Source organism: Petromyzon marinus, unplaced genomic scaffold (assembly GCF_048934315.1).
Source record: "Petromyzon marinus isolate PM22_M1 ecotype Great Lakes invasive population unplaced genomic scaffold, UKy_Petmar_22M1.pri1.0 PM_G_Scaffold_58, whole genome shotgun sequence".
NCBI lineage: Eukaryota > Metazoa > Chordata > Hyperoartia > Petromyzontiformes > Petromyzontidae > Petromyzon > Petromyzon marinus.
The window spans coordinates 1051960-1123832 of record NW_027423011.1 but is presented as its reverse complement, the minus strand read 5'-3'; the positions used below and the strand labels follow the sequence as shown (position 1 = coordinate 1123832).

Genomic DNA, 71873 nt, shown 5'->3' with positions numbered 1-71873 from the left:
ACATATACAAGCACAGAGACAATTTCAACCGAGAAGATGGATTCTATCTTAGCAATCATTGGAAAGATTTGATAAATCATTTCAGTTCTTGATTGATTGTTCACGCTTACAGTGGCTTTCAGACAGCATACATAAAAACAAATTTCGTCTCCCCCCTCCTCTTTTCAAAAAATAGATGGACTAGTCCTGGGCAAACTGCCAATCGTTGCGCGTGACGCAAACGTTATTTTTTATATATATATAAATAAATATGCCGTTTTCAAAATAAATTTATGCAAACCGACACACCTGATGATGACCGTTTGAGTTATGGTCGAAACGTCGTGAGAATTTTTTTATTGTTTTATATATATTTTGTTATTTTGTTGTTTCTCTTCAACGTGACTTTACCGAAAAAACTAAGAATATGAATAAATTATGTTAACGAGCCCGGGCCATATGTCGAGGGATGAGGGCTTGGGTGCTGAACCCGTCGCAATCAACTCGCGACGGCTTTCACGAACTCATTATGTTAATGACCCGCCAGTCACTGGGCGTAGCTTTGCCCAAATAAGGATTGTACCGGAACAGATATCGGCAGTGACCAAGCAGAGATGACGTCACGCTCAAGGGTGCGGTGGCCGAGGGTGGGAATACATTGGTGACATGACGTCACTAGTGAGGCACACCTCCCCCTGGCGTTTCACACCGATGAAGTAATGCTGAGTGGTGACGTCACAGAGCGGAGTTGGAGTTTAAGTTGATTTAGATTCATTTTACATTGCTCCATCTCTTGAACAGAGACCCCTTGCGTGCGTGAGCTCAGCAACTACAACATGGACATTTCTGTGTGTACACACTGTTTCTGTGTGTACACACTGTTTCTGTGTGTACACTGTGTATACACTGTGTGTGTGTACACTGTGTATACACACTGTGTATACACTGTGTGTGTACACTGTGTGTATACACTGTGTGTGTACACTGTGTGTGTGTACACTGTGTGTACACTGTGTGTGTACACTGTGTGCCTGTATCTCTGTGTGTGCCTGAGTCTCTGTGTGTGTGCCTGTGTGACACCTGATGATGATTGCTTGTGTTGCAGTCGAAATGTCGTGAGAATGTAATTGTTTTATATTTTTGTTATTTTATTGTTTCCCTTCTACGTGACTTTACCGAAAGAACAAGAATAAATATCAGCTCTATGTTTTCAAGTCAATACAGTTTGGGTAGTGAATAAATTATAGTCTAAATAAGCTACACATGACGAATTATAGGCAATCATAGTTATAATCAAAGACATTTTTAAACAATCACGTGGTCCCTGTAGTCGCCGTTTGAGACAAAATCTGCTTGAAAACAGTTTATCAACATATATGAATACATTGATTCGAATAAGCAGTGTTAATTTCCTATTTATGGCATGCCAGTTATGTGCCAGTTTTCGATATCAACATCACCTTATAAAAGAATAACATTTAAAAAATAAGCGCACAACCTTATCCGTGATGAACGCTGCACTTTGTCGTTTTCATGCAGGGGGCGCTGTAAACCTACACGCACCCCCTGCATGCGAACGACGGACGCGCAGGGACAGACGCTCGATTACGTTGGAATCGATCTGCAGACGGCCAGCAGCTCCGTGTCGCCTCATCTCGATCCCGCGATCCCCTACCAGGTGAAAGTCCGCATCGAACTGAACCCCCGGCAAGGCCGTCTACTTAACGACGAGAGAAAATTCACACAAAATGTCCTTCTCAACGAAGTCTTCCAGATGTAAAATGAACTTTTAATGAAGAAATAATGTAAATCAAAACACAACACAATTCAAAGATGTTTCATTTTAAAACTTCAAAACGGAGCATGGGGTACTTGCGTGAATGCGTCCTTCGTGTGCAAATGTAGTGACTTTCCTGGCCTGAAGGCCGTCAATGTATTGGACCCTTATTGGTGCACAGCGTCTCAACAAGAGCAGTGGGGTTTGCTTCAACCGATAGGTACGAACATCCAGACGTGAATCAGCAAGGAGCATTTCTAGTCCCAGTTAGACAAAATCTACGTCAACACGTAAGACAAAACTACAATTCGTGTTGTAGAGAATGTACCTCCTCCTATACGTGTAACTTTTAAGTGGTATGCCTTGTAACTGATGAATGATCCGAGCGTGCTCACTATTTCAAAGATGATGAGTTGCTCCAGAGGCAGACGCTTCGGGAAACACAAAAATACCCTTTGACCTGTATCACAAGAACAACGGGTCTCACCTGAGTTCTCTGTACAGGTTACTTCCAAAACACACACACTTTGTCCTAACATCACTTAATCAATGTGTGACCCTCAGACAAAATATTACATGTATGCGCACAATAAGACAAGTATTCATTCTAACTTATTGACGGGCATATTAACATTGAATTACTGCAGCGAAATTGACTGCATCACGTTACATCGTATTAACAAGAAGTTATTTTACAAATACACACCGTCTGCTTAACAGTGTATGTACAACGTACTATTGTTGCGTCATTCAAAACGAGTAGGCCGTTGCATGCTGGCGTCTGGGTCAAAATGTATCAAATTCTAAACATTACGCTACAAATAATAGATCACGGCACTTCGATGGCAACACAAGCAATCGTCATCAGGTGGGACAAGCACAGCAGCAAGAAGAAGAAACTGCTGGAGTAGACGCCTACTACTTCAGCAGTTTCTCTTGCTGTGGTTGTCCCACCTGATGACGATTGCTTGTGTTGTGATCTAAACGCCGTGACCTGTTATGTTTCTACCCACGTGGTGACTTTACCGAAAGAACTCAAGAGTGTGGAATCCTGCAGTCACGAAAGCTTCGAATCAAGATTGCCTACAAACTACATAACTGAGATGACGCATCAATCATCACCCCCTACTGACAGGCTCTTGTCCACATGCAGGCTGGTGCAGGACCACCACCTTGTGCCACACAGGGGCAGCTGCTACTTGGGGATGCTCTTCGAGTGTTTCAGACGTGGTACGACACAAAACTCCGAGTTGCCGAGGCGATAAAGCAAGCACCATGTAAAAGCAATTATCATAACATAGTGAATGCTTGGGGGCTTGTCTCTCGCTCCTGGTTAGAGATCTACCCAACCCACAGGTCCACAAACACTGGCCACCCTTACTCTGCAGGTTGAACCTAGGAGCTGAGTGTTCAACTTCACGTTCTTGTCATTAAAGGCCTATGACAAAGGTGCATCTATTGGAGCGACATCATCTCAAGCTTACACATCTACCGGGTCTCCAATTGACTTTGTATTGTCTCGGAGGAAGTCCACCCACACCTCCACTTCCACAAACTGCTGGGAGTTGCCTCGCTCTGCCTCACAGTCAGAATTCTCCTCCTGCTTTACGTTGCCTCCATCGATGTGAAGGTCCCATTTTGGAGTTGAATCTTCATCTTCACATTTCACCTTCACTTCTTCCCTCTTCACTATCGCTTCTTCGCTCTTCACCATCACTTCTTCCCTCTTCACCATCACTTCTTCACATTTCACCATCACCTCTTCACATTTCACCTCGATACCTTTAAAAGTGTCCAAGCTGGGATTTTCTTCCGGTTCGTGTTTCATGAGGGATGGGCTCATTGCGGCACTTTGACTTTCACAAGCTGATTTCAGACTCTGACTCCGCTCCTTGTGGATCTTCTGATGCTTTTGTGTTCTCTGGTGTACTTGAAGATTTGATGACTGTGAAAATGCCTTCCCACACGCACTGCACCTGAAGGGTTTCTCTCCCGTGTGTGTTCTCTGGTGTTTTTTAAGAGTAGATGAATCTGAAAATGTCTTCCCACACACACTGCACCTGAAGGGTTTCTCTCCCGTGTGTGTTCTCTGGTGTATTTTAAGAGTAAATGACTGTACAAATGCCTTCCCACATACAGTGCACTTGAAGGGTTTCTCTCCTGTGTGTGTTCTCTGGTGTGTTTTAAGAGCAGATGAATCTGAAAATGTCTTCCCACACACACTGCACTTGAAGGGTTTCTCTCCCGTGTGTGTTCTCTGGTGATTTTTAAGAGCAGATGACTGTGCAAATGCCTTCCCACACACAGTGCACTTGAAGGGTTTCTCTCCCGTGTGTGTTCTATGGTGTTTTTTAAGAGTAGATGAAACTGAAAATGCCTTTCCACACACACTGCACTTGAAGGGTTTCTCTCCCGTGTGTTCTCTGGTGTGTTTTAAGAGTAGATAAATCTGAAAATGTCTTCCCACACACACTGCACCTGAAGGGTTTCTCTCCCGTGTGTGTTCTCTGGTGTGTTTTAAGAGTAGATGAATCTGAAAATGTCTTCCCACACACACTGCACCTGAAGGGTTTCTCTCCCGTGTGTGTTCTCTGGTGTTTTAAGAGTAGATGAATCTGAAAATGTCTTCCCACACACAGTGCATTTAAAGGGTTTCTCTCCCGTGTGTGTTCTCTGGTGTCTTTGAAGATGAGATGAATCTGAAAATGCCTTCCCACACACACTGCACTTGAAGGGTTTCTCTCCCGTGTGTGTTCTCTGGTGTGTTTTAAGAGCAAATGAACCTGAAAATGTCTTCCCACACACAGTGCACTTGAAGGGTTTCTCTCCTGTGCGAGTTCTCTGGTGCTGTGTGAAATTTCCAGGCTGATCCATGCTGTATGCACGCTGGTCGCATTGTTGACTTGTCGTACAGAGCTGCTGTGCTGACTGCCTTTGCTCCATTAGACCAGTCTCAGCTGCAGACAGAAAATAAGAATATCCACACCATCTACACGTCAGTATCGAGCCATGGAGGAATGAATATATACAGTCACACGTGACTTACACGTCTATATTCATTCATGTATTCACGACTAGCTGTACTACCTGGCTTCGCCCGGGACTTGGATCCACCACGTCCGGCCGCCTTTGTCTCCCCAGTGGCGATGTTCACACCACAGCAGTTACTCGTTTGAGGCTGAGTCGACCTAGGGGAGGCCCAGGACCGGTTCAAACAATTATCACCGGTGGTGGCCGTGAGCGGAAATCGAACTCGGGTCGCCGGGTTCGTAGCGCAGCGTAGCGCTAACCGCTACACTACAATGCGTTACGCTTCCACACACACACAGACACAAAGACACACATAGACACACACAGACACACACACAGACACACACAGACACACACACAGACACACACACAGACACACACAGACACACACACAGACACACACAGACACACAAACACACACACAGACACACACAGACAACGCTAACCGCTACACTACAGTGAGTTACGCTTCCACATGCGAGGGTCACGTGACAGATTTGACGTCACAGCTCACTTGCTGTGCAAAAAACTCTATACATTATTGAGCTCCCCTCTACCCCCCAAAAATAAACTAAAAGTGTATTTGTATAATGTTTGTATGGTGTACAGTCTGGAAAGTACCCACATGGCAAATTTCCAGTTTGTTGCATGTCGGGAAGTACGCTAAACATTTTGAACAGACAACACACACAATCACAACTTTGCCTTTCATATATATTTGGAGATGCAGTGAAAAACTTTCCCAAATTCATCACGCGGTTTCAGTTTTTTGATTTTCAGTTTGATTTATTTTGGTTATAGTCCCGTGAGCCATTCGGCTCTTGAATCGGGTGCAACCACAACAAGCAACAAAACAAAAACACGACCAAGAAAATCATCTTACAGTGACTATGTGTGACTGTGCAAACAGCCTGTCATGGCATGCAATGAGAGGGCAAATGTCATAAATATTCCTGTAAGCCCTCGCATCTTCAACATTAATGTTGCCATAGAAACGTTGTGGGGTTTTTTGCTTCATTGTAAAAAAATATATCTGTTATTTTAATTTTATTTTCTATCTACGTGACTTTACCGAAAGAACCAAGAATATTAATTCCTGCAGTCACCAAAGTTTTAAGTCAAAACATTCACACACGTTGACAAAGCCTCACCTTGTGTTGTTGTGGGCAGGTCGCTTCTGATAACAAGAGCGGTATAGCAGCCCAAGCGGGCTTGGCCTGCTAACAAAAGAAAATAAAAACTGCGTGAATATTTACAATAAAACAAAGTTACAAAGTGGCGAGCCGGGTGAAGACAAATTAAACTTAAGCGAGATAATGAAAGTGAATGCAATCAGGCGAGGGCAGGAGGCAAGGCCCCGCGTGGCTAGGCCCCGCGTTGTAAAGTTCCAACCTGGACATCGATTCCCATGCTCGCTGCTACTCAACTGACATCCCTACGAGAGAGAGGCTCTACCTTGGTAAACAACAACAATCACCACCACAACCACCACAACAACAACCACAATCGCAATGAGAATTTCTCACCTCGGATTTCAGTGCTGTTACCTCATGACGTCACGCAGCAGCAGGTGACATGACGTCACATCCGGGGAACGATACACGCTCCTCCCACAATGAGCGGCTCCGTAACTAAATAGAGAATAAATATATTATGTTAATGTACTCGTCCCATGTGTCGTGGGCAATGAACTCGCCGGCTTTAACGAATAAATTATGTTAATGAGTTGCCGTCACTGGGCGTAGCTTTGCCCAAATAAGGATTGGCACTGGAACTCAATCGGCAGTGACCCAAGCGGAGGTGACGTCACGCTCAAGAGCGCGGTGGAATACCATGGTGACATGACGTCACTAGCGAGGTACACCTCACCCTGGCGTTTCACGCCGATGAAGTAATGCTGAGTGGTGACGTCACAGAGCGGGATTGGAGTTTAAGTTGATTTAGATTCATTTTCATTGCTCCCTCCCTTGGGTGCGTGGGCTCAGCTACAACAACAACGTGGACATTATTGTGTATACACTGTGTGTGTACGTACACTGTGTGTGTGTACACTTTGTGTGTACAGTGTGTGTGTGTACACTGTGTGTGGGTGTACACTGTGTGTGTGTACAGTATGTGTGTACACTGTGTGTGTGTACACTGTGTGTGTGTACACTGTGTGTGTACACTGTGTGTGTACAATATGTGTGTGTGTACACTGTGTGTGTACACTGTGTGTGTGTGTACACTGTGTGTGTGTGTGTACACTGTGTGTGTACAGTGTGTGTGTGTACACTGTGTGTGTGTGGACAGTGTGTGTGTGTACACTGTGTGTGTGTGTGTACACTGTGTGTGTGTACACTGTGTGTGTGTGTGTACACTGTGTGTACACTGTGTGTGTACACTGTGTGTGTGTACACTGTGTGTGTGTGTACACTGTGTGTATGTACACAATATGTGTGTGTACACTGTGTGTGTACACTGTGTGTGTACACTGTGTGTACACTGTGTGTGTGTACACTGTGTGTGTGTACACTGTGTGTACACTGTATGTGTGTGTACACTGTGTGTGTGTACACTGTGTGTACACTGTATGTGTGTGTACACTGTGTGTGTGTGTACACTGTGTGTGTGTACACAGTGTGTGTACACTGTGTGTGTGTACACTGTGTGTGTGTGTACACTGTGTGTGTGTACACAATGTGTGTGTGTACACTGTGTGTGTGTGTACACTGTGTGTGTGTGTACACTGTGTGTGTATACACTGTGTGTGTACGCAATGTGTCTGTGTGTACACTGTGTGTGTACGCAATGTGTCTGTGTGTACACTGTGTGTGTACACTGTGTGTGTGTACACTGTGTGTGCACAGTGTGTACACTGTGTGTGTGTGTACACTGTGTGTGTACACAATGTGTGTGTGTGTACATAATGTGTGTGTGTGTACACAATGTGTGTGTACACTGTTTGTGTGTGTACACAATGCGTGTGTGTACACTGTGTGTGTAGACTCTGTGTGTGTACACTGTGTGTGTGTTTACACTGTGTTTTCTCTGTGTGTTTACACTGTGTGTGTACACTCTGTGTGTTTACACTGTGTGTGTGTACACTCTGTGTGTGGTTATACTGTGTTTACACTGTGTGTGTACACTGTGTGTACAGTGTGTGTACACTGTCTGTGTACACTGTTGTATATATAGGTGTTATGAAAATTGATGAAAATAATGAAAATTAAATGAAATTAAAAATTTGCATAATTTATCCGAATTTATGTTAATTGATGTAATTATGCATATAAATTATGCTGATTCGAGAGATAATCGTATTAATTTATGTGAGTGGGCGTGGTTATGATAATGAAGGGCGTTATGGATTATCAGGTCGAGCCTCGGTGACTAGGATTGTGTTATGAATTGGAATAACGCAAATAATCGTATGCAGTGACGCAGGCATTGTGAGCGTGAATGAGAGAGAGTCGATTCGACTCTGCTCTTTAATTCCGTATTATCGATAAGGATACGATTACTCTCGATTGAACATTACGAATTATGTGTGTTATGGATTATGTGTGGTGATAGTGTGCTTATGATACGTCCCCAGGATTCAGATCTCATACGCAGAACAATATTACGCAGAATTTCAGGAAGAATCACACACAAACCTGCTTTAATCAATTTTATTTTCTAGCTAACTTTAATTTTTGGATAATATGAAAACTCAATCTCGGGATTTTGGAATTTCAACACAGTGTTAACATGATACCATCACAATTGCATTGTTTCACCTCGATAGCTGCACCTGTGGTTAATTCCCGACGCGTAACGCAATCGATCGGTTGTTGAGAGAGAGATTAAAAACATGCGAACTATTCTATCAAACCTTAACTTTATAATATGCAAACTCGTATACTTGAATTGTTACATAACACGGCACTCGGTCTTTGATTCGTATCCAATCCTTAACACATTCTGATATGTGAAGTTATTATGCTTGAAATCGTCAGCACAGTACCACGTCGATGTTCGTTCATTGATTCATAACGATTATGAAATTAAAGCGTTCTACTGAAATACTTCTAATTGCCTTATCAATACCACTCAATGGCCGCAATGCTTCGTTACTTGAATTGTCACACAACACAGTATTCGGTCATTGATCATGCGCGGCCCTTAATGCAATTATTGTCACGTTGTTAACAATAGGATGACTGATTATTATGCAACGCTACTCGTTGAAAGGGCACTCCAACCAGTATTATTCTTGAAGGCACAAATAGACATTTTTTTTCTTCTAGATTTTAAGCTTTCGTGACTGCAAGGATTCATACTTTTTGGTTTTGTTCGGTAAAGTCACGTAGGTGAAAAATAAAGAAAAATAAACGAGAAAGTCGACAGGTGGTTTGGAGGTGTAATGCTGCGTCAAATGACTGAGCCCAGCACCTCCGATCCTGGATTCAAACCCAGGCGAGCGTGCAAAATTAAACCAGATTCTCAAGTGTAGCCAAGTTGAAGATCTTAGCCAAATCACCAACAAGAGCTCAAACAAAGTCTTGTAAAACATTTATTTCTGCATTTACATATATGGTAGTTTACCTTTGAGCGATCAAAATACATTGCTGAATTATTGAAATGTGAAGAACTGTTTAACACGTCGGCTTTCGCAACCAATATCATCCTTATTCTTGGTTTTATTGTTTCGCTTCTACGTGGTGGTGACTTTACCAAAAGAGCCAAGAATATGAATCCCTGCAGTCACGAAAGCTTTAAATCAAAATATCATCCTCGTAGGTTTTATTGGGTTAGATCGCGTGAACACGTAATTGTGTCGTGAAACCTGCCACAATCCGACACAGCCAATTTGTAAGGTTCGTCACAAACGGAACATGCCAAGTCGTACTCAGATTGTTAATGTTGTGGCTTCGCTCCCCAACACACCGGCGTGAGCTGTACTAGTGACGAATTGGAGTATTCTGTTTACGTGACAAACCTTACTAGTTGGCTGCGCCGGGTGGTGGCAGATTTAACGGCACAACATTTATATATAACCTACAAAAATAACCCCCTGTGTTATGGTGAAGAACTGTCTATTGGGTAAGAATGGCTCTTTCAAGCAACTCCAGAAGTGGCTGTGCAAGTGTAGTGGCCTTATTGACGACGGAGACATTCTTCGGAGGCAACACGTATTTATTACAGACACTTCACTCTGCAGTGGCTAATCTGATACTTGAAGAGGTAACGGCCTCTTCACCCGTACTCTATAGAGGGAAACGTTCCCCGAGCTTTAGCCCACGCCAGCTCCCTGGTTCCCTCTATCCTGGTCCTCTCCCGGGAGGCTGTCTGACCTGGCCCAGCTTCGGCGCAGGTCCCGATCACCAGCCACACGAGTCCGGCCCTCGGAAGGACATCGGCCCTTGTGGCTCTGGTGTCACACCCTGGCTTGCTTTGCCCGGCCCTCAGAAGGGCAGCGGGCCAAAGGAGTTCCAGGGTCTGGCTAGTCGATCTTCATTCTTCACTGGCTCTTCATCTTGCTTGAGTCGAACTGCCTCTCAGCTCCCCGGGTCCCACCTTTTATACTGTCCCTCACTGAGGGGCGGGGCTGGGAGTGATCACAGCATCCCCCAGTCCCCCAGGGTGGTGGCCGTAGCGGACGTGTTTGTGGCCACCGTTACACAACCGCGTGTCACCCTCCCGTAACACCTCTACACGTGTTTGTGGCCACCGTTACACAACCGCGTGTCACCCTCCCGTAACACCTCTACACGTGTTTGTGGCCACCGTTACACAACCGCGTGTCACCCTCCCGTAACGCCTCTACACGTGTTTGTGGCCACCGTTACACAACCGCGTGTCACCCTCCCGTAACACCTCTACAAGTGTTTGTGTGGCCACCGTTACACAACCGCGTGTCACCCTCCCGTAACACCTCTACACGTACAACACTCTTCATGTGCAAGGCAAGGTGGTCTGACCCGGAGAAAGACCTGCAAAGATCACAAGCTCGCATTACAATTGTGGACTGTGGGGATGAGAATGTGTTTTTCTGTCTCCACCACCATAACCACAACCTTAGTAACGTGTGAACAACAGATCAATGTTGGTGAACCGATATACATGGGTTATCTCCACTGTAATGAAGGTGAGCGGTGCTGTTCAACAAAGCTGTAAATATATTTGTACAGCCACTATAATGCAGTCTTTTTTTGGAAAGACTGGTTCCCATTAAGTGAAAAATGGATCTCCCCTTCTCACGCATCAAATTAGAGCAGAAATGTAAATATATATACACACACAGCAGATTGAGCAGTTGCTAACATTCATCATCCATATTTCATTAGAATATTTACCCAGGAAAGCACCACCGAGACTGAAGACTACGTGCATAGATCAAAATGAACGCTCTTACAGACACCACAGTGCTGCCCTGCAAGTCGGGCGTGCAGAGTTTTACGATCTCTGCGTGATCCATAAACTCAAAGAGTTGCTGTGTAAGAGGAGTGTGGCACCGTACTCCGCTGATGAAAAAAGAGCTCCATCCTCTGCTTTCACAGATACCATTAAAACATTAACCTTGTTTATATAAAGTGTTTTAGAAATGCTTGACAAGTTTCTTCACTTGCTGGGAAGACTGTTATAAAGTTCACAGACCTTCAATAATGCACACCATAAATTTCATCAATGTGGTATACTTTCATAAAACGTATATTTGAGCTTATTTCCATTCACATTAATGAATGGCATCTCGGCTTAAATAAAATGAACGTTATGCACACTTGAAGGTCAGAAGCTGTATTCCTGTATAGTCATCTGTTTGAATGCAAAATGCAACCTATATGTTAACCTTATCCAGAAACACAAAGCAAAGTGTCACCATTGTCAAATATACATTTGACGGCTCTTATCTGAGCTCGAGGGTGGAAGTTACACATTTATTGGCAGGCACCGGTCTCTGCATAGGATGACTATTCTAGTCTTTTTAGGATGTATAGCAAGGTTGGCTACGTACTGTGCGAAAGGAGTTCAACATACACACATGAGGATTACAATAATCATGAGAATAACGCGAATGATTTTTATCCAGAATAGCCTTCTTGAGTCAAGATGATATTCGTGTCGAGAATACTGCCATTGGGATGCTGTGATGACGTTGATAGGCACCTGCAAACGTGGGAGGAGGAGCGCCCGGAGAAGATTCCTGACCTTCACGCTTCAAGGTCACCCCTTCTTCATATTTCACCGTCACTCGTGGCCACGTAGCGAAGCGTTTTTATGGATTTTGTTGTTGTTGTTCTGTCTCTCACTGTTCAAATAAACGTATCATTAAAATTATAGACTGATCATTTCTTTGTCATGGGGCTAACGTACAAAACCAGCAGGGGATCAAATACTTTTTTCCCTCACTGTAGACTCAACACTACCATAGACACAACACTACCATAGACTCAACACTACCATAGACTCAACACTACCATAGACTCAACACTACCACAGACTCAACACTACCATAGACTCAACACTACCACCCATAGACTCAACGCTACCACCCACAGACTCAACACTACCATAGACACAACACTACCATAGACTCAACACTACCACCCATAGACTCAACACTACCACCCATAGACTCAACACTACCATAGACACAACACTACCATAGACACAACACTACCACCCATAGACTCAACACTACCATAGACTCAACACTACCATAGACACAACACTACCATAGACACAACACTACCACCCATAGACTCAACTCTACCATAGACTCAACACTACTATAGACTCAACACTACCATAGACTCAACACTACCACCCATAGACTCAACACTACTATAGACACAACACTATTATAGACTCAATACTGCACATACAATCAGCACTGCCCATAGACTCAGCACTACCCATGGACTCAACACTACCACCCATAGACTCAACACTACTATAGACTCAACACTGCCCATACACGCAGCACTGCCCATAGACTCAACACTGCCCATAGACTCAACACTACCCATAGACTCAACACTACCCATAGACTCAGCACTGCACCATAGACTCAGCACTACCCATAGACTCAACACTTCCATAGACTCAACACTGCCATAGACTCAACACTGCCCATAGACTTATGGACCACAACGCCTTTGTCACCAGACTTATGGACCACAACGCCTCTGTGTCACCAGACTTATGGACCACAACGCCTCTGTCACCAGACTTATGGACCACAACGCCTGTGTCACCAGACTTATGGACCACAATGCCTCTGTCACCAGACTTATGGACCACAACGCCTCTGTGTCACCAGACTTATGGACCACAACTCCTCTGTGTCACCAGACTTATGGACCACAACGCCTGTACGTGTACAAATATTTTTTTACCAATTCCACTTAACGTATAAATAAAAAAGACTGCTTACAAATATCAGCTCTATGTTTTCAAGTAAATACAGTTTGGGTAGTGAATAAATTATAGTCTAAATAAGCTAAACATGACGAATTGTAGGCAATTATAGTTATAATCAAAGACATTCTTAAACAATCACGTGGTCCCTGTAGTCGCCATTAGAGACAATCTGCTTGAAAACAGTTTATCAACATATATGAATACATTGATTCGAATAAGCAGAGTTAATTTCCTATTTATGGCATGCCAGTTATGTGTCAGTTTTCGATATCAACATCACCTGACACGTGGAGCGATTTCATTGTTTCTGCTCCCCACTGGGCATCCTCTCGGATGACCCCCTCGCCGCCCATCGGCATCACTCGCGCCCTCCACCGTCACCCTCAACTCCACCCGCGGTGGTTTCAACAGCCTGGTTGGCCACTGGAATGGTATCCCGGACAGTTCCGGATTAAGCTCGTGCGGGTCCTGTGGCATGTATTATAAAGGTGCCCAAAATAAAATTTAAAAACACAATTATTAAAACGCAAAGTTTACACATCTACCGGGTCTGGTAGGACCCTCCAGCGCTGTCCTACCAGACAGTCTCGCCCCCTTCACCTGATGAAGGCCGCTTGTGTTGTGGCCGAAACGTCGTGAGAATATTATTGTGTTATTTTATTTTATCAATTTATTATTTTATTCTCATTCTACGTGACTTTACCGAAAGAACCAAAGAAGATTAAAACGCAAAGTTTACACATCTACCGGGTCTCCATTTGACTTTGTATTGTCTAGGAAGTCCACCCACACCTCCACTTCCACAAACTGCTGGGAGTTGCCTCGCTCTGCCTCAGTCAGAATTCTCCTCCTGCTTCACGTTGCCTCCATCGATGTGAAGGTCCCATTTTGGAGTTGAATCTTCATCTTCACATTTCACCTTCACTTCTTCCCTCTTCACCATCACTTCTTCACGTTTCACCTTCACTTCTTCACATTTCACCATCACCTCTTCATATTTCACCTCGATACCTTTAAAAGTGTCCAAGCTGGGATTTTCCTCCGGTTCGTGTTTCATGAGGGATGGGCTCATTGCGGCACTTTGACTTTCACAAGCTGATTTCAGACTGCACTCCTTGTGGATCTTCTGATGCTTGTGTGTTCTCTGGTGTACTTGAAGATTTGATGAATTTGCAAATGCCTTCCCACACACACTGCACTTGAAGGGTTTCTCTCCCATGTGTGTCCTCTGGTGTATTACAAGAGCAGATGACTGTGCAAACGCCTTTCCACACACACTGCACTTGAAGGGTTTCTCTCCCGTGTGTGTTCTCTGGTGTATTACAAGAGTACATGAATGTGCAAACGCCCTCCCACACACACTGCACTTGAAGGGTTTCTCTCCCGTGTGTGTTCTGTGGTGTGCTACAAGATTTGATGAACGTGCAAACGCTTTCCCACACACACTGCACCTGAAGGGTTTATCTCCCGTGTGTGTTCTCTGGTGTTCTACAAGATTAGATGAACGTGCAAACGCCTTCGCGCACACACTGCACCTGAAGGGTTTCTCTCCTGTGTGTGTCCTCTGGTGTATTACAAGAGTAGATGACTGTGCAAACGCCTTTCCACACACACTGCACTTGAAGGGTTTCTCTCCCGTGTGTGTTCTCTGGTGTACTTCAAGATTTGATGAACGTGCAAACGCCTTCCCACACACACTGCACCTGAAGGGTTTATCTCCCGTGTGTGTCCTCTGGTGTGCTACAAGAGTAGATGAATGTGCAAACGCCTTCCCACACACACTGCACTTGAAGGGTTTCTCTCCCGTGTGTGTTCTCTGGTGTGCTACAAGAGTAGATGAATGTGCAAACGCCTTCCCACACACACTGCACCTGAAGGGTTTCTCTCCCGTGTGAGTTCTCTCGTGCCGTGTCAAATTTCCAGTCCGATCCGTGCTGTATGCACACCGGTCGCATTGTTGACTTGTCCTACCGAGCTGCGCTGAGTGCATTTGCTCCATCAGACCAATTCTGCGGAGGAAGCGTCAGAGGAAGTGTCAGCTGCAGACAGAAAAAAATAATATCCACACCATCTACACGTCAGTATCGATGCACAGAGGAAAGCATATATACACAGTAACACGTGACTTACACGTCTATACTTATTCATATATTCATGATATAGTGGAAAAGTGTCCCAAATTCATCACACGGGCTGTTATGGCACACACTGAGAGGGCAAATGGTCATAAACATGCCTGGAAGCCCTCGAATCTTCAAAATGAATGTTCACCCAAAACTCCGAGCACACAATTTCGGCTGTCTGGCTACAAAAGAAATATTTATGAGAGCTAAATTCAGCTGACATAGCAAAGGGTGTTGAAAACAATACCATTTGTGTTATGCATAAATTAATGTTCAATCGCAACTTAGAGGTGTGAATCCAGGCTCAGATGTCCTTAAATGCTGGGATGAACAGTTCAAACTTCAGCTGAATGTGTGTGCTGTGTTCACCTCCTGTTTCCATTCTTATAAAGCGTTCCAGAGGAAAACAAAAGTAAACTACTGTTATGATATAACCTCCGTGTTCAACAGAGTTAATAGACGTTACTGCAAACACAAACTGTACACTGTCACTGGGTAAACAGGCGGTGGCGTGTCTAGAATCATGCCTGGCCACCTTCATCTGCTTGGCATGAATGCTTCCTCACTCCACCAAGTAATTGAGGATCAACGAACATAGCCGAGGCTAACTGGAGTTTGCGTGTCTCTCTGCGTGGTGAGATGTTAACTACCTCACCTGGTATACAGGAAGTCGTGGGTTCGATCCCGACCGTGACGCCTGCTGTATATTTGGAGTTTGCGCGTCACTCCGTTTAGCGTCTTTGACCGATAGACATTGACACACGTATTCTTGTTGATTTCGGTAAAGTTACGTAGATAGAAAATAACAATAACAGATAATACAATTACATTAAATAGACTACTTCTTCTTTGGTTCTTTCGGTAAAGTCACGTAGAATGAGAATAAAATAATAAATTGATAAAATAAAATAACACAATCATATTCTCACGACGTTTCGGCCACAACACAAGCGGCCTTCATCGTTGTGGCCGAAACGTCGTGAGAATATTATTGTGTTATTCTATTTTATCAATTTATTATTTTATTCTCATTCTACGTGACTTTACCGAAAGAACCAAAGAAGATGAATCCTTGCAGTCACAAAAGCTTTAAATCGAAAATTAAAGACTACTTGTGTTGCGATCAAAACAACGTGAGTTGTTTTGCTCTATTTACAATTTATTTTTATTTATTTTCATTGTTATTTTTATTTAACTTTCTATCTGCGTGACTTTACCGAAATAACCAAGAATATTAATTCCTGCAGTCACCAAAGTTTTAAGTCAAAACATTCACACACGTTGACAAAGCCTCACCTTGTGTTGTTGTGGGCAGGTCGCTTCTGATAACAAGAGCGGTATAGCAGCTCAAGCGGGCTTGGCCTGCTAACAAAAGAAAATAAAAACTGCGTGAATATTGACAATAAAACAAAGTTACAAAGTGGCGAGCCGGGTGAAGACAAATTAAACTTAAGCGAGATCATTAAAGTGAATGCAATCAGGCGAGGGCAGGAGGCAAGGCCCCGCGTGGCTAGGCCCCGCGTTGTAAAGTTCCAACCTGGACATCGATTCCCATGCTCGCTGCTACTCAACTGACATCCCTACGAGAGAGAGGCTCTACCTTGGTAAACAACAACAACAACCACCACCACAACGACCACCACCACAACGATGAGAATTTCTCACCTCGGATTTCAGTGCAAGCGCGCACACGGCAGCTTCCTGTTGCCTCGCGACAGCAGGAGGTAGTATGACGTCACTTCCCTCCAACGAGCGGCTCTGAACTGAATAAATTATGTTAATGAGGCCGGCCCATATTTGGAGGGATGGGGGCGTGGGCGCTGAACCCGTCGCAATAAACTCGCAACGGCTTTAACGGACACATTATGTTAATGAGCCACCAGTCACTGGGCGTAGCTTTGCCCAAATAAGGATTGGCACTGGAACGATATCGGCAGTGACCCGAGCGGAGGTGACGTCACGCTCAAGAGCGCGGTGGACGAGGGAGGGGTGCATACCTTGGTGACATGACGTCACTAGCGAGGTACACCTCCCCCTGGCGTTTCACGCCGATGAGGTAATGCAGAGTGGTGACGTCACAGAGTTGAAGTCTAAGTTGATTTAGATTCATCTTCCATTGCTCCCTCCCTTGGGTGTGTGAGCTCAGCAACAACGTGGACATTATTGTGTATACACTGTGTGTGTGTGTACACTGTGTGTGTGTGTACACTGTGTGTGTGTGTACACTGTGTGTGTACACTGTGTGTGTGTACACTGTGTGTGTGTACATTGTGTGTGTACACTGTGTGTGTACACTGTGTATACCCTGTGTGTGTGTACACTGTGTGTGTACACTGTGTATACACTGTGTATGTGTACACTGTGTGTGTACACTGTGTGTGTGTGTACACTATGTGTATACACTGTGTGTGTGTACACTGTGTGTGTACATTGTGTGTGTACACTGTGTTTACACTGTGTGCGTATACACTGTGTGTGTACACTGTTTGTGTACACTGTGTGCACAATGTGTATGTACACTGTGTGTGTGTGTACACTGTGTGTGTACACTGTTTGTATACACTGTGTGTATACACTGTGTGTGTCACTGTGTTTCGCTGTGTGTGTCACTGTGTGTGTCACTGTGTGTCGCTGTGTGTGTCACTGTGTCACTGTGTGTGTCACTGTGTCGCTGTGTGTGTCACTGTGCCTGGCACAAGCGTCGTGGTGACTTCACCGCCACTTAGTGGCGAATGGCGGTTGTTGTTGTGTCACTGTGTCACTGTGTGTGTCACTGTGTGTGTGTGTGTACACTGTGTATCTACACTGTGTGTGTACACTGTGTCACTGTGTGTACACTGTGTGTGTCACTGTGTGTGTGTGTGTGTACACTGTGTCTACACTGTGTGTGTGTGTGCACTGTGTGTGTGTATACTGTGTGTGTATACTGTGTGTGTGTACACTGTGTGTGTGTGTACACTGGGTGTGTGTACTGTGTGTGTGTACACTATGTGTGTACCCTGTGTGTATACTGTGTGTGTACACTGTGTGTGTGTGCTGTGTGTGTATACTGTGTGTGTGTACACTGTGTGTATACTGTGTGTGTATACTGTGTGTGTACTGTGTGTGTGTACTGTGCGTGTATACTGTGTGTGTGTACACTGTCTATATACTGTGTATACTGTGTGTGTACTGTGTGTGTACACTGTGTGTGTGTACTGTGTGTGTACACTGTGAGTGTACACTGTGTGTGTGTACACTGTGTGTGTGCACTGTGTGTGTACTGTGTGTGTGTATACTGTGTGTGTGTACACTGTGTGTGTGTGTACACTGTGTGTGTGTACTGTGTGTGTGTACACTATGTGTGTACCCTGTGTGTGTATACTGTGTGTGTACACTGTGTGTGTACTGTGTGTGTACACTGTGTGTATACTGTGTGTGTGTACACTGTGTGTGTATACTGTGTGTATACTGTGTGTGTGTACTGTGTGTGTGTACTGTGTGTGTGTACACTGTGTGTGCACTGTGTGTGTACACTGTCTGAGTGTACACTGTGTGTGTGTACACTGTGTGTGTATACTGTGTGTGTACACTGTGTGTGTACTGTGTGTGTGTACTGTGTGTGTGTGTACACTGTGTGTGTGTGTACACTGTGTGTATACTGTGTGTGCACTGTGTGTGTACTGTGTGTGTCTATACTGTGTGTGTACACTGTGTCTACTGTGTGTACACTGTGTGTGTGTGTGTACACTGTGTGTGTACTGTGTGTCTGTGTGTACACTGTGTGTGTGTATACTGTGTGTGTATACTGTGTGTGTGTACACTGTGTGTGTACTGTGTGTGCGTACACTGTGTGTGTGTACACTGTGTACTGTGTGTGTGTACACTGTGTATATACTGTGTGTGTACTGTGTGTGTGTACACTGTGTGTGTGTACACTGTGTGTGTGTACTTTGTGTGTGTACACTGTGTGTGTACAGTGTGTGTACACTGTGTGTGTACTGTGTGTGTATATACTGTGTGTGTACACTGTGTGTGTACACCGTGTATATACACTGTGTGTGTGTACACTGTGTGTACTGTGTGTGTGTACACTGTGTGTGTGTACACTGTGTGTGTGTGTACTGTGTGTGTGTACGCTGTGTGTACTGTGTGTATACTGTGTGTATACACTGTGTGTGTACACCGTGTATATACACTGTGTGTGTGTACACTGTGTACTGTGTGTGTGTACACTGTGTGTACTGTGTGTGTGTACGCTATGTATATACTGTGTGTGTACTGTGTGTGTGTACACTGTGTGTGTGTACACTGTGTGTGTGTACTTTGTGTGTGTACACTGTGTGTGTACAGTGTGTGTACACTGTGTGTGTGTACTATGTGTATACTGTGTATATACTGTGTGTGTACACTTTGTTTGTACACCGTGTATATACACTGTGTGTGTGTACACTGTGTGTACTGTGTGTACACTGTGTGTGTACGCTGTGTGTACTGTGTGTATACACTGTGTGTGTGTACACCGTGTATATACACTGTGTGTGTGTACACTGTGTGTACTGTGTGTGTGTACACTGTGTGTACTGTGTGTATACTGTGTGTATACACTGTGTGTGTACACTGTGTATACTGTGTGTCACCTCATTAATAGAGGTGAAAAATGAACAATTGAACACGATAATTGGACGAAATTTACAAAACATACAACTTAATAATGGTTTTTCTGATTATTTGCACGGCCAGGGAAGACATTTAAACAAATAAACACAAAGTGTGATGTAAATATCTTGAAGGTGGAACCACAAAATTCATCAACGTCACTAACGGCAGAGTTCATGAACCTTAACCACGTGACACGGGCCGCGTCACCACGGTGACGAAGAGGGTCGGGAATTCTGACCAATCCGTGACTCGGGTTTACGTCACCACGGTGACGAGAGGGTCGGGAATTCTGACCAATCGCGGCGCCCGTCGTGGGCGGATCCAACGGGGCCAACCCGGAAGTGCAGCGCGAAGAAATCTCGGCCTAGCGGCGGTGACCGCGCGCCTCACAGACAGCAGCAGCAGCCTCGTGGTCAAACATTCACCTGAGGTGACCTCCTCCTGCTGCTCCTGCTCCTGCTGCTCCTGCTCCTCCTGCTGCTCCTTCTCCTGCTCCAGCTGCTGCGTGTTGAGTCTACTGCTGCTACTGCGTGTTGTGTCTACTGCTATTGCGTGTTGTGTCTACTGCTGCGTGTTGTGTCTACTGCTGCGTGTTGAGTCTACTGCTGCTACTGCGTGTTGTGTCTACTGCTATTGCGTGTTGTGTCTACTGCTGCGTGTTGTGTCTACTGCTGCTGCTACTGCTGCGTGTTGTGTCTACTGCTGCTGCGTGTTGTGTCTACTGCTGCTGCGTGTTGTGTCTACTGCTGCGTGTTGTGTCTACTGCTGCTACTGCTGCGTGTTGTGTCTACTGCCACTACTACTGCTGCTACTCCTGCGTGTTGTGTCTACTGCTGCTGCTGCGTGTTGTGTCTACTGCTGCGTGTTGTGTCTACTGCTGCGTGTTGTGTCTACTGCTGCGTGTTGTGTCTACTGCTGCTACTGCTGCGTGTTGTGTCTACTGCTGCGTGTTGTGTCTACTGCTGCGTGTTGTGTCTACTGCTGCTACTGCTGCGTGTTGTGTCTACTGCTGCGTGTTGTGTCTACTGCTGCTGCTGCGTGTTGTGTCTACTGCTACGTGTTGTGTCTACTGCTGCGTGTTGTGTCTACTGCTACTGCGTGTTGTGTCTACTGCTACGTGTTGTGTCTACTGCTGCGTGTTGTGTCTACTGCTGCGTGTTGAGTCTACTGCTGCGTGTTGTGTCTACTGCTGTTACATGTTGTGTCTACTGCTACGTGTTGTGTCTACTGCTGCGTGTTGTGTCTACTGCTGCGTGTTGTGTCTACTGCTGCGTGTTGTGTCTACTGCTACTGCGTGTTGTGTCTACTGCTACGTGTTGTGTCTACTGCTACTGCGTGTTGTGTCTACTGCTACTGCGTGTTGTGTCTACTGCTGCGTGTTGTGTCTACTGCTGCGTGTTGAGTCTACTGCTGCGTGTTGTGTCTACTGCTACGTGTTGTGTCTACTGCTGCGTGTTGTGTCTACTGCTATGTGTTGTGTCTACTGCTGCGTGTTGTGTCTACTGCTACTGCGTGTTGTGTCTACTGCTGCGTGTTGTGTCTACTGCTGCGTGTTGAGTCTACTGCTGCGTGTTGTGTCTACTGCTACGTGTTGTGTCTACTGCTACGTGTTGTGTCTACTGCTACTGCGTGTTGTGTCTACTGCTACTGCGTGTTGTGTCTACTGCTGCGTGTTGTGTCTACTGCTGCGTGTTGAGTCTACTGCTGCGTGTTGTGTCTACTGCTACTGCGTGTTGTGTCTACTGCTACGTGTTGTGTCTACTGCTACTGCGTGTTGTGTCTACTGCTACGTGTTGTGTCTACTGCTACTGCGTGTTGTGTCTACTGCTGCGTGTTGTGTCTACTGCTACGTGTTGTGTCTACTGCTACGTGTTGTGTCTACTGCTGCGTGTTGTGTCTACTGCTGCTGCTGCATGTTGTGTCTACTGCTACGTGTTGTGTCTACTGCTGCGTGTTGTGTCTACTGCTACTGCGTGTTGTGTCTACTGCTGCGTGTTGTGTCTACTGCTGCGTGTTGTGTCTATTACTGCTGCGTGTTGTGTCTACTGCTACGTGTTGTGTCTACTGCTGCGTGTTGTGCCTACTGCTGCGTGTTGTGTCTACTGCTGCTGCGTGTTGTGTCTACTGCTACTGCTGCGTGTTGTGTCTACTGCTGCGTGTTGTGTCTACTGCTACTACTACTGCTGCTACTGCTGCGTGTTGTGTCTACTGCTGCTGCTACTGCTACGTGTTGTGTCTGCTGCTGCGTGTTGTGTCTACTGCTACTACTACTGCTGCTGCGTGTTGTGTCTACTGCTGCGTGTTGTGTCTACTGCAGCTTGTTTTAAAGTGATACATTTTGACTCGTGTTTTTTTCTCAATGAGGACGTTGATCGTGCGACCATTGTTCTACCGTGCTTTAGGTTTGACCAAAAGGCGATTTCCCGGCTCATAATCCACCAAATGTTTTGCATTGGACACGTATTTAATTTGTTTAACTTGACCGTGCGTGAGCAAGGGGTCCTTGTCTGTCAACAACGCAGAGAGCGACACGCAAGTCAGCCCACAGACAGCGATAGGGGCCTTGCCACATAACGCCAGCATTTGTGCCGATGTGTAGAACGCAAGCTTCTTAGACGTATCCACAGCGGTTTCTTCTTCTTCAGGGAAACTCTGATAGGCAGGGTGGGGTGGGGTGGTTTGTTCTAAACATGTTTGGCCTTTTGTTTTATTTTATTTCGTTATATTTTTTGTTTGGTGAGCGTTCGTTTGTGCCGTACCACCCCAAATAACATCACCGCTAATTTCCCAGGCAGCCCTGCCCACCGAAGGTCACGTGGCTTAGCACGAAGGTCACGTGGCTTAGCACGAAGGTCACGTGGCTTAGCACGAAGGTCACGTGGCTCAGCACGAAGGTCACGTGGCTTAGCACGAAGGCCACGTGGCTTAGCACACGCGCGCGCGTTTTAAAATAAAGTTCTGTTAAAATCCTGATGTACGATTTACCTCACGTGCGAGTTCCCCCTTTCCACGTTACAAAACCATTGTGATCCTTATTCTTAGCTCTTTCGGTAAAGTCACGTTGAAGGGAAACAATAAAATAATAAAATATATACAAAACAATAAAAATTATCACGATGTTTCGACCATAACACAAACGGTCGTCATCAGGTGTGAAAATTTTTATTGTTTTATATATTTTGTTATTTTATTGTTCCCCTTCAATGTGACTTTACCGAAATAGCTAAGAATATGAATTGCTGCAGTCACGAAAGCTTTAAATCACAATATTGTAATCCTGCTAAAGGTTTGTTTGACGTCTGTAGTGACGTCTACCGTCAGAACGTCAACTGTGATGTCCCAACTGGGAATTTATCGGTGCCGGTATGAGGCGATCAGACACCTCCCTGCCTGTACTCACAGCTTTACATTGTGCTTGTTTGAGAACAACGTTTTATTTTTCCTGGGCTCACCTCGGCACATCATCGGTGTATTTTAAACATTGCCGTCACATAATCATTGTGACAATCGTGTTTATTTTCCATTGATTTCACCGCGTTAAATAACTAAGCTCTCAATGCAAGTGGAACGTTATTTTTTTGTAATTTTTTAAATGTCCTCTGTGTTTTTTTGTGTATTTCAGAAACAATTGCTCATCTGGAAAAAAAAATAAACATTTAAAGGACCTCGTTGTCGGTGAACATTTTTTTTGTTCAAGTAATTTCTATTACCGCCAGTCACGTGGGGAAATATTGTTTTGCAAGTGCAACGAAAGAGCCAAAGTAATCATCACGACGTGTCGCACGGAACCGTAACTGCCCTTGTTCTCGTGCAATAGCGGTGCGATGTCACACGCGGCGCGGCGATGTCAAGGCAGCAAGGAAACGCGGACCTACAATATCAGTGTCGTCGGTCTTTCCGGGACCGAGAAGGAGAAGGGAAGCTGTGGAGTAGGCAAGTCGTGCCTCAGCAACAGGTTCTCAAGGCCAAGAGCAGACGACTATCACACGGAACACACTTCGATACTGAGCCAAGTTGATTTCGGCGGTCGGGTCGTGAATAACGACCACTACCTTTACTGGGGCGGGGCAACGCGCACCGCTGACGGGGGACGAGAGTACGCCTTCAACGTCGTCGAACAAACCGAATTTGTTGACGACGCCACTTTCCAGCCACACAGGAGCTCCGACTCCCGGCATTACGTCAAACGCGCGGCCGCCACCAGGCTTGCCTCGGCCGAAAAGCTCATGTACATTTGCACTGACCAACTGGGAGTCGAGCAAGATTTTGAGCAGTATCCAATGCCCGACGGTAAGCTGCACATTGATGGCTTCTTGGCGTGCTTCGATGTCAGCGTTTCCGCGCAGAGAACGCTGCGAGATCAGTTGAGGTTTCTGGAGGAGTTGGTGTCGCAACTTGTGAAATTAAAGAAGCCCATTTTGTTGGTTGCCACGAAGTGTGACGTGTTGGATGAGCAGCACCTGAAGGAACTTCGAGCGTTTGCCTCTGGGAAAAAAGTTCGCCTGCCGATAGTCGAGACGTCAGCAAGTGACAATGTGAATGTGTCGGCAGCATTTCTGACCCTTGCGCAGATGATTGACAAGCCGAAAGGAAAGCCAAAGTTGGTGCCATTTGAGAAGGCCGCCAAGCAAGTCAAGGAACACCACCAAAGTGCCATTAAGGATTATAATTCTCGGTTGACAAAAATTGTCACAGACTACTGCGTGACCTGGCAGGTGACCGGCAAGCAACTGGATGACTGCCCGGAGTATGTCCAGCTTGTGGACTTGCTGGGTGCTAACAGGGCTGAAAGTTACTTTCGAGAACACATCACGCGTTTGAAGGCTGCACATATCGAAGGAAAGGTGGCACAATACATCAGCTCTCTGCCCGACGCTTTTGACTCATTGGTCCCTGACATCACGGACATTGAATCCCTCAGCTGGGACGAGGCTTTGCTGCTCTTGCGGAAGAAACCAGAGTTTGGATTGTGGTTTGTCGAGCTGTCCGATGGGGTTTGGACCGACAGCGGTCGCGTCAACGCCGTCGCCGACGGGCGTGTCCCCGTTGCGTTTTTGCGAGAGTTCGGCCCTTCGCATTTCCAAGCCCACATGCGGAAATTGCAGGTGCTGAGGAAGAAGGAGGAAATGAAGGGAGCCCTTCGCGACACGTTGGAGAATTCTGGCGAGGTGTTGCCAGGGAGGCCGTGGGATGACGCACGGTCGTTCCTCATCGACGAGGAGGGCTCGCGGACGCCGTGCGGGCGAGGGCGCGTTTCAATCTACCGAGAGTGCCGAGGCAAGATGACGGATGAAGCGAAAGACGAATACCAGGAGCTGCTCCTCGAGCGCTCGGAAACGTTCGCCGGCGTGGACAGAAACGAAGCGTTTGACCGCGACGAGATAGCGGAGATTCACCAGGACCTGGAACGTGACGGTCGCCATGAGGCGCTCAAGTGGGCGCCTGCCTTGAGAGATGCGCTGATCCTGAAACACGTGTTCTCTGTTCGTCACCCAACCTGGGAGTCTTGCTTCAGCAAAGATAAGTGCACTGACCTGCAAATTCCGCTGCTTCTCTCAAGTGCTATTCCCAAATTGGTAAGCAAACGTTCGGAATCTTTAATAAATTTTGACAGTGCGGATGCATTTGATGTCATAATATTCGGTAGAGATGGCCTCGCAAGCAAACTTTGCAGCGAAATCAAACAACAATCGGCCGGAAATGAGTTCACGGTGAATGGGAAGGTTTATGAGTTGGAACTGAAAGCAATGGATGGAGATGTGACGGGCTTTGCAAACATCATGCAGAGTAACGTTTCTCAGCCCAGCGGATGTCTGTGTGCTTTCAACTCATTGAAATCGTTAAATTACATTGTGGACAGCCTAGGAAGAGTGAATTCTTGTGCGTCCTTCATAAAGAAGGATGGCCTCTCGAGCTGCATTCCTGTTGCTTTGATGCTGGCAAATCAGAAGGACGTTACAGACAGAAAGCTGCCTTTGCTACGGCAGCAAGCCCAGGAAGCGGCCGACAAGCTACAAGTCTCTTTTATCGATTGCCCTTCTGAGATGTCATCTCCAAAACAATTCCATGAAACACAGATCAAACGTGCCCTGAGTCAGATCGTGAATGCTTGCCAGAACACGACCCTTCTGCCCGACCCATTCAGCAGCCCAGAGTCTGGCGCGCCCGACGTGAACATCACCATGTGTCTGATGTGTGGAGACCCTTTCGACATTGGCACAGTCCTAACGCCCTTTCTGGAATTCTGCAGCAGTGGGCATCCTGCTGGCAACGACTGCATGAATCTAGAAATGTTTGTGGGAATGCAGAGCAGAAGGATCAAGGTTACCGTCATCTCTTACCACGCAGCAATGCTGAAGCGGGAAGAGCTCACCCATGGCTACGTTTTGGTGTATTCTGCCAAAAGAAAAGCTTCCTTTGCAATGCTTCGAGCATTCCTCTCCGACGTAACAGAGGCCATTCCGGTTCTGCTCGTGGCCATCACTGACAGCTCCGCAGAGTTTCTGGAAAATGCGCTGGCAAGAGAACTTTTCCCCGAGGGCAGCCGTATTGCGAATGAGATCGGAGCCGAGTCCATTGCCGCACCCGCACAGCCGCATTTTCACCGACAGAAGGAATATCTGAAGACGTTTTTCACCAAAGTTTTGGAGACGAAGGCTGTGGTTGAAGACGACTACAAGAGTGGCCGCACTTTGGAATCGCGCAACGAAACGCCGCGGCAGGCGTCATTGCCGTCATTGACGTCGCCACCTGAGAGCGACGATGACGAGGGCCAGCCTCGGTACGGCACAACGAGCGATGAAGCTCAGCTTATTCCAAGCACCACGCCCCGTGTAAAATCCAAGGGGAATATGAATCCACTCACGTGCGCCAACATAACGAGCCAAGACATCGAGAGGACACGCAAGAAGTCGCTCCCTCCTCCGAAACCCAAACCCGTTATGGAGAGGCCGCAGGTAAACAAATCGGAGCCCAAACTTCTCGAGAAGATAAACGGCAGCGTCCGCAAGGCACCCGTGAGACCTCAGGGCCCTCCGAAAGCTCCCGTGACGTCACCGGCGGACTCGGAGTCAACCGAGCTTCCGCCAGTGCAGGGTGGCGAGATGCGGTCGATGGCGAAGCCGTTCGGTCGTGCCAAACCGGCGGGGCCGAACGGAGACGGTGCCGATGGCGGCGGCCCGCTTGAGCGGAGGCCGAGAGTCCGGCGGCAGGCGAGGAGAAACCGCCCGTGCGGGTTCAAGTCCAGGAGAAAGCAGGCGGACCCCGCAGACGCAATCCGGCGGCACGCCGTGCGCCCCTCCGATGCCGGTGACTCCGAGCCGCTTCTGTTGCCCTCGGAGCGCGACCGTCCGGGCCTTGACAACCCCGCCGCGCAGTTCCATGACGAAGTATCCGGCGGCGGCGGCGGCGGGACGAGAAGAGAGAAAGGTGCACAGGACGAGAGGGGAGGCGAGGCCAAAGTGAGTGGTGCGATATTTTTGTTGTTGCGTCCCTCGTGAGATTTTCTTTCTCCCGCCACACGCTGTACGTTTCAGGGCTCATGCCCATGACGTTGTATTTACTTGTGAAAAAAATGTTGCCTTGTCTAGTCACGGCAAACGCGAGGCAGTGTTGTGGTGGGCAGTTTCACAAATTGGACAACTTAAAAATGATTAAATTCATGCGGGGTGTCATTTTGAAGGCGATCAATATACATTTTTGTAAACGTGGTTTAATAATTAATTGATTGAATGATTTGCCGATTCAGTGAAAATGAACGCGCACCACGTGCTCGCCGCGCGACAGCCGCGAGGTCTAGCATGAGGAAGTAACATTATAAGGTGCCGTACCTCTTAACCTTCAACTATTTGGTCATCAGACCTCCCTTTAGAGAATGAATGGATGTGAGGCTACGAGGCAGGGGGAGACGTATTTTGCACTATTTTGCCAGTCGCAGGCGTTCGTCTCGCGGTAATGTTGCACGGTTCCATTCCCAGCACCGCTTCCCAGACTGCGTGCGCGAGGACTCGACCGGCGACACGTGCGCGTGCGTGCGCACCCTCTCCCATTCCGCCAACCTGCAGTACTGCGAGTTCGCCGACACGGAGGTGATGAAACGCACCACCACCCCCCACCCACCCCCATCCCAACGGAGGCAGGCATTGGCACATATGCAAGACTGAGATCCCCCTTATAGCCACAATAGACGTTTGGGGCAAGCGGTGCTCGCGACCGCCTAATGAAGGCCGGCATGGCACGTGGGTGGGTGGGCCAGCGACACGCCCGGGCCTCCTTCAATGTCACCCCAAGTGGTGATGTTAACACATTGTAGCGGGCACTTCTTTGAGGCTGAGTCGACTTCAAGACCTCGTCGGATATCCGCCAAGGTTTTTTGCTCCCGAGTGGGAATTGAACTCGGGTCGCCGGGTTCGTGGCAGAGTGCAATAACCCGCTGCGCCAGCAGCTACCCCACATAGGCGCGTACACACTGCGCAAGAGGCGTAACAAGGCAACCTCACGCTTTGTCTAAGGGCAGTGTGATCTGTCTGGTGTTGGCAAATGGAGAAAGCCACAGATCCTGGCGCAGTGATCTTTTGGGTATCGCTGCGGTTTTTCGCTCTTGACTCGCAATGAGAAGGTTGTACATTTATTTAGAACATCGTCCCTTCCAGGCCTGATGACATTAAAACTACGTTATTAAATTATTCCACCTCCATTGTTTACCGAGACAGAGAGCTGCTCAGTGCTGGTTCGAATGGGGGAATTTACGACAACTATTTTTAACAGTGCAATTAACATAACATGTTTTTAAGAGTAATTTTTTTTTATTGTAGATCACCAACTCTGAATACATTAAAATATTGTATTAAAGAAATTCTGCTCCGAGTTTCTAGTGCACCACATGGAAAGCGATGTGCCATTTGGAGGCGGTACAGCAAGTAAGTTAACAAGTTTAGCGATTAAGGATTCTCCCCTTGTGCGTCGGGGCTTTCTCCGGGCATTGCGGTTTCCTTTCAAGTGAAAAAAAAAATCATCTCAATTGGCCCAATGTTGAATTTTGATTTAAAGCTTTCGTGACTGCAGTAATTCATATTCTTAGCTCTTTTGGTAAAGTCACGTTGAAGGGAAACAATAAACATCTTGATCTGCACTGGTTCCATCAATAATAACAATAAAATATTGTTTTATATATATTTTATTATTTTATTGTTTCCCTTCGACGTGACTTTACCGAAAGAGCTAACAATATGGCCCAATGTTGTAAGCGGAACCTACTTTAATAAACAACAACGCGATGCTTGCGTCTGAGGCAGTTGACGTGGAAGTTGAATGGTGTGTGTGTGGTATTTGACGATGGCGTGGAACGCCACATGGGCACGGCTGGGATATTGCCACCGACTTCCCAAGCACAGAGACGTACATGAAGAAGAAAGAGGCTTTCGTGGGCGAATGATTTTGAGCTCGCCGCTTAATGCAACGCAGCAATCCCCAAGCACAGCGGCACGGCAGATTCCCCCCACTCCTATTCTCCTGACGACGATTTGCTTGCTCGCGTTGCGATCGAAATGTCGCGATATATTTTTTTACACCGTTGGAAACCTCATTTGCCAGTTACAAAATATGATAATTGTTTTATTTACCCATTTATCTGGCAACAAAACTGACACCTTTTTTTACAAGGAGTCGTGTTTACATTGACCACAATACCTGCGGTCGGAACGCAAACACAAAACAACAACTCTGATAATGTATGTGGCACTGTCCTTGAAATTGATTGGTCCACACCCGAGACAGCTTTCTTTAGAGCCTCGTCTCACATGGTGTTGGACCAGAAGATGCCAAAAGGCGCACAACTCAAAGGCAATGCACCATCAGAGTATGAGAGCTCGGGGTAAGCATTTACACAACATTGGAAACCTCATTTTCCAGTAACAAAATATGATAATTGTTTTTTTTACCCTTTGTTGTATATATAGGCGTTATGAAAATTGATGAAAATAATTAAAATTAAATGAAATTTGAGATTTGCATAATTTATCCGAAATTATGTTAATCAGTGTAATTATGCGCATAAATTATGCTGATTCGAGAGATAATCGTATTAATTTATGCGAGTGGGCGTGGTTATGATAATGCAGGTCGTTATGGATTATCAGGTCGAGCCTCGGTGACGAGGATTGTGTTATGAATTGGAATAACGCAATTAATCGTATGCAGTGACGCAGGCATTGTGAGCGTGAATGAGAGAGAGTCGATTCGACTCTGCTCTTTAATTCCGTATTATCGATAAGGATACGATTACTCTCGATTGAACATTATGAATTATGTGTGTTATGGATTATGTGTGGTGATAGTGTGCTTATGATAGGTCCCCAGGATTCAGATCTCATACACAGAACAATATTATGCAGAATTTCAGGAAGAATCACACACAAACCTTCTGCTTTGATCAATTTTATTTTCTAGCTAACTTAAATTTTTGGATAATATGAAAACTCAATCTCGGGATGTTGGAATTTCAACACAGCGTTAACATGATACCATCACGATTGCGTTGTTTCACCTCGATAGCGGCACCTGTGGTTAATTCCCGACGCGTAACGCAATCGATCGGTTGTTGAGAGAGAGATTAAAAACAAGCGAACTATTCTATCAAAACCTTAACCTTATAATATGCAAACTCGTATTCTTGAATGATTACACAACACGGCACTCGGTCTTTGATTCGTATCCAATCCTTAACACATTCTGATATGCGAAATTATTATGCTTGAAATCGTCAGCACAGTACCACGGCGATGTTCGTTCATTGAGTGAGGAGGGAGTGTGGGGGAGGGGCATACGAACGACTGCCAGTTTCTGTCCACCGCTGGCTGGAAGAGTCAGCACGACGCTCGCCGTCGTCACGCCGATGGGTGTTGAGTGCGGGGCCGCTTCCCTCTCAGCCCTGGTGACGCGAAGTTGCGCGCTGTAGCACGCTGGTGGCACGCTGTTGGCACGCGCTGGTGCTGGTGCTGGTGGCACGCTGGTGGCGCGCTGTTGGCACGCGCTGGTGCTGGTGCTGATGGCACGCTGGTGGCGCGCGCTCCCTCTCCTTGAAGATGCGCGAACGCGCCCGTGCTGGTTCGCTGATAGCAGTTTCTCTCCACTGCTGGCTGAGCTGCTGCACGCTCTTGCTTGGCGTTGCTGGCCGCGCTCTTTCTCCTTGAAGATGCGCGAACGCGCCCGTGCTGATTCGCTGATAGCAGTTTCCTCTACTGCTGGATGAGCTGCGCCGGTGCGCGCTCTTTCCGCTGCTGTAGTATCTGACACTGCGCTCGCGGGCGACAGGTCAAGTTTTTCTTCTGCTGAGTGAGTTGAGTCGCACGTGCTCTCTCTGTTGAAGTGCGCGAACGTGCCCGTGCTGGTTCGCTGACAGCAGGTTTCCTCCACTGCTGTATGACTAACTTTTGTTGATACATCGCGACTCATGCGATCCTCGCTACTCAGCGAGGCTCGGAGCCAGCCGCTCCATGCGACTGCTCGTCCTGTGGACGTCTTGACTCGCTGATCTGTCTTGACTCTTGACTTAACTTCACTGACTTTTGAAAATGCGGCTGACCGTTATATTCAAAAGACAATTCTCTCTGCGCAGTGGAAAAGGGGGGGGGGGGGGGTCGGGGTCTGTGTGTGTGAGTTCGTGTGTGTGTACAGATGGCTCCTGCGATAACGATCTGTTTGTCCTGGCGTGAAATTCCTCTCTCGCGCTCTTCGGGAAAGACAAAGGTGGTCGGGAGTACCTATCTCTTTATACTTTGGACTTTATATTTCTCAAATACAATTTGGTCCCATGTTCGCCAAGACTCGTGTTTGTAACTACGTCCTCCCGACACCCCTCTCGGGTTACCGAGGTTCGCATTGATATGATGGAGTTATTAGAAAGAAAAATAATTTTCATCCTGAGTTTAAGAGGTCCGTTTCCAGATTGTTGGAATCCATATCCCTTGGTTCTGTAAGGTTCTATAATGGAATATCGTTTAAGGCTAACACATTATTAATGTTATATTGCAATTTTCTTTAAAACTTTGTTTGCCTGGTTGCCGTGTGTGGGGTGGGGTGTGTCTCCTCATCAAACCCGGCTGGCTTTTCCAGATGGCCCCTTGTGATAAGGTGTAATTCCTGCTTCTCCGCGCTGTGAGAGAGACAAAGGTGGTCGGGGTTGCTTGGGATATTGTTTAAACTCTTTCGTAAGTTTGCCTGTTCGCCTCATTCCTTCTCGATAACCTTTGATGTGACTCGGTATTTTGTCTCCAAGCTTTGTTTTAACAGTAAAAGTATTCAAGGGGAAAATCATTTGATAGCGAATTAATTATTGGATAATAATTCACTGATGTATCTGGTGGCCTGGTCTTGATTGGAGTGAGCGCGAGGACCGCTAACTTTAGCATATTCTTGTTATTGCATTTTAAATTTGAACCGTTGTTTTAATGACAAAGGAAAAAAATATATATGGTTTAACCCGTGGGCGTCCTCGTTTCTGGCTTGCAGAGGGCTTCCCTCTGCGTGACCTCCCTTAGGGCACATCAAACTCTTGTTCATCTGGAGATCTTCGCAGATAGCTGCTAACATACTCGCCTCGAGAGTTTTATTATTTCTTTATTTTTTAATGGTCTGTTTATGATCGACATCTGGTTTTTCGTGTGCCTGGCTTACGGGTTTTATTGATTATTTTTGTTTGTTTGTTAAAAATATATATATCGCAAATATTATTGTTAATATCAATTTTGGAAAAGGCTCATATACAACACCTTTTATCTTGCGTTCCGACCGTAGGTATTGTGGTCAATGTAAACATGATTCCTCGTGAAAAAAGGTGTCAGTTTTGTTGCCAGATAAAAGGGTAAAAAACCAATTATCATATTTTTTTTGTTCATTTAATTTATGTTATCATTTTATCGTTCTACCAGCGTCAACTTTACCGAAAGACCCGAAGAATATTTGTCTGCACCTCCTCGCTGCCCACCCCCCCCCCCCCCCTCCCCACAGGAGTTTGTCCGAGCCTACGACACGACCGGCGACCCGGATCGGCTGACCGACGTCGCCGGGGGCGTCGACCCCCCCGGCGCTCGTGAACCAGCGGCTCGTCGCGCTCCGGCCGGCGTGCCGCGGCCCCGATGGCCGCACGCCCGGGGAGCTCGACCCGGGGTGAGAGTTTCGATTTGAAGCTTTCGTGACTGCGAGGATTCATCTTCTTTGGTTCTTTCGGTAAAGTCACCACCACGTAGAATGAGAATAAAATTATAAATTGATAAAATAAAATAACACAATAAAAATTCTCACGACGTTTCGGCCACAACACAAGCGGCCTTCATCAGGTGAAGGGACGAGACTGTCTGGAGGACAGCGCTGGAGCGAACACAGCCACGCTCAGATCGCGACCTTTAAGCTCTTAGAGTCGCGGCATCTCTTCAGAAAGGTGAGAGACTCGATTAGTTGAGCCTCCTTATCCCAGAATCTGTTGAATGATCTTAAGGTTGTGTGGAATCCCTCCCCGTAGAGGCGGTTAAATTTCGATTTAAAGCTTTCGTGACTGCATGGATTCATCTTCTTTGGTTCTTTCGGTAAAATAATACATTGATAAAATAAAATAACACAATAAAAATTCTCACGACGTTTCGGCCATAACACAAGCGGCCTTCATCACCGGGGTGAGAGGTCGCGGCGACGAGCGGAGGTGACCCCCTCCCACCGAGCTTTGAGCCGTTCTCGGTTGGGTTGACGGAACCAGCGCGGGTCAAGATGAAGCTGTTGGGGCTTGGGATAAATAAAGTGGCATCTTGTTGACTTCAAAGCAAGAGGGGCTCTTGGCCAGGATGACGTAGGATGATAGCATTCGCACAAGACTTGATTGATGGAATGGCACCCAAAGGAGAAAACGCTCCCCTTTAGCAGTGACCGTGGAGCCAGATGGAGATGATCTCATGCGCAGGAGCGCAGTTCTGGCATTGCAGGATTATGAAGGATCGGTTAGCCGTGGGAGGGGAGACCATTTAGAACACGGCCGATCGCGACGTATTCGCGTTTTTTCAAATGCAGCCGGTCTTAAATTAATTCAGAGATCGTCACCCCGGCAGAAAGTCAAAAATCTATCTTAAAACAAGGCCACCAAAAGTATCGCGAGCCTCGCGGCTCTCACAGCGTCTTCTTTGGTTCTTTTGGTAAAGTCACCTCGTAGAATGAGAATAAAATAATAAATTAATAAAATAAAATAACACAATAAAATTCTCACGACGTTTCGGCCACAACACAAGTGGCCTTCTTCATGTGAAAGGAACGGACCTGTCGGGACGACAGAGCCTCAACTTCAGCACCATGGATAGCTACGAGCCCCGTTCAGACGGACGGGTTCATAGCTCGTTGCTATCCGTGGTGCTAAAGTTGAGGCTTTGTCAGGTCTGTTCCCTTCACCTGAAGAACGCCACTTGTGTTGTGGCTGAAACGTCGCGAGAATGTTATTGTATTATTTTATTATCATTCTACATGGTGACTTTACCGAAAGAACCAAAGAAGATGAATCCTTGCAGTCACGAAAGCTTTAAATCGAAATTCTCACAGCGATTGGTGGGTTTTATCGTTCTCCTCGTTGCAGCTTCGAGTTCGGCCCGGCGGCCGTTTCTCCGGGGAAACCTTTCGCCCGGAGGGCGCCGCCGACGACGCCGCCGCCGCCGCCTCCACGCCTCCTCTGACACGGGCGGTCCACTCGGCGTTGCCCTCGGTGATACCCCCCCGGTCCACGCCGAACTGGGGGAATGCACAGGTGTGAATGCCGATTGTTTTGTTGTTGTCGTTGTTGTAGTTGGTGTGTGCCGCGTCTGTGCCAGTTGTTTTGTTAATTTTCGACTTAAAGCTTTCGTGACTGCAAGGATTCATCTTCTTTGGTTCTTTCGGTAAAGTCACCACGTAGAATGAGAATAAAATAATAAATTTATAAAATAAAATAACAATAAAATTCTCACGACGTTTTGGCCACGACACAAGCGGCCTTCATCAGGTGAAGGGACGAGACTGTCTGGAGGACAGCGCTGGAGCGAACACAGCCAAGCTCAGACCGCGACCTTTAAGCTGTGTGAGAAGAAACAGAGCGCCTTGACAAAGGAATTAGCATTGAATTTAGGATTGAAATAGCTGAGTGATTAGCTTGTGACTGGTCACAGAAATGGCTATGTTAAAGTCAAAGCATACACATCCAATGCTAATTCCTTTGTCAAGGCGCTCTGTTTCTTCTCACACAGCTTAAAGGTCGCGGTCTGAGCTTGGCTGTGTTCGCTCCAGCGCTGTCCTCCAGACAGTCTCGTCCCTTCACCTGATGAAGGCCGCTCGTGTTGTGGCCGAAACGTCGTGAGAATTTTATTTTATTTTATCAATTTATTATTTTAATCTCATTCTACGTGGTGACTTTACCGAAAGAACCAAATAAGTTGTTTTGTTAATGTCATTCACGTGTTCACTTTTAACTGCGCCCCCACGTGCCGAGTGCCGCGCACGGTTTCCCACGTCTCACTCGCCTCAGCCAAGTCGCCGGCCGTAAGTCAATTTGGAAGCTTTGTGATGTATCGTTGTGGTTCAACCAAATTGGTCCACAGCTGCAGCAGATTGCATTGCGGCTGGCACGTCTACACAGCTCATCGGGCTCGCGCTGAGCAATGTCTCGTCACGCTCCAAGTGCCATTGGACGCTCTCTGTTACAACATTCTCCTGCGGAGGGAGGGAGCTAGTAGGAACGTGTTGGGTTGCTCGGTCAATGGCCAGGGTCAACAACGGCGGCACCACCACGTGGTGTGTTCAGCACCACGTGGTGTATTCAGCACCACGTGGTGTATTCAGCACAATATGCACGACTGTGAGGGCAGGCACAAGCCGGGGTGAGTAGGTGAAACGTTGAGTTTATAAGGGCACCACGGGGTGACCAGCCCCTCCCCACCCAGCCCCTCCCCACCCTCCCCTCCCCACCCTCCCCTCCCCACCCATCCCCTACCCACCCAGCCCCTCCCCACCCAGCCCCTCCCCACCCTCCCCTCCCCACCCAGCCCCACCCCTCCCATTTGTGGATGCACGACGGACTGACACAACAATAATCCCCTGTGGGCTGGTGGTGTAATAACCAGGTTCCTACACAGTATTATTTATGCAGCACTAGAAGACACTTATGTCAAACAAGAAGCATTAGTCCTGATATAACGTGTTAATTTACCGATGATTTCTCTAACCTGTGGATGTTAAAAAATCCTCTTGTGTTGCACACAGTGGCTACATTTTTGAGTCCCGATTCATTCTTCGCAGTGAATCGATCCGTTTTCGAAATGTAGAGGACCGCGATTTGATTCGAAAATAAAGTTTTCGTCTTCTTTCATTTACCTTACTCGTTTGTGTCGTTGCTTTTTCTGCCTCCAATTTACAGTTTTTGTTCACTCGATCAGCCTCAGTGTGACGTGAGCGTGTCGTTGGCGTGCATGAAATAGTTGGTTCTGATACTCGTGTCGCCTTGCATCGGTGAGCGTCTGCAGCTTGCTGCTCTCCTATCTCGGCCCTCTGCTCTCGTGCCCGTGTCCATCACCTGCCACTCATCCACCCTGCACACGTTTTGCCCCCGCGAACTGCAACACCCTCTGGCATCCAGAGTTGGCACTGCATTGGCAACATCCTCTGTGACTTGGCAGCCTGGAGGTAGAACCAATAAGACCATTGGAGCCTCCTTTGCCAGGAGCAAAAATATGATAATTGGTTTTTTTACCCTTTTATCTGGCAACAAAACTGACACCTTTTTGACAAGGAGTCGTGTTTACATTGACCACAATACCTGCGGTCGGAACGCAAACACAAAACAACAACTCTGATAATGTATGTGGCACTGTCCTTGAAATTGATTGGTCCACACCCGAGACAGCTTTCCTTAGAGCCCAGTCTCACATTGGTGTTGGACCTGATGACGTCAAAAGGCACACAACTCAAGGACAATGCACCACCATCAGAGTATGAGAGCTCGGGGTGAAGCATTTACACAACATTGGAAACCTCATTTGCCAGGAGCAAAATATGATCATTGGTTTTTTACCCTTTTATCTGGCAACAAAACTGACACTTTTTTGACAAGGAGTCGTGTTTGTATTGTTATCGAGAACCAATGGACTTGAGCTCCCCCCACTCGCACTCCATGTGGACAGATTGATATGACCCCCAGCTGACTTAAATTTTACAGGGGAAAAGTACGTATTATTATAGTCTATGACAATAAAATATACATTTGACTCGTAAATAATATCCGCAGTACATAAAATATAAAATGTACTAAGGGGTTTATTCTGAGCTCTTTCGGTAAAGTCATGTTGAAGGGAAACAATAAAATATATATAAAACAATAAAAATTCTTCATGATAAAGGTTTTTGGGTTAGGTCGACCTAACCCAAAAACCTTTGTTATGAATAATATTGGTCGCGAAAGCCTACGTGTTAAATAAAAATTATCACGACGTTTCGACCATAACACAAACGGTCATCATCAGGTGTGAGAATTTTTATTGTTTTATATATATTTTATTATTTTATTGTTTCCCTTCAACGTAACTTTACCGAAAGAGCTCAGAATATACCCCTTAGTACATTTTATATTTTATGTACTGCGGATATTATAAAGCAATAAAAATTCTCATGACGTTTCGACCGTAACACCATAACACACCTGATGATGACCGTTTGTGTTATGGTCGAAACGTGAGAATTTTTATTGTTTTATATATATTTTATTGTTTCCCTTCAACGTGACTTTACCGAAAGAGCTAAGAATATGAATCACTGCAGTCACGAAAGCTTTAAATCAAAGTACTAAGGGGTAACGCGAGTTAACCCCTGGCCTACAGCACCTCCACGTAATCGACGCAGACTCTGGACCACCATCTGCAGCGTGGAAATCCCCACCTACCGACCCACATTGCAAATGGCGGCGTTGCTTATGCTCGCGATAATTTGCACGATTCTATATTCAAAACTTCACACTTTACGCTTCTACAAAAGCCCGCTTGGATTACCCCTGTCGAGACGCGAGCGGCTTGCTGAGGAACGGAGAGAGGTAAGTGAAGCGCGTGGCGTGTGAACGGGCACCTTCCAGGAACTTGTGAAGGCGCCCGAGGGGGCACTGAATTGTGTATTCAAGCACGGAGGACGGGAACACCAATCTCTCAAGCTCCAAACGAAACCTCGACTTCTCCTCGCTCCGAACAACTTGACCCCCGTCACGCATCTCAGCTGTTCGGACGGGGGCGATGAGACGGAGCGTGGCGGCGATTCCACGTTCGTCTAGCGGTGCCTCATCTCCACACGGCGAGCACGGCAAAGCGGTTCCGGTTTTCTCACGTCGGAGAGACGTTCGCATTGTAAGCCGCCAACGAAGATTTTAATTCGAAAACCCCCGTTTGTGAATGGAGCGTGGCGTGTACGAACGGCAAACAAGCGACGTGTCCCTCGCGAGTTTGCGCGAAGATTGACGAGTTGCGACAATCTGCGAGATGTGCCAGCGCTTGATAAGTCCTTGGCCTAACGAAACCTTCAACTGTTAACGTTTTGCCGATCGTTGCACGCCTGTGAATTCACAGACTCGTCAATCCGTAGCGACGTTGGTATGGCTCGTCGAGTAAGTCATGCCACCTCTAATCACCCAGGAATGTCTGTCCTTAACGCCCGTGACGTCACTCCACATGGACCAGCCCCCCTCTCAATAATGAAAAGGTTACAGCCTCCACGTGGACCCGCCCCCCATTAATAATCATGAGCAGGTGATGTCACTCCACATGGACCAGCCCCCCGCCATTAATAATTAGTGGGTGACGTCACCCGACATGGGGGGGAGGGGCGAGGCGCCTCCTCCCCCCCCTCCCTCCCCCCTCTCCCCCTTATCTTCCCTCCCTCCCCTCCCTCTCCTCTCCCCCCTCCCTCTCCCTCCCCCCTCTCCCCCCTCCCTCTCCTCCCTCTCCTCTCCCACCTCCCTCCCCCCTCTCCCCCCTCTATGTTTTTTTCTCCCCCCTCTCCCACGCTAAACCTTCATTTCAAACATCAAAAACCACAACGCAACATTCAATACAAAGAGACACTTGACCATCGTTTTACCAACCAATTCGTTGACTTTTATTGAACGCAAACAAGAACAGACGGAGACTCATAAACTCACCACACAGAGACTCATAGACTCACCACACAGAGACCCACAGACTCACCACACACAGAGACCCATAGACTCACCACACAGAGACCCACAGACTCACCACACAGAGACCCATAGACTCACCACACACAGAGACCCACAGACTCACCACACACAGAGACCCATAGACTCACCACACACAGAGACCCATAGACTCACCACACAGAGACCCATAGACTCACCACACACAGAGACCCACAGACTCACCACACAGATACCCATAGACTCACCACACACAGAGACCCACAGACTCACCACACACAGAGACCCACAGACTCACCACCACACAAAGACCCACAGACTCACCACACACAGAGACCCATAGACTCACCACACAGAGACCCATAGACTCACCACACACAGAGACCCACAGACTCATCACACACAGAGACCCATAGACTCATCACACAGAGACCCATAGACTCACCACACAGAGACCCACAGACTCACGGCGGTCACGACCCCACCACCCAGAAGGTGGCCGAGGGCGGCCTCTGTGATTGGCCCCTCGCGGGCCTCTTGAGGAAGTGAGCCACCAGCCAGCGGCTCGTCGTCCGCCCGCTGTTCTTGGCGCGCCCGCTCCGGTCGAAGGCGGCGTAGCGCTCTGGCAGCAGGGCGCACCGCAGCGCCGTGTAATGGTTCTCAAGGTAGAGCTCGCTGAAGACGCAGCCTCGGTAGCGCCCGGACAGCTGCCCGCGATGGGCGGGGCGGGGCGGGGGTTAGGACGTGAGTGGGTGGGTGGGTGAGTGGGTGGGTGGGTGAGTGGGTGGGTGGATGAGTGCGTGAGCGAGTGAACGAGTAGAGTGGGTGAGTGGGTGAGCGAGTGAGTGGGTGAGCAAGTGAGTGAGTGGGGGAGCGAGCGAGTGAGTAGATGAGTGAGTGAGTGAGTGGGTGGGTGAGCGAGTGAGTGAGCGGTTGAGTGAGTGGGTGAGCGAGTGAGTGGGTGAGTGGTTGAGAGAGTTAGTGGGTGAGTGGGTGAGCGAGTGAGTGGGTGGGTGAGTGATTGAGTGAGTGAGTGGTTGAGTGAGTGAGTGGGTGAGTGGTTGAGTGAGTGAGTGAGCGAGTGAGTGAGTGGGTGAGTGGTTGGGTCGGTGAGTGAGTGGGTGGGTGAGTGGTTGAGCGAGCGAGTGAGTGAGTGAGCGAGTGAGCGAGTGAGTGAGTGGTTGAGTGTCGCCTCCGCCTACCTTGCCCACCAGCTTGCCATTCCTGTCCATGCAGATGTGGTACTTGGTGCGAACCCCGCGGAGCCGAATGTTCCCGCCAAACGAATCCATCTCGGCCTGGAGCAGCGCTGCAGCAGGGATGGAGTCGTCACCGTGGCGTTCGCGCTCGGAGTCATCTACGGCGGGCCGCTACGACGACGAGGCAGGGCCGGAGTCAGGCCAGGGGCCTCCACCAGCTGGAGAGGGGCCTCGTCATTTCGTTGGTGGACGCTGACTATTATTTGGTGTCAGCCTCGCAAAAATACAATTTTATTTCGCTTCAACTTTTGTGCGGTGAGTCTGTGGGTCTCTGTGTGTGGTGAGTCTATGGGTCTCTATGTGTGGTGAGTCTATGGGTCTCTATGTGTGGTGAGTCTATGGGTCTCTGTGTGTGGTGAGTCTATGAGTCTCTGTGTGTGGTGAGTCTATGGGTCTCTGTGTGTGGTGAGTCTATGGGTCTCTGTGTGGTGAGTCTGTGGGTGTCTCTGTGTGGTGAGTCTGTGGGTCTCTGTGTGTGGTGAGTCTGTGGGTCTCTGTGTGTGGTGAATCTGTGGGTCTCTGTGTGGTGAGTCTGTGGGTGTCTCTGTGTGGTGAGTCTGTGGGTGTCTCTGTGTGGTGAGTCTATGGGTCTCTGTGTGGTGAGTCTGTGGGTCTCTGTGTGGTGAGTCTGTGGGTCTCTGTGTGGTGAGTCTATGGGTCTCTGTGTGTGGTGAGTCTATGGGTCTCTGTGTGGTGAATCTATGGGTCTCTGTGTGGTAAGTCTATGGGTCTCTGTGTGGTGAGTCTATGGGTCTCTGTGTGGTGAGTCTGTGGGTCTCTGTGTGGTGAGTCTATGGGTCTCTGTGTGTGGTGAGTCTATGGGTCTCTGTGTGTGATGAGTCTATGGGTCTCTGTGTAGTGAGTCTGTGAGTCTCTGTGTGTGGTGAGTCTATGGCTCTCTCTCTGTGTGTGGTGAGTCTATGAGTCTCTGTGTGTGCTGAGTCTATGAGTCTCTGTGTGTGCTGAGTCTACGAGTCTCTGTGTGCTGAGTCTATGAGTCTCTGTGTGTGCTGAGTCTATGGGCCCCGCCGCCCCGTCTCACCGTAGGGGTCCCCGTCGTCCCCGCGGGCCACGACGTGTGTGCCCAGCACCTGCACGTGGGCTCCGCTGGCGCGTGAGTACAGCTGGTAGGTGCGCACGCGGCGCCGCGACAGCTCGTCGCTGACACGCGAAGCCTCCAACACGTGGCGCTCAAACTTCGCCGAGGAGGACGTGGACTCGGTCAGCTGGGGGGGGGTTGTGGAGATACACGGAGACTCGTGGAGATACACGGAGACTCGTGGGGGTAGACGGAGACTCGTGGGGGTAGACGGAGACTCGTGGAGGTAGACGGAGACTCGTGGAGATACACGGAGACTCGTGGAGGTAGACGGAGACTCGTGGGGGTACACGGAGACTCGTGGAGATACACGGAGACTCGTGGAGGTACACGGAGACTCGTGGACGTAGACGGTGGTGAATCTGTGGGTCTCTGTGTGTGGTGAGTCTATGGGTCTCTGTGTGTGGTGAGTCTATGGGTCTCTGTGTGTGGTGAGTCTATGGGTCTCTGTGTGTGGTGAGTCTATTGGTCTCTGTGTTGTGGTGAGTCTAGGGGTCTCTGTGTGGTGAGTCTATGGGTCTCTGTGTGTGGTGAGTCTATGGGTCTCTGTATGTGGTGAGTCTATGGGTCTCTGTGTGTGGTGAGTCTATGGGTCTCTGTGTGTGGTGAGTCTATTGGTCTCTGTGTTGTGGTGAGTCTAGGGGTCTCTGTGTGGTGAGTCTATGGGTCTCTGTGTGTGGTGAGTCTATGGGTCTCTGTGTGGTGAGTCTATGGGTCTCTGTGTGTGGTGAGCCTATGGGTCTCTGTGTGGTGAGTCTATGGGTCTCTGTGTGGTGAGCCTATGGGTCTCTGTGTGGTGAGTCTATGGGTCTCTGTGTGGTGAGTCTATGAGTATTTGTGTAATGAGTCTATGAGTCTCTGTGTGGTGAGTCTATGGGTCTCTGTGTGGTGAGTCTATGGGTCTATGTGTGGTTAGTCTATGGGTCTCTGTGTGGTGAGTCTATGGGTCGCTGTGTGGTGAGTCTATGGGTCTCTGTGTGGTGAGTCTATGGGTCTTTGTGTGGTGAGTCTATGAGTCTCTGTGTGGTGAGTCTATGGGTCTCTGTGTGATGAGTCTATGGGTCTCTGTGTGCTGAGTCTATGGGTCTGTGTGTGGTGAGTCTGTGGGTCTCTGTGTGGTGAGTCTGTGGGTATCTGTGTGGTGAGCCTATGGGTCTCTATGTGGTGAGTCTATGGGTCTCTGTGTGGTGAGTCTATGAGTCTCTGTGTGGTGAGTCTATGAGTCTCTGTGTGTGATGAGTCTATGGGTCTCTGTGTGGTGAGTTTATGGGTCTCTGTATGGTGAGTCTGTGGGTCTCTGTGTAGTGAGTCTGTGGGTCTCTGTGTGGTGAGTCTGTGGGTCTCTGTGTGGTGAGTCTGTGGGTCTCTGTGTGGTGAGTTTATGAGTCTCTGTGTGTGGTGAGTCTGTGGGTCTCTGTGGAGAATCACAGAGACTAAGCCGGGATCCCCTTGCGTGAAGATCTACGCCCTCGCCCGGGACGGCGTAAGGATTTGACGGCACGGACACGGACAGGTGTAGAGGGACACGTGCGTCAGTACCGGGCGCTCTCGCTCACCTGCACCTGCAGGTAGAGCGCGGGTGACAACGAACACCTAGGGACACAAAGACAAAGGTAAAGATCCCCCGTGTAGCCTTAACGGACTGTAGGGGCGAGCGCCGTTAGCGAGCAGCACCTATGAAGGCCGGAAAGGCACACGAGGGGGTGGGTGGCCAGCACAACGCCCGACCGCCTTTGTCTTCCCAGTGGCGACGTTTACCCACCGTACCAGGTACTCATTTGAGGCTGAGTCGACCTAGGGGAGTCCCAGGACCGGTTCAAATAATCGCCACCGGTGTTGGCCGTGAGCGGGAATCGAATCCGGGTCGCCGGGTTCGTAGCGCTAACCGCTGCACCACCGCTCACACACATACGTACACACAGACACACACAACACAACAACAACCGCCATTCGCCACTAAGTGGCGGTGACGTCACCATGACGCTTGTGCCAGGCTATGTGCACCCTGAGGCCACGTAAAGTGTCGAACGCCCGCTGGCAGGAGGTCACGGGACAGACCCAGTTGCCACGGGTCGACTGACTGAGATGACTGGCTGATGCACCACCTGTGCCCCCTACTGTGCCAACCCGCTGTGCTTCAGCCACCCGGCGCTCCGCTCTTTGTTGTGAGCGTCGCTCCTCTGCCTCCAACTGCCCAGTAGCGTACTTCACGAGCCTCCTCCACAGAGGCTGATCTTGACACCGCTGGCACCAGTCATCGGCAAGTCCACTCAGCCCCACGTCCTCCTGTACCACATCACTCCATCTCTTCTCTAGCCCGTGCCGCGCCCGTTTAGCCCCCTCGATCCGGCCGAACAAAAGCTGTTTCGGCATGCGGTGGCTGGGCATGCGGGCTACATGACCCAGCCATCGCAGACTTGCCCGCCGGAGGAGCTCACCGATGGGACCTTGCCCAGATCTTTCAAGGATTTGTGAGCTCCTCACACAAACCAGCCTGGTTAAGCCCAGGATGGGTCGTAGGCAGGCCAGCCTAAACCGGCGAAAATGTTTCATTAGGGGGGGTCCACGTTTCGCAAGCGTAGAGAAGGGAGGGAATGACCGTGGCCGAGAAGACCTGAAGCTTAGTGCGGAGCAACAGACCAGGTAGCTTCCACACAGCGTTACGCAACCGATGAAAAGATATTGCCGCTCGACTGATTCGGAGTGAGACCCCTGCTGTTAAACCAGAGCCGGTCATAAGCACACTGCCCAGGTGTGGAAAACTCTCCACTCTCTCCACAACTGCCCCACACACGTACACACACACACGTACACACACGTACACAACAACAACAACCGCCATTCGCCACTAAGTGGCGGTGACGTCACCACGACGCTTGTGCCAGGCTATGTGCACCCTGAGGCCATGTGAAGTGTCGAACGCCCGCTGGCAGGAGGTCACGGGGCAGACCCAGGTGCCACGGGTCGACTGACTGAGATGACTGGCTGATGTACCACCTGTGCCCCCTACTGTGCCAACCTGCTGTGCTTTAGCCACCCGGCGCTCCGCTCGTTGTTCTGAGCGTCGCTCCTCCGCCCTCCGTTGTTGTTGGAGGGCGACTACCTCCAACTGCCCAGTAGCGTCCTTCACGAGCCTCCTCCACAGAGGCCGATCTTGACACCGCTGGTACCAGTCATCGGCAAGTCCACTCAGCTCCACGTCCTCCTGTACCACATCACTCCATCTCTTCTCTAGCCCGTACCGCGCCCGCTTAGCCACCTCAATCCGGCCGAACAAAAGATGTTTCGGCATGCGGTGGCTGGGCATGCGGGCTACGTGACCCAGCCATCGCAGCCTTGCCCACCGGAGGAGCTCACCGATGGGACCTTGCCCAGATCTTTCAAGAATTTGTGAGCTCCTCACACAATCTAGTCTGGTTAAACCCAGGATGGATCGTAGGCAGGCCAGCCTAAATGTTTCTAGCCGGCGAAGATGTTCCATTAGGGGGGTCCACGTTTCGCAAGCGTAGAGAAGGGAGGGAATGACCGTGGCCGAGAAGACCTGACGCTTAGTGCGGAGCGACAGACCAGGTAGCTTCCACACAGCTTTACGCAACCGATGAAAAGATATTGCCGCTCGACTGATTCGGAGTGAGACCTCTGCTGTTAAACTGGAGCCAGTCATAAGCACACTGCCCAGGTATGGGAAACTCTCCACTCTCTCCACAACTGCCCCATCACCGATTGGGAGTTGTGGGGGTGGAGTGTCCGATAGTACAAAATACCCAGGCAGGTGCTTAGTTTTGGTGGGGCTGATGGTAAGGCCCCAGCTCTTAGTGGCACGCTCCAGTCTCAGGGGCAGCGTCTCCAACTCCTCCTCTGACTGAGCAGCTATTACCAAATCATCAGCATACATAACGTGGTTGAGCAATAGGGAGCCATCCCTTGACCGCACCCGGGCATCGATCAGCCTCCCATTATATCTGTACCATATGGAGAGTCCCCCGGTACAGCTATTGAAGGCTTCACGAACTACGTGGTCAAAATAGATGTTAAATCATGTGGGAGCCAGAGGACATCCCTGTCGCACCCCAAGGTGTACAGGGAATGGCTCTGACTCCCGGCCACGTAGTTTTACCCGGGCCCGCTCACCATCATGAAGGTCCTTAATGATCGTGAGCAGAGGGTCAGGTACTCCAAAAGCACGAAGAACGACCCAGAGCCCAGGCCTACTGATGGTATCATAGGCCTTGACCAGGTCAATAAAGCAGAGATGTAGGTCTTGTTGGAATTCCCTACACCTCTGCTGTAGCAGACGGACAGAAAATATGGCATCTGTGCAGGACCGCCCTTTCCTGAAACCGCATTGGGGCTCCGCAAGCCTCTCCTCAGCGTGCCTGGCAAGGCGATGCTGAATAATCCTTGCCAGGACCTTTCCCGGCACACTGAGGAGTGAGATGCCCCTGTAGTTGTTACAGTCTGTGCGGTCCCCCTTCTTAAAGAGGGGGACCACCAGGGCATCCTTCCAATCCTGCGGAACCCGTCCAGTGGCCCAGACCGTTGTTATGATGTCATATAGGGCAGTCTGTGCACAAACGCCACCCTCCCTCAGCATTTCGCTTGGGAGATCATCTCTGCCCGCTGCCTTTCCTGGTCTCAGACTCCGGATCGCCTTCAGTACTTCCTCAACAGATGGCACCTCAGCCAGCCACTCACAGGGGGTGACTTCTTCCAATATTTGAGGCACCGCAGCCTCAGCAGGGTCATCCTCACTTTGTGCCACGATGTTTTCCTGGCTGAGGGATTTTCCCTCCCCCAGAACCTCACAGAAATGCTCAGCAAATCTGCAAACCTGTTCCTGGGGGTCGGAGATTGGATCACCGTTTTTTTCCCTAATGATGGTAATAGGTGTGGCGCTGCAGGTTACTTTTTGATGGAGTTAAATAGAGATTTGTGATCACGGGCCACTGAGGCAGACTCCATCTCCTCAGCAACCCGCGACCACCACCCATCTTTGCAGCGCCTCACGGCTCTCCGAACCTCCGAGCGAAGGTTGCGGTAAGCCTCCTCATTCTCTGACGTGGGATTCTGTAGCCGATGACAGTGGGCCTGTCGCTTTTTTTGAACCATCTTGAACACCTCCTCTGTCAGCCAGGGTCTCTGGGGAGGTCTGGACCGCGTACCCAAAGCAGCCATTGCAGCTGCATGAGTCACAGTCCAAAACCTCGCCCATTTACCCTCGACATCAGGAGGAGTCGGGGACGATGCCAATCCCAGCCGCAAGCGATGATTAAATTATCGCTTGCAACTTTCATCAGATAACTGAGACCAGGCCACTTTAGGTCGGAATGGGGTCCTGGGTGTACACCCACCACCGGAGTGGAAGAATGGCAGGCGCATCTTACAGATGACTAGTCGATGGTCAGAGGGCAGATCAGCTCCACGGTAGGTCCTGGTGTCAAGGACATGGGCTCGCATCCGCTGGTCCGTCACTATGTAGTCCAGCAGATGTTCTTGCTTGGACCCGGCATGCATCCATGATGTTGTGTGGATGCGCCGATGCCGGAACAGCGTGTTGGTAATTACAAGCCCATGGGCTGCACAAAAATCTAGCAGCCTCCTACCGTTGTTATTGAGCTGATCTGGCCCATGCCCTCCAATCACTCCAGACCAGGTGCCAGTATCATGACCAACTCGGGCATTGAAGTCACCCAACATGATGACTCTATCCCGAGGGGCCACTTTAGCCAGCACCTGTGACAGGAGGTCATAGAAGGCATCTGACTCATCGGCTTTGCCTGCATCCCTCCACGGATGTTCATCTTCGGTGGGGGCATAAGTAACCACGACCACCATTCCTCACCTCCGGTTGATGGGAAGGCGAGCCCAAAGTAGCCTGGGGCTTACAGCTTCCCACACCTCACCGCCACGCTCCCACGCCCTCTTCATTCTTTTGTTCAAAAGAAGAGCAACATCCTGTTGTTTGGCAGTCTGCTGCCCCGAGTAGAGGACTGTCCACCCCTCATGGTGGCAGGAGCCAGAGCCAGTCCACCGGACCTCCTGAATGCCGCATAGATCCAGGCGGTACCGTTCCAGCTCCCGAAAGAGGAGTGGCAGCCTCTCCTCCGCAGTGAGCGTTAAAACATTCCACGTGGCCACCTGTAGTGGCTTTTCGTTGTTTCTGGAGGAGCCCCGAGGGTAGATATTCAATCTCCTGGCTCCGCCAATTGGGGTTTGGCCAGGAGACGTCATAGACGCCTGGCCCCCCGGGGCCTCCGGCACAAGCTTATTAGTTACATATTTCAGTTTAACTCGTGGTTTCGTGGTAATTAATTGAAGGTGGAGGGGTTACCAGCCCCTCGCACCCGTCCAGAGCCCCCGTTTAGCCCCTGTGGTGGACACATATGCCATGAGGGGAGGAGCCAATCAAAATTGGATCTCCCCCCACAGCATTGTCCACGACAGAGTTGCCCGTCCGGCACCGCGAGGAGGTAGGGGGTTGTTTTGCCGGACACACACACGTAAACACACACGTACACACACACACGTACACACGCGCACACTTACACACTTACACCCACGTACAGCCTACGTGGACTGTTGAGGCAAGTGCCGCTGGCGTTCACCTCCACCGCTCGGGCCCGGCCCCAGACGCCCCGCGCAGGCGGTGAACCATGCCGTGCCGCCAAACTGCTTGCTCGCTTGCTCGAGGACCAGCCTAGGTGCACGTCGAGGCCACGTGCAGTGTCGAATGCCCACAAATCCATAAAACAACAGCAACCGCCCCCTTCGCACAGAGGCACACGATGACACGCTCGGTCACACACTCACCGACACAACAACAACCGCCATTCGCCACTAAGTGGCGGTGACGTCACCACGACGCTTGTGCCAGGCTATGTGCACCCTGAGGCCACGTGAAGTGTCGAACGCCCACGGGCAGGAGGTCACGGGGCAGACCCAGGTGCCACGGGTCGACTGACTGAAATGACTGGCTGATGCATCACCTGTGCCCCCTACTGTGCCAACCTGCTGTGCTTTAGCCACCCGGCACTCCGCTCATTGTTCTGAGCGTCGCTCCTCCGCCCTCCGTTGTTGTTGGAGGGCGACTACCTCCAACTGCCCAGTAGCGTCCTTCACGAGCCTCCTCCACAGAGGCCGATCTTGACAACACTGGTACTAGTCATCGGCAAGTCCACTCAGCTCCACGTCCTCTTGTACCACATCACTTCATCTCTTCTCTAGCCCGTGCCACGCCCGCTTAGCCCCCTCAATCCGGCCGAACAAAAGCTGTTTCGGCAGGCGGTGGCTGGGCATGCGAGCTACATGACCCAGCCATCGTAGCCTTCCCCGCCGGAGGAGCTCACCGATGGGACCTTGCCCAGATCTTTTAAGGATTTGTGAGCTCCTCACACAATCCAGTCTGGTTAAACCCAGGATGGATCGTAGGCAGGCCAGCCTAAATGTTTCTAACCGGCGAAGGTGTTCCATTAGGGGGGTCCATGTTTCGCAAGCGTAGAGAAGGGAAGGAATGACCGTGGCCGAGAAGACCTGAAGCTTAGTGCGGAGCGACAGACCAGGTAGCTTCCACACAGCGTTACGCAACTGATGAAAAGTTAATGCCGCTCGACTGATTCAGAGTGAGACCTCTGCTGTCAAACCGGAGCCGGTCATAAGCACACTGCCCAGGTATGGGTAAACTCTCCACTCTCTCCACAACTGCACCATCACTCGATTGGGAGGTGTGGGGGTGGAGTGTCCGATGGTACAAAATACCCAGGCAGGTGCTTAGTTTTGGTGGGGCTGATGGTAAGGCCCCATCTCTTAGTGGCATGCTCCAGTCTCAGCAGCAGCGCCTCCAACTCCTCCTCTGAATGAGCAGCTATTAACAAATCATCGGCATACATAACGTGGTTGAGCAATAGGGTGCCATCCCTTGACCACACCCGGGCATCGATCAGCCTCCCATTATATCTGTACCAGATGGAAATTCCTCTGGTACAGCCATCAATGGTTTCACGAACTACGTGGTCAAAATGGATGTTAAATAATGTGGGAGCCAAAGGACATCCCTGTCGCACCCCAAGGTGTACAGGGAATGGCTCTGACACCCGGCCACCTAGTTTTACCCGGGCACGCTCACCATCATGAAGGTCCTCACTGATCATGAGCAGCAGATCGGGGACTCCGAAAGCACGAAGAACAACCCAGAGCCAAGGCCTACTGATGGTATCATAGGCCTTGACCAGGTCAATAAAGCAGAGACGTAGGTCTTGTTGGAATTCCCTACACCTCTGCTTTAGCAAACGGTCAGATCATATGGCATTGGTCCAGGACCGCCCTTTCCTGAAACCACATTGGAGCTCCGCAAGCCTCTCCTCAGCGTGCCTGGCAAGGCAATGTTGAATAATCCTTGCCAGGACCTTTCCCAATACACTGAGGAGTGAGATGCCCCTGTAGTTGTTACAGTCTGTGCGGTCCCCCTTCTTAAACAGAGGGACCACAAGGGCATCCTTCCAATCCTGCAGAACCCGTACAGTGGTCCAGACTGTTGTTATGATGTCATGTAGGGCAGTCTGTGCACAAACGCCACCCTCCCTCAGCATTTCGCTTGGGAGATCATCTCTGCCCGGTGACTTTCCTGGTCTCAGACTCTGGATCGCCTTCAGTACTTCCTCAACAGATGGCACCTCAGCCAGCCACTCACAGGGGGTGACTTCTTCCAATATTTCAGGCACCGCAGTCTCAGCAGGGTCATCCTCACCCCTCCCCTCCCCACTCAGCCCTTCCCCTCCCCACCCTCCCCACCCAGCCCCTCCCTCCCCACCCAGCCCCTCCCCTCCCCTCCCCACCCTCCCCACCCAGCCCCACCCCTCCCATTTTTGGATGCATGACGGACGGATGGACACAACAATACTCCCCTGTGGGCTGGTGGTGTAATAACCAGGTTTCTACCAGTGACATTGATACCTATGGGAGATTAATGTAACATTGACTCACAGCAGCAGGAGGAGCGTCAACATGGTGCAGGATCCACGCCGACGAGTTGAACTCCGAACCCGGGCTGCCAGGCGGAGGGGGGCGGGGTCACGTGGAGGTGACTGTGGGGAGTCACAGTACCACCCTGGTCAACAGAAGGCTGGGTCACGTGGAGGTGACTTTGGGGGGGGGGGTCACAGTACCACCCTGGTCAACAAAAGGCTGGGTCACGTGGAGGTGACTGTGGAGGGGTCACAGTACCACCCTGGTCAACAGAAGGCGATGAAAACCAACAAGATCATCACAAGTTCGACCTCCCTAATTGACCCAACTAAACGTCCCTCCCTAAAACCTTCTGCTGCAAGACCCCCTAGATTCTATGGTCTTCCCAAGATTCATAAAGAAGGCACCCCACTACGACCCATCGTATCCACGATCAACTCCCCTACCTACAGGCTAGCCCGTTTTCTGTCAGATACCTTGCTGCCTTTCACTGGCAAGACCACCTCAGCAGTACTTAACTCAGCCCAATTGGTCTCTATGGTCAAAGACGTTGTACTGTCCCCTGACGATATCCTTGTCAGCTTCGATGTGGTCTTTCTGTTCACCAAGGTCCCAGTTCCCGATACCATTGAAATAATTGAAAATTTGGTCCAACATGGACTAGACCCCGATACACCTGCGCTGGTTAGGCACTGCCTCACCAATACCTACTTTACTTGGAATGGCTCCTTCTACAAACAAAATGAGGGTACCCCCATGGGATCCCCCTTGTCACCAGTGATAGCTAACGTTTTCATGGAGAAATTTGAATCAGACGCCATCCAGACTTCCACCCTCAGACCTTCCCTGTGGAAGAGATATGTAGACGACACTTTTGTCATTTGGCCACATGGCCTCCCAGCTTTGAACCTTTTCCTACACCACATCAATTCCAGACACCCCGCCATCAAATTCACCATGGAAGTGGAGAAAGATGGCAAGCTGCCATTCTTGGATGTTCTGTTTGAGAGGAGACCTGATGGCTCATTGGGGCATTCTGTCTACAGGAAACCCACCCACACAGATTCCTACTTGAAACCTGATTCCCACCACCACCCAGCTCAAAATAATTATCTCATCAAAACGTTATACCACAGGGCTCATTGCATTTCGGACCAACACCACCTGACCAGTGAATTAAAACATGTACATCTGGCCCTCAAGAGGAACGGATACTCTGACCGTACCATCCGCCAAGCTGTTTCTCCCTCCATACAGAAACAACCACTTGATACTCTTTGTTTTTTTCGGTAAAGTCACGTAGAAATAAGAAATAATAATGAAATAAAATAACATAATAGCATACGACGTTTCGATTGCAATGCAAGCAATCATCATCAGGTATAGAAGAGCTAAATTTAAGAGAGAGAGGAAACACAGAGAGATGAAGAAGCACATGATATTGGACAAGATTTAGTAAAATTTTGGAAACAATATAATGCAGCACAGAGGGTCGGTCAAAACACAATTAACGCATGTTCTGGCTGATTAAGTTATTTCAAACATTGCTAAATTATAGGTTAAGAGTGATAGAGTACAGATCACAGACACATATTACAGACATCCAAGCAGAGAGAGCCAGCACAGAGACACACAGAGAGAGACACACACATGGGACAGAGCTAAATTTAAGAGAGAGAGGAAACACAGAGAGATGGAGAAGCGCATCAAATTGGACAAGATTTAGTAAAAATTTGGAAACAATATAATGCAGCACAGAGGGTCGGTCAAAACACAATTAACGCATGTTCTGGCTTTACCGAAGAAAACCAAAGAGTAATTCCTGCAGTCACGAAAGCACCCAATGAAGTTGAACCACTTGATACTCCGATAAAAACCATCACACTACCATATATAGCAGGTGTTACTAAAAAGATCTCCAAAATTCTAAACAAACACAAGATCCTGGTCCGGTTCAATAGAGTACACAAAATCCGTGATCTGATCCCATCCGTGAAGGATGTCATTCCTGACTTACAGTACCCCGGGGTTTACAAATTGAGTTGTACCTGCGGTGATTGCTATATCGGGGAGACGAAACGACATGTCTTTGACCGAATTCGCGAGCACAAATCAGATTTGAAACACGGCAGAACGAATTCTTCTGCCGTAGCTGATCACTGTTACAACGCTGTGGGTGATCACGATATAGTTTTCTTCAATACAAAGGTTCTCTGCAAAACCACGGGTTTTTTTTTTATCAGAGATTTGTTCACGAGGCAATTCAGATTTACAAACACGGACACAATTTCAACCGAGAGGATGGTTTCAAATTAGGCAATCATTGGAAAGATGTTTATAAATCAAACCAAACATTAAACTAATTTTCAATGGTACAGTATCTTTTTTCAAGTAGTGGTATCCCAAACTTTCACAGCTGCTTATTTTCCCTTCAAACCAACATTACTTAAACTCCCCCACCCCCGCGCCGGTCCATCATGTACCTCCTACGTACATCGTGCTCATTGTTATGCTAATTCCTTTGTCAAGGCGCTTTTGTTTCCTCCCACACAGCTTAAAGGACGCGACCTGGGCTTGGCTGTTTTCACTCCAACGCTGTCATCTGGACAGTCCGGTCCCTTCACCTGATGAAGGCAACTTGTGTTGTGGCCGAAACGTCGTGATTTTTTGTTGTTTTATTTTTTACCTACGTGACTTTACCAAATAGAACCAAAGAGTATGGATCCTTGCAGTCACGAAAGCTTCAAATCTAGAAGAATCTATGAGTATTTGTGTGATGAGTCTATGGGTCTCTGTGTGGTGAGTCTATGGGTCTCTGTGTGGTGAGTCTATGAGTCTCTGTGTGGTGAGTCTATGGGTCTCTGTGTGGTGAGTCTATGGGTCTCTGTGTGGTGAGTCTGTGGGTCTCTGTGTGGTGAGTCTATGAGTCTCTGTGTGGTGAGTCTATGGATCTCTGTGTGGTGAGTCTATGGGTCTCTGTGTGGTGAGTCTATGAGTCTCTGTGTGATGAGTCTATGGGTCTCTGTGTGGTGAGTCTATGGGTCTCTGTGTGATGAGTCTATGGGTCTGTGTGGTGAGTCTATGGGTCTCTGTGTGGTGAGTCTGTGGGTCTCTGTGTGATGAGTCTATGGGTCTCTGTGTGATGAGTCTATGGGTCTCTGTGTGATGAGTCTATGGGTCTCTATGTGGTGAGTCTATGAGTCTCTGTGTGGTGAGTCTGTGGGTCTCCCCAGACTCACCGGTGCAACGCTCCGCAGATGTCCAGGGGATGGGGGGGTCTTGAGGGTCTTGTTGCTCTGTCGTGGCAAGGTGACGCCGGCAATAACGACTCCCTGGGGGGTGGTGGAGGTGGTGGTGGTTATGGTGGAGGTGGTGGTGGTGATGGTGGTGGTGGTGATGGTAGAGGTGGTGGTGGTGAAGGTGGTGGTGAAGGTGGTGGAGGTGGTGGTGGTGGTGGTGAAGGTGGTGGAGGTGGTGGTGGTGAAGGTGGTGGTGGTCAAGGTGGTGGTGGTGGTAGTGAAGGTGGTGGAGGTGGTGGTCAAGGTGGTGGAGGTGGTGGAGGAGGAGGTGGTGGTGGAGGTGGTGGTGGTGAAGGTGGTGGGGGTGGTGGTGGTGAAGGTGGTGGTAGTGAAGGAGGAGGTGGTGGTGGTAGTGAAGGTGGTGGTGGTGGTAGTGAAGGTGGTGGTGGTGGTAGTGAAGGTGATCAAGGTGGTAGTGAAGGTGGTGGTAGTGAAGGTGGTGGTGAAGGTGGTGGTAGTGAAGGTGGTGGTGGAGGTAGTGATGGTGGTGGTGGTAGTGAAGGTGGAGGTGGTGATGGTGGTGGTGAAGGCCGTTAAATGAAAAAAAAATTTCGCGCGCTTTTGGCCACTTGGGGCACTTTTAGAAAAACGTAGCGCGGATAGGCGATCACGTGTTTGGCGAGGCTCAGATTTCGTACAGCTGATAAGCACCGCCTATAGACTTGTAGTGTTCGACTTCACTCAGACAACTTCTGTCTTTCTTCGAACGCCGCTTTATTTACAACTCTCAGCACGTCCTCCACATTCCACAGTATCCAGGTCGCCACGGCTCGCTCGCCACCTTTGTCTCTCCACTCCCCACTATTACTTCGCTTACTCCGCACTCAGCGACTCCGCACACAGCGACTTCACACTCAGCGTCTTCACACACAGCGTCTTCACACTCAGCGTCTACACACACAGCGTCTTCACACTCAGCGTCTTCACACTCAGCGTCACCACACACAGCGTCTACACACACAGAGTCTTCACACTCAGCATCTTCACACACAGTGTCTTCACACACAGCGTCTTCACACTCAGCGTCTTCACACTCAGCGTCACCACACACAGCGTCTTCACACACAGCGTCTTCACACTCAGCGTCTTCACACACAGTGTCTTCACACACAGCGTCTTCACACTCAGCGTCTTCACACACAGCGTCTTCACACACAGCTTCTTCACACTCAGCGTCTTCACACTCAGTGTCTTCACACACAGCGTCTTCACACTCAGCGTCTTCACACACAGCGTCTTCACACTCAGCGTCTTCACACACAGCGTCTTCACACACAGCGTCTTCACTTTAACATAGCCATTTCTGTGACCAGTCACAAGCTAATCACTCAGCTATTTCAATGCTAAATTCTATGCTAATTCCTTTGTCAAGGGGTGCCTCTGTGGATGTGTAGGCTTTGACTTTAACATAGCCATTTCTGTGACCAGTCACAAGCTAATCACTCAGCTATTTCAATGCTAAATTATATGCTAATTCCTTTGTCAATGCGCTCTGTTTCTTCTCACACAGCTTAAAGGTCGCGGTCTGAGCTTGGCTGTGTTCGCTCCAGCGCTGTCCTCCAGACAGTCTCGTCCCTTCACCTGATGAAGGCCGCTTGTGTTGTGGCCGAAAACGTCGTGAGAATTTTATTGTGTTATTTTATTTTATCAATTTATTATTTTATTCTCATTCTACGTGGTGGTGACTTTACCGAAAGAACCAAAGAAGATGAACCTGAGCGTGGTGACGTCACCACGCAGCATTCTCTGGTCTGTAAACGGATGAGACTAGGCCATCAAGAAGGACTTCTCTGGTGTAGGCTGATCAGTTTCAAAGACATTGTATATATAATTATCAGAGCATGTTTGTTTGCATGTTAACAAGTACGTGGTAAAAGCAGAACTTGATTCCTTGAAGGTTTCTAGTTGGTGTTTGAACATCTTAACAATGGAATGGAACTTTCTACAAACAAACTGAGGGCACCCCAATGGGCTCCCCCCTATCTCCGGTTATAGCTAACATTTTCATGGAGAAATTTGAGACTGACGCCATCCAGACTGCCATTCTGCACCCAACCTTATGGAAAAGGTACGTGGATGACACCTTTGTCATCTGGCCACATGGCCGGCCTGCTCTAGACCAATTCTTCGACCACATCAATTCCATACACCCAGCCATCAGATTTACCATGGAAGTCGAAATAGATGGCAAGATGCCTTTTTTGGATGTCCTAATTAAAAAAAGACCTGATGGTTCAATGAGCCACTCTGTCTACAGGAAAGCTACCCATACGGATGCTTATCTGAAACCGGATTCCCACCACCATCCATCACAGAAGAATTCTCTCATCAAGAGTATCATAGAGCCCAATGCATATCCGACCAGGAACACATAGGCAGTGAACTCAAGCACGTACACCAAGCTCTTAAGGCTAATGGTTACTCCGACTATACAATCCGCAAAGCTATCACTCAAACCATGAAGAAGGACCCTCTTGAGGAGCCTTTCAAAACCATCACTTTACCCTACATTGCGGGGATCACAAAAAATATCTCCAAAATCTTGAATAAACACAAGATCCAGGTCCGTTTCAACACATTACATAAAATCGGTGATCTGGTTCCGTCTGTAAAAGATGTGATTCTGGACATACAGTACCCTGGTGTCTACAAACTAAGTTGCCTCTGTGGTAGTAGTTACATTGGAGAAACCAAACGCCACATCTCGGACCGCATTCGTGAACACAAAGCAGACCTTAAACACAGTAGGACCAACACCTCGGCCATGGCAGATCATTGTTATAATTCAGTAGGCTCACATGACATTGACTTTTCCAAGACAGGTTCTTTGTAAGCCATCTGGCTACCATGAGAGATTCGTTCATGAGGCTATCCACATATACAAGCACAGAGACAATTTCAACCGAGAAGATGGATTCTGGCTTAGCAATCATTGGAAAGATTTGATAAACCATTTCAGGTCTTAATTGATTGTTCACGCTTACAGTGGCTTTCAGACAGCATACATTAATTTTTCGTCTCCCCCCTCCTCTTTTCAGAACATAGATGGACTAGTCCTTCTAAATAAACTGCCAAATCGCTGCGCGTGGCGCTGGCGTTTTTTTTTAAATATAAATAAATAAATGCCCCGTTTTTGAAATAAATAAATAAATGCGAACCGGCACACCTGATGACGACCGTTTGTGTTATGGTCGAAACGTGATAATTTTTATTGTTTTATATATATTTTATTATGTTATTGTTTCCCTTCAATAATAAAATATATATAATATATACTTTATTATTTTTTTGTTTCCCTTCAACGTGACTTTACTGAAAGAGCTAAGAATATGAGTTTATCAATCTACATGACGACGACGATGATGATGATGAGGTTGTCAATCTCCATGACGATGATGATGATGACGAGTTTGTCAATCTCCATGACGACGATGATGATGACGAGTTTGTAAATCTCCATGACGATGATGATGATGATGACGAGTTTGTAAATCTCCATGACGATGATGATGATGAGTTTGTCAATCTCCATAACGACGATGATGATGACGATGAGTTTGTCAAACTCCATAACGACGATGATGATGACGAGTTTGTAAATCTCCATGACGACGATGATGATGACGAGTTTGTAAATCTCCATGACGACGATGATGATGACGAGTTTGTCAATCTCCATGATGATGATGATGAGTTTGTAAATCTCCATGATAATGATGATGACGAGTTTGTTAATCTCCATGACGATGATGATGATGACGAGTTTGTAAATCTCCATGACGACGATGATGATGACGAGTTTGTAAATCTCCATGACGACGATGATGACGATGAGTTTGTCAATCTCCATGACGACGATGATGAGTTTGTAAATCTCCATGACGATGATGATGATGAGTTTGTAAATCTCCATGATGATGATGATGACGATGAGTTTGTCAATCTCCATGACGACGATGATGATGATGATGAGTTTGTCAATCTCCATGACGACGATGATGATGACGAGTTTGTCAATCTCCATGATGACGATGATGATGAGTTTGTAAATCTCCATGACGATGATGATGAGTTTGTAAATCTCCATGACGATGATGATGATGAGTTTGTAAATCTCCATGATGATGATGATGACGATGAGTTTGTCAATCTCCATGACGACGATGATGATGACGAGTTTGTAAATCTCCATGAAGATGATGATGATGATGATGAGTCTGTCAATCTCCATGACGATGACGATGAGTTTGTTAATCTCCATGATGACGATGATGATGATGACGAGTTTGTAAATCTCCATGACGACGATGATGATGATGAGTTTGTCAATCTCCATGACGACGATGATGATGACGAGTTTGTCAATCTCCATGACGACGATGATGAGTTTGTAAATCTCCATGACGATGATGAGTTTGTAAATCTCCATGATGATGATGATGACGATGAGTTTGTCAATCTCCATGACGACGATGATGATGACGAGTTTGTAAATCTCCATGAAGATGATGATGATGATGAGTCTGTCAATCTCCATGACGATGACGATGAGTTTGTTAATCTCCATGATGACGATGATGATGATGACGAGTTTGTAAATCTCCATGACGACGATGATGATGACGAGTGTTAATCTCCATGACGACGACCTCCAAGCCTCGTGGAGCCTCCAGCAGCCCCCGTTGCCATGGCCACGGGCAAAACCACTTGAAGACTTCAACCCGGGGGTGGTGGTCGACATCGGGCGGTGGCAGCGTTCAGTGGCGATCATCTGCGTTGTGTCTGGCATTTGTGTGAGAGAGAGAGTTTCAAGTTTTCAAGTTTCATTTATTAGGTATAGCCCTGTGAGCCATGCGGCTCTTAAGTCAGGTGCAACCGCAACAAACTAAATTTGAACACAGAACATCTTAAAGCGACAATGCGTAACAGAAACATTCTGGAATAAACCAGCAAATATTCCACGCAAAAAAACATGTTAAAACGCTGTGTGTTAAAATCAATGTGGTGCAAGCCAACAACAACAACCATAAGACAATTTAGATTAACCATATGTTTTCGAATCACCAAAATAAAGCTGTAAAAACAATGTAACAACAGTAATCATAGGAACTGTGAATTTAAATTTAACAATAAACGATATACATAACACGTACGACAAAAAAACTGCAGCCATAGCTGGCAGCACGACACTCCCAGTGTATGATGTGTGAGTGAGTCAGCAGCAGAGTGAGTGAGTGTATGATGTGCGAGTCAGCGTATGAAGAGTGAGTTAGTGAATGATGTGTGAGCGAGTGTATGATGTGTGAGCGAGTCAGTGGCAGTGTGAGTGTATGATGTGTGAGTCAGCGCACGAAGTGTTAGCGCATGATGAGTGAGTCAGTGTATGATGTGCAAGTGAGCCAGCAAACAATGAGTGAACCTGTGTATGATGAGTGAATGGGTCAGTGGTTGTGCGAGTGTATGATGTGTGAGTGAGTAAGCGCATGATGAGCGAGTCAGTGCATGATGTGTGAGTGAGTCAGTGCATGGTGTGAGTGAGTCAGTGTATGATGTGTGAGTGAGTCAGTGTATGATGTGTGAGTGAGTCAGTGCATAATGTGTGAGTGAGTCAGTGCATGGTGTGAGTGAGTCAGTGTATGTGTGAGAAAGTCAGTGTATGATGTGTGAGTGAGTCAGTGCATGGTGTGAGTGAGTCAGTGTATGATGTGAGAGTGAGTCAGTGTATGATGTGTGAGTGAGTCAGTGCATTGTGTGAGTGAGTCAGTGTATGATGTGTGAGTGAGTCAGTGTATGATGTGTGAGTGAGTCAGTGTATGATGTGTGAGTGAGTCAGTGCATGGTGTGAGTGAGTCAGTGTATGATGTGTGAGTGAGTCAGTGCATGGTGTGAGTGAGTCAGTGTATGATGTGTGAGTGAGTCTGTGTATGATGTGAGAGTGAGTCAGTGTATGATGTGTGAGTGAGTCAGTGTATGATGTGTGAGTGAGTCAGTGCATGGTGTGAGTGAGTCAGTGCATGATGTGTGAGAAAGTCAGTGTCGGCTCCCTCTGCTTGCGCCATCGCCCCGCCCCCCCCCCCCTTGACTCCGTCGGCCCCCCCCAGCTCCGTCGCCCCCCCCCCCGACTCCGTCGACCCCACCTGGCTCCGTTGCCTCCCCGGCCCCCCCAGCTCCGTTGGCCCCCTCGGCTCCGTCGGCCCCCTCCGTCGGCTCCCTCACAAACGACAGACACGGTCAGATATCTTCCATGGTAGGTTGGCAGTCACCTTTAAGTGCAATAAAAAAGTTATATTAATTGTAACAACAATGAAAATAGCAATGACAATCATAATATTACTGACAAGGATGATTGTAAACGGGGTTACACCCCTACCCCCCCACCACCTCCATTCAACATGGGTTGACCCACGGGTGACCGCCCGATGTTTTGTAAACAAGTTTTGCGTTGAGGGGGTTGTTGGTTATTGATCCCCTCGGACGTGGTGAAGGAGTTTAAAGTTCTCCACGGGTGACCGCCCGATGTTTTGTAAACAAGTTTTACGTTGAGGGGGTTATTGGTTATTGATCCCCTCGGACGTGGTGAAGGAGTTTAAAGTTCTCCACGGGTGACCGCCCGATGTTTTGTAAACAAGTTTTACGTTGAGGGGGTTGTTGGTTATTGATCCCCTCGGACGTGGTGAAGGAGTTTAAAGTTCTCCACGGGTGACCGCCCGATGTTTTGTAAACAAGTTTTACGTTGAGGGGGTTGTTGGTTATTGATCCCCTCGGACGTGGTGAAGGAGTTTAAAGTTCTCCACGGGTGACCGCCCGATGTTTTGTAAACAAGTTTTACGTTGAGGGGGTTGTTGGTTATTGATCCCCTCGGACGTGGTGAAGGAGTTTAAAGTTCTCTGCTCGACTCGGCAGAATCGGCGTCTTGGGAAAGGCGACGTTGAGCTGAGAGCCTTGGGAGGAGCGAGAGAGTCTCTTAGCACGTGGGGGAATATCGTCACCCAAAAAAGTAAGAATCGTTTAAATGTGTCTTTGTGTATGTGCGGCGGTGAAGAGCTTCATAGATAATCGGATTTCTTCCGGTAATAAATGTTCTCATGAAACATCCTTAACCTATAAGTTAAACGTAATTGAGGATTCAGGCTTCGCCTAGTAACAGGTTAGTAGGCCTCAAGCCTTAGGCCTAAAGGTTTAATCTTTAATTTGTTCACCCACCTAAGGTGTTTAATAATTTAATTATACAGAGATCGTTAGATGGCAAATCTTCAGTCACCCCTTAATCTGTAAGTGCATTTTTAACTAATTAGAGGATTCTCACGCCGAAGGCTTCGCCTAGTAACAGGTTAGTAGGCCTCAAGCCTTAGGCCTAAAGGTTTAATCTTTAATTTACTTACCCACCTAAGATGTTTAATAATTAAATTTTACAGAGATCGTGAGATGGCAAATCTTCAGTCACCCCTTAAACTGTAAGTGCAGTTCTTGTAATTAAGAATTAACTTAGGAAATAAACACTCAAACACTGCTGTGTTAAGCAATTTTAATTTCTAAACAAAACTTTAACACTCTAATATGCGAATTCTTATGCTTGAAATTGTCAACACAGTATTCCAGGAGATGTTCCCCTCATTGATCCATACATTTAACCCTCAATAATCACGTTTGTTAACTGGGTACCAGAACAATTGATTACTTCCTCAGAGTAACACGATCATATACGGCGATAGGGAACAAAACTCCTTAAAAATTCGTGCAACGATATTCATACGAAGGCAATAAAGAAACATGTCCTGAAGGCAAAGTACACGGTAATTAATTCATGAGCAAGATTACGTAATTGCGAAATGTCTTGGAACAAGGGTGTGTGGCAGTACGCCTGCTTCAGCAAATACTCATCAATTGGCTAAGGCTTCATGGATTCATACATTTAACCCTCAATGATCACGTTTGTTTACTGGGTACCGGAACAAACGATTGCTTCATCAGAGTAACACGAGCATATACGGCAAATAGGAATAAAAGTCCTTCTTAGCTCTTTCGGTAAAGTCACGTTGAAGGGCAACAATAAAACATATAAAACAATAAAAATTCTCACGACGTTTCCACCATAACACAAACGTCGTGAGAATTTTTATTGTTTTATATATATTTTATTATTTTATTGTTTCCCTTCAACCTGACTTTACCGAAAGAACTAAGAATATGAATTACTGCAGTCACGAAAGCTTTAAATCAAAAGGAATAAAAGTCCTTAAAAAATTCATGCAACGACATTCACACGAAGGCAATAAAGAAACTTATCCCGAAGGCAAAACGTATACGGCAATGAATCCATGGGCAAGATTACGTAAGTTAACGAAATGTTGAAACCATGGTGTGCAGCAGTAGGCCTGCTTCAGCAAATACTCATTAATTGGCTGAGGTTTCAATACATTCACGGGCCAGATTCTGTGATCAAAGGAAGATTTCAACGCAGTGTTCTCCCTGTGAGTGTGTGAATTCGTAACTTATGTTTTTAAACGTTTAGTTTTCATCAATGAATTCGTTGATAATATTTATGCAAATCAAAAAGAAACATAACTACTAAAAATACTTCTACACGACCGTTTCCCCGTAACCCAATGGCAACCGTGTTCTTCGTTATCAGTTGATACTTGACGCACTTATCATGAGTCTTCTTAGTAATGATTCGTGTATATGTGTTGAGTGGGCATGGTATGGGTTGAGTGGGGATGTGTTGTTGATCAATTATTTGTGTCAAGCAGATGCCAGGTGATGCGTTGCAATGCGTGGCGGCGTGCATGTCATACGGATAGCTGGGTTCTCCTCTCACACGGGCGGCCGGAGTTCGGTCCGCAGCCAGTCCGAAGAGTCGGCACGACGCGATGACCCCGTCGTCAGGTAGCACCCACAGCTCTTCCGCTGGCAGCTGACACCCTTGCTTGGTGCGCGCCGGCTCCGGCTCTCTGGCGACGAACGATGCTTTTGTTCGTCGATGGATGACGCTGGAATTCTGGTCAGCTTAGCTCGAACTGCAGTGGCTCTTGTGAGTCGACGCCCAGAGCAGAATGATTTTCAAGCGATACTTCTTCGGACGGCGCTGAATTCGCACGGCGTAGCATGTCGCTACTCGGCGAGCCTCACCATCCTGGATGAGTTGCGGAGTCTTCTTCTGCGTCGGCGGTGATCTCCTGCGTCGGTGGCTGGCTGTTATCTTCGGTAGCTGGTCATCTTCGGTAGCTGATGACCGCCGTCTTCTGCCGCTGGTAGCTGTGTTGCAATGTATGGCCCGTGTCTCTCTTTTTATACCAAAATTTCTTTCTCTACTCGCCTTCTCACAAAGGACCGGAACTTTCTATGATCTCGCTCTGTGTTGTGGGGGGGGAGTTGTATGTGTGTCCGTGTGTGTGTCATTTATTAAGCCATCTGTGTCTCTCCCCAAGCCATCTTTTCATCTGTGGAACACAGATGCCCCCCTGCAATACAAGAGTAATTTCCCTCGCTCTGGGCGTTACATTCTTTGCTATGCCGTGCTGCGGGAAGACAAAGACGGTTGGGAGGGTCTTTTCCTATGGGATACAGTTTATCTTGGTTGTGTGTGACTTATTTCGCCTCATCTTTTCTGGATAACCCTCGGTTTAATACTGCATAATTATTATTTGGTTAATGTTTCCCAAGATTTGTGATTTAACATTGTAATCACCACGTATTTCTTAGGGTTTTTTTTTTATTTCGTCCCCCTGTCAGTATCCGCGGACCCGTGCTGTTATACTAGAGTAATTTATTGGTGTCCTCAGTTTTAGAGGTATAACTTAGTTTCGGTTAAGCTTCTTGACTGCTGGAATTAATTTCTATGGTTTTTGTAAAGTCACGTAAATGGCAAGATGTAGTGTAATTTAAGGTGAATAACGTTAGTATCAGTATTATGTACGAGAAGTAATACCCACTATGTAGATTGTAGTCTGTTTTTTTATCGTAGCGAGTGTGTAGATTCCTATAATGTCAACTTATTCTTTAAAGCTTTCGTGACTGCAAGGATTCATCTTCTTTGGTTCTTTCGGTAAAGTCACGTAGAATGAGAATAAAATAATAAATTAATAAAATAAAATAACACAATAAAATTCTCACGACGTTTCGGCCACAACACAAGTGGCCTTCATCAGGTGAAGGGACGAGACTGTCTGGAGGACAGCGCTGGAGCGAACACAGCCAAGCTCAGACCGCGACCTTTAAGCTGTGTGAGAAGAAACAGAGCGCCTTGACAAAGGAATTAAATAAATAAATGCCCCGTTTTTGAAATAAATAAATAAATGCGAACCGGCACACCTGATGACGACCGTTTGTGTTATGGTCGAAACGTGATAATTTTTATTGTTTTATATATATTTTATTATGTTATTGTTTCCCTTCAATAATAAAATATATATAATATATACTTTATTATTTTTTTGTTTCCCTTCAACGTGACTTTACTGAAAGAGCTAAGAATATGAGTTTATCAATCTACATGACGACGACGATGATGATGATGAGGTTGTCAATCTCCATGACGATGATGATGATGATGACGAGTTTGTCAATCTCCATGACGACGATGATGATGACGAGTTTGTAAATCTCCATGACGATGATGATGATGATGACGAGTTTGTAAATCTCCATGACGATGATGATGATGAGTTTGTCAATCTCCATAACGACGATGATGATGACGATGAGTTTGTCAAACTCCATAACGACGATGATGATGACGAGTTTGTAAATCTCCATGACGACGATGATGATGACGAGTTTGTAAATCTCCATGACGACGATGATGATGACGAGTTTGTCAATCTCCATGATGATGATGATGAGTTTGTAAATCTCCATGATAATGATGATGACGAGTTTGTTAATCTCCATGACGATGATGATGATGACGAGTTTGTAAATCTCCATGACGACGATGATGATGACGAGTTTGTAAATCTCCATGACGACGATGATGACGATGAGTTTGTCAATCTCCATGACGACGATGATGAGTTTGTAAATCTCCATGACGATGATGATGATGAGTTTGTAAATCTCCATGATGATGATGATGACGATGAGTTTGTCAATCTCCATGACGACGATGATGATGATGATGAGTTTGTCAATCTCCATGACGACGATGATGATGACGAGTTTGTCAATCTCCATGATGACGATGATGATGAGTTTGTAAATCTCCATGACGATGATGATGAGTTTGTAAATCTCCATGACGATGATGATGATGAGTTTGTAAATCTCCATGATGATGATGATGACGATGAGTTTGTCAATCTCCATGACGACGATGATGATGACGAGTTTGTAAATCTCCATGAAGATGATGATGATGATGATGAGTCTGTCAATCTCCATGACGATGACGATGAGTTTGTTAATCTCCATGATGACGATGATGATGATGACGAGTTTGTAAATCTCCATGACGACGATGATGATGACGAGTTTGTCAATCTCCATGACGACGATGATGATGACGAGTTTGTCAATCTCCATGACGACGATGATGAGTTTGTAAATCTCCATGACGATGATGAGTTTGTAAATCTCCATGATGATGATGATGACGATGAGTTTGTCAATCTCCATGACGACGATGATGATGACGAGTTTGTAAATCTCCATGAAGATGATGATGATGATGAGTCTGTCAATCTCCATGACGATGACGATGAGTTTGTTAATCTCCATGATGACGATGATGATGATGACGAGTTTGTAAATCTCCATGACGACGATGATGATGACGAGTGTTAATCTCCATGACGACGACCTCCAAGCCTCGTGGAGCCTCCAGCAGCCCCCGTTGCCATGGCCACGGGCAAAACCACTTGAAGACTTCAACCCGGGGGTGGTGGTCGACATCGGGCGGTGGCAGCGTTCAGTGGCGATCATCTGCGTTGTGTCTGGCATTTGTGTGAGAGAGAGAGTTTCAAGTTTTCAAGTTTCATTTATTAGGTATAGCCCTGTGAGCCATGCGGCTCTTAAGTCAGGTGCAACCGCAACAAACTAAATTTGAACACAGAACATCTTAAAGCGACAATGCGTAACAGAAACATTCTGGAATAAACCAGCAAATATTCCACGCAAAAAAACATGTTAAAACGCTGTGTGTTAAAATCAATGTGGTGCAAGCCAACAACAACAACCATAAGACAATTTAGATTAACCATATGTTTTCGAATCACCAAAATAAAGCTGTAAAAACAATGTAACAACAGTAATCATAGGAACTGTGAATTTAAATTTAACAATAAACGATATACATAACACGTACGACAAAAAAACTGCAGCCATAGCTGGCAGCACGACACTCCCAGTGTATGATGTGTGAGTGAGTCAGCAGCAGAGTGAGTGAGTGTATGATGTGCGAGTCAGCGTATGAAGAGTGAGTTAGTGAATGATGTGTGAGCGAGTGTATGATGTGTGAGCGAGTCAGTGGCAGTGTGAGTGTATGATGTGTGAGTCAGCGCACGAAGTGTTAGCGCATGATGAGTGAGTCAGTGTATGATGTGCAAGTGAGCCAGCAAACAATGAGTGAACCTGTGTATGATGAGTGAATGGGTCAGTGGTTGTGCGAGTGTATGATGTGTGAGTGAGTAAGCGCATGATGAGCGAGTCAGTGCATGATGTGTGAGTGAGTCAGTGCATGGTGTGAGTGAGTCAGTGTATGATGTGTGAGTGAGTCAGTGTATGATGTGTGAGTGAGTCAGTGCATAATGTGTGAGTGAGTCAGTGCATGGTGTGAGTGAGTCAGTGTATGTGTGAGAAAGTCAGTGTATGATGTGTGAGTGAGTCAGTGCATGGTGTGAGTGAGTCAGTGTATGATGTGAGAGTGAGTCAGTGTATGATGTGTGAGTGAGTCAGTGCATTGTGTGAGTGAGTCAGTGTATGATGTGTGAGTGAGTCAGTGTATGATGTGTGAGTGAGTCAGTGTATGATGTGTGAGTGAGTCAGTGCATGGTGTGAGTGAGTCAGTGTATGATGTGTGAGTGAGTCAGTGCATGGTGTGAGTGAGTCAGTGTATGATGTGTGAGTGAGTCTGTGTATGATGTGAGAGTGAGTCAGTGTATGATGTGTGAGTGAGTCAGTGTATGATGTGTGAGTGAGTCAGTGCATGGTGTGAGTGAGTCAGTGCATGATGTGTGAGAAAGTCAGTGTCGGCTCCCTCTGCTTGCGCCATCGCCCCGCCCCCCCCCCCCTTGACTCCGTCGGCCCCCCCCAGCTCCGTCGCCCCCCCCCCCGACTCCGTCGACCCCACCTGGCTCCGTTGCCTCCCCGGCCCCCCCAGCTCCGTTGGCCCCCTCGGCTCCGTCGGCCCCCTCCGTCGGCTCCCTCACAAACGACAGACACGGTCAGATATCTTCCATGGTAGGTTGGCAGTCACCTTTAAGTGCAATAAAAAAGTTATATTAATTGTAACAACAATGAAAATAGCAATGACAATCATAATATTACTGACAAGGATGATTGTAAACGGGGTTACACCCCTACCCCCCCACCACCTCCATTCAACATGGGTTGACCCACGGGTGACCGCCCGATGTTTTGTAAACAAGTTTTGCGTTGAGGGGGTTGTTGGTTATTGATCCCCTCGGACGTGGTGAAGGAGTTTAAAGTTCTCCACGGGTGACCGCCCGATGTTTTGTAAACAAGTTTTACGTTGAGGGGGTTATTGGTTATTGATCCCCTCGGACGTGGTGAAGGAGTTTAAAGTTCTCCACGGGTGACCGCCCGATGTTTTGTAAACAAGTTTTACGTTGAGGGGGTTGTTGGTTATTGATCCCCTCGGACGTGGTGAAGGAGTTTAAAGTTCTCCACGGGTGACCGCCCGATGTTTTGTAAACAAGTTTTACGTTGAGGGGGTTGTTGGTTATTGATCCCCTCGGACGTGGTGAAGGAGTTTAAAGTTCTCCACGGGTGACCGCCCGATGTTTTGTAAACAAGTTTTACGTTGAGGGGGTTGTTGGTTATTGATCCCCTCGGACGTGGTGAAGGAGTTTAAAGTTCTCTGCTCGACTCGGCAGAATCGGCGTCTTGGGAAAGGCGACGTTGAGCTGAGAGCCTTGGGAGGAGCGAGAGAGTCTCTTAGCACGTGGGGGAATATCGTCACCCAAAAAAGTAAGAATCGTTTAAATGTGTCTTTGTGTATGTGCGGCGGTGAAGAGCTTCATAGATAATCGGATTTCTTCCGGTAATAAATGTTCTCATGAAACATCCTTAACCTATAAGTTAAACGTAATTGAGGATTCAGGCTTCGCCTAGTAACAGGTTAGTAGGCCTCAAGCCTTAGGCCTAAAGGTTTAATCTTTAATTTGTTCACCCACCTAAGGTGTTTAATAATTTAATTATACAGAGATCGTTAGATGGCAAATCTTCAGTCACCCCTTAATCTGTAAGTGCATTTTTAACTAATTAGAGGATTCTCACGCCGAAGGCTTCGCCTAGTAACAGGTTAGTAGGCCTCAAGCCTTAGGCCTAAAGGTTTAATCTTTAATTTACTTACCCACCTAAGATGTTTAATAATTAAATTTTACAGAGATCGTGAGATGGCAAATCTTCAGTCACCCCTTAAACTGTAAGTGCATTTTTAACTAATTAGAGGATTCTCACGCCGAAAGCTTCGCCTAGTAACATGTTAGTAGGCCTCAAGCCTTAGGCCTAAAGGTTTAATCTTTAATTTGTTCACCCACCTAAGGTGTTTAATAATTTAATTATACAGAGATCGTTAGATGGCAAATCTTCAGTCACCCCTTAAACTGTAAGTGCATTTTTTTTTACTAATTTGAGGATTATTGTATGAAAATGTTGATGTAAATAATAAAATTTAATTTAATTTTATGCGTAATTATCCAAAGTTATGTTAATGTTTCAATTATGTGCATAAATTATGCTAAGTGGAGATATGACGTATTAATTTATGCGAACGCATGCTATTATGCTAATGTATACAGTTATGATAATTAGGCTTAGCTTCGTTGCCCAGGGTCGTATCATCAATCGGCATCATACAATTAATTGTATGAAGTTATGCAGGTGTGCTGTAAGTATGCCAGATTGAGCTCGGCTTTGTTGTCTAGGTTCGTATTATCGATCGCTATGATACAATTATTCTCGCTTTAACATTTACTGATTATGTATTAGTGTGTTATCTCAGGTCTCCAAATTCAAATCTCACCGCAGGATACAGTTCTTGTAATTAAGAATTAACTTAGGAAATAAACACTCAAACACTGCTGTGTTAAGCAATTTTAATTTCTAAACAAAACTTTAACACTCTAATATGCGAATTCTTATGCTTGAAATTGTCAACACAGTATTCCAGGAGATGTTCCCCTCATTGATCCATACATTTAACCCTCAATAATCACGTTTGTTAACTGGGTACCAGAACAATTGATTACTTCCTCAGAGTAACACGATCATATACGGCGATAGGGAACAAAACTCCTTAAAAATTCGTGCAACGATATTCATACGAAGGCAATAAAGAAACATGTCCTGAAGGCAAAGTACACGGTAATTAATTCATGAGCAAGATTACGTAATTGCGAAATGTCTTGGAACAAGGGTGTGTGGCAGTACGCCTGCTTCAGCAAATACTCATCAATTGGCTAAGGCTTCATGGATTCATACATTTAACCCTCAATGATCACGTTTGTTTACTGGGTACCGGAACAAACGATTGCTTCATCAGAGTAACACGAGCATATACGGCAAATAGGAATAAAAGTCCTTCTTAGCTCTTTCGGTAAAGTCACGTTGAAGGGCAACAATAAAACATATAAAACAATAAAAATTCTCACGACGTTTCCACCATAACACAAACGTCGTGAGAATTTTTATTGTTTTATATATATTTTATTATTTTATTGTTTCCCTTCAACCTGACTTTACCGAAAGAACTAAGAATATGAATTACTGCAGTCACGAAAGCTTTAAATCAAAAGGAATAAAAGTCCTTAAAAAATTCATGCAACGACATTCACACGAAGGCAATAAAGAAACTTATCCCGAAGGCAAAACGTATACGGCAATGAATCCATGGGCAAGATTACGTAAGTTAACGAAATGTTGAAACCATGGTGTGCAGCAGTAGGCCTGCTTCAGCAAATACTCATTAATTGGCTGAGGTTTCAATACATTCACGGGCCAGATTCTGTGATCAAAGGAAGATTTCAACGCAGTGTTCTCCCTGTGAGTGTGTGAATTCGTAACTTATGTTTTTAAACGTTTAGTTTTCATCAATGAATTCGTTGATAATATTTATGCAAATCAAAAAGAAACATAACTACTAAAAATACTTCTACACGACCGTTTCCCCGTAACCCAATGGCAACCGTGTTCTTCGTTATCAGTTGATACTTGACGCACTTATCATGAGTCTTCTTAGTAATGATTCGTGTATATGTGTTGAGTGGGCATGGTATGGGTTGAGTGGGGATGTGTTGTTGATCAATTATTTGTGTCAAGCAGATGCCAGGTGATGCGTTGCAATGCGTGGCGGCGTGCATGTCATACGGATAGCTGGGTTCTCCTCTCACACGGGCGGCCGGAGTTCGGTCCGCAGCCAGTCCGAAGAGTCGGCACGACGCGATGACCCCGTCGTCAGGTAGCACCCACAGCTCTTCCGCTGGCAGCTGACACCCTTGCTTGGTGCGCGCCGGCTCCGGCTCTCTGGCGACGAACGATGCTTTTGTTCGTCGATGGATGACGCTGGAATTCTGGTCAGCTTAGCTCGAACTGCAGTGGCTCTTGTGAGTCGACGCCCAGAGCAGAATGATTTTCAAGCGATACTTCTTCGGACGGCGCTGAATTCGCACGGCGTAGCATGTCGCTACTCGGCGAGCCTCACCATCCTGGATGAGTTGCGGAGTCTTCTTCTGCGTCGGCGGTGATCTCCTGCGTCGGTGGCTGGCTGTTATCTTCGGTAGCTGGTCATCTTCGGTAGCTGATGACCGCCGTCTTCTGCCGCTGGTAGCTGTGTTGCAATGTATGGCCCGTGTCTCTCTTTTTATACCAAAATTTCTTTCTCTACTCGCCTTCTCACAAAGGACCGGAACTTTCTATGATCTCGCTCTGTGTTGTGGGGGGGGAGTTGTATGTGTGTCCGTGTGTGTGTCATTTATTAAGCCATCTGTGTCTCTCCCCAAGCCATCTTTTCATCTGTGGAACACAGATGCCCCCCTGCAATACAAGAGTAATTTCCCTCGCTCTGGGCGTTACATTCTTTGCTATGCCGTGCTGCGGGAAGACAAAGACGGTTGGGAGGGTCTTTTCCTATGGGATACAGTTTATCTTGGTTGTGTGTGACTTATTTCGCCTCATCTTTTCTGGATAACCCTCGGTTTAATACTGCATAATTATTATTTGGTTAATGTTTCCCAAGATTTGTGATTTAACATTGTAATCACCACGTATTTCTTAGGGTTTTTTTTTTATTTCGTCCCCCTGTCAGTATCCGCGGACCCGTGCTGTTATACTAGAGTAATTTATTGGTGTCCTCAGTTTTAGAGGTATAACTTAGTTTCGGTTAAGCTTCTTGACTGCTGGAATTAATTTCTATGGTTTTTGTAAAGTCACGTAAATGGCAAGATGTAGTGTAATTTAAGGTGAATAACGTTAGTATCAGTATTATGTACGAGAAGTAATACCCACTATGTAGATTGTAGTCTGTTTTTTTATCGTAGCGAGTGTGTAGATTCCTATAATGTCAACTTATTCTTTAAAGCTTTCGTGACTGCAAGGATTCATCTTCTTTGGTTCTTTCGGTAAAGTCACGTAGAATGAGAATAAAATAATAAATTAATAAAATAAAATAACACAATAAAATTCTCACGACGTTTCGGCCACAACACAAGTGGCCTTCATCAGGTGAAGGGACGAGACTGTCTGGAGGACAGCGCTGGAGCGAACACAGCCAAGCTCAGACCGCGACCTTTAAGCTGTGTGAGAAGAAACAGAGCGCCTTGACAAAGGAATTAGCATTTGGTATTACCTTAGAGTCGCAGCTTTAAATCGAAATTTAACCGCCTCTACGGGGAGGGATTCCACATAACCTTAAGATCATTCAACAGACTCCGGGATAAGATGGCTCAACT

The 71873-nt window shown here is 47.4% G+C and overlaps 3 protein-coding genes and 1 long non-coding RNA gene across 4 annotated transcripts in view; 2 read left to right on the top strand and 2 right to left on the bottom strand.

Moving 5' to 3' along the window:
- Positions 1 to 4252: 4252 nt before the first annotated feature.
- Positions 4253 to 6362, bottom strand: LOC142918215 (uncharacterized). The gene is made up of 4 exons (XR_012937441.1): positions 6313 to 6362; positions 5938 to 6006; positions 4844 to 4944; positions 4253 to 4713 (listed from the first exon to the last, which is right to left on the bottom strand). It is a non-coding gene; the product is annotated as an uncharacterized LOC142918215 (long non-coding RNA).
- Positions 6363 to 20275: 13913 nt separating this feature from the next.
- On the top strand, positions 20276 to 36311 carry LOC142918232 (rho GTPase-activating protein 5-like). The gene is made up of 5 exons (XM_076062369.1): positions 20276 to 20368; positions 23561 to 27398; positions 27915 to 28025; positions 32944 to 33102; positions 34547 to 36311. Exons 2-5 carry the CDS (start codon positions 23763 to 23765, stop codon positions 34718 to 34720), a joined length of 4080 nt encoding a protein of 1359 aa, XP_075918484.1. The 5' UTR covers positions 20276 to 20368; positions 23561 to 23762; the 3' UTR covers positions 34721 to 36311.
- Positions 36312 to 39054: 2743 nt separating this feature from the next.
- Positions 39055 to 58437, bottom strand: LOC142918242 (uncharacterized). Its single transcript, XM_076062376.1, has 7 exons — positions 58406 to 58437; positions 53689 to 54325; positions 50468 to 50568; positions 43045 to 43081; positions 41432 to 41615; positions 40333 to 40439; positions 39055 to 39837 (listed from the first exon to the last, which is right to left on the bottom strand). Exons 1-7 carry the CDS (start codon positions 58435 to 58437, stop codon positions 39604 to 39606), a joined length of 1332 nt encoding a protein of 443 aa, XP_075918491.1. The 3' UTR covers positions 39055 to 39603.
- Positions 58438 to 67438: 9001 nt separating this feature from the next.
- The window catches only part of LOC142918231 (uncharacterized), a 25579-nt gene continuing 21144 nt past the window's right edge, over positions 67439 to 71873 (top strand). Inside the window, exon 1 of the mRNA XM_076062368.1 lies at positions 67439 to 67893. The gene's annotated coding sequence lies outside the window, so the exon portion shown is untranslated. The remainder of the gene's footprint in view (positions 67894 to 71873) is intronic.

What these genes read in the sequence shown, in the direction of transcription:
- LOC142918242 (XM_076062376.1), bottom strand. Translation starts at nt 58,437, where the DNA reads ATGGCAACGGGGGCTGCTGGAGGCTCCACGAG. An exon ending in CGCTCTACCTGCAGGTGCAG is followed by an intron (nt 41,616 to 43,044) that starts GTGAGCGAGAGC and finishes ACCCCCCCCCAG; the next exon opens with CTGACCGAGTCCACGTCCTC. An exon ending in GGACGACGGGGACCCCTACG is followed by an intron (nt 40,440 to 41,431) that starts GTGAGACGGGGC and finishes TCCCTGCTGCAG; the next exon opens with CGCTGCTCCAGGCCGAGATG.
- LOC142918232 (XM_076062369.1), top strand. Translation starts at nt 23,763, where the DNA reads ATGTCACACGCGGCGCGGCGATGTCAAGGCAGCAAGGAAACGCGGACC. An exon ending in GCGAGTTCGCCGACACGGAG is followed by an intron (nt 28,026 to 32,943) that starts GTGATGAAACGC and finishes CCCTCCCCACAG; the next exon opens with GAGTTTGTCCGAGCCTACGA. An exon ending in CCCGGGGAGCTCGACCCGGG is followed by an intron (nt 33,103 to 34,546) that starts GTGAGAGTTTCG and finishes TCCTCGTTGCAG; the next exon opens with CTTCGAGTTCGGCCCGGCGG.